We start from the raw sequence: 72,089 nt of genomic DNA, 5'->3' as shown, positions 1-72,089 counted from the left end.
GAAGAAACAAATAAAATCCATAAACAAATGCAGGAAGATGCAACCAAACAGGTTGAAGACATAAAAGAGGCCTATAGAGAGGCACTGAAAGAAATTCAGGAAAATACAAGCAACCAGATGAAAGAAATCAATAAAACAGTTCAAGATCTGAACATGAAAATAGAAACAATGATAAGGGCACAGATAAAAGAAAAATGGGAACGAGAGACCTTAGAGAAGAAAGCAAGCAACACAGAGGTGAGCTTCTCTTACAGAACCCAAGAAATGGAGGAACAAATCTCGGGTCTAGAAGATACAATCGCAGAACTCAAAGCAACCATCAAATAAAATGCTGAATCTGAAAAATCCTTGACACAAAACATCCAAGAAATCAGGACAACATGAAAGATGAAACCTGAGAATAATAGGCATTGAGGAAAAAGAAGACACCTGACTCCAAGGCCCAGAAAATATTTTCAACAAAATCATAGAAGAAAATTTCCCCAATTTAAAGAAGGAGATGCATATAAGCATACAAGAGGCTTACAGAACACCAAATAGAATAGACCAGAAAAGAAAATCTTCCCACCACATAATAATAAAAACACAAAATATACACAACAAAGAAAAAAAATCTCAAAAGTGGCAAGAGAAAAAGGTCAAGTAACATATAATGGCAAACCTATCATAAAAACACCTGACTTCTCAGCAGACACTATAAAAGCCAGAAGGGCCTGGACAGAGGTCCTGAAAGCCCTAAGAGACCACAGATGCCAGGCTAGACTACTATACCCAGCGAAACTATAATTAACCATTGATGGAAAAAACAAGATATTCTATGACTAAAACAAATTCAAACAGTACCTATCCACAAATCTGGCCTTACAGAAGTTACTAGAAAGAAACCTCCAAACCTAAGTGACAACCTACAACCAAAACTACATGCGAAATAGATAACTATACCATCGCAAAAACATAACCACACAAACACTCTACTGCAACCAACATCAAAAACAAGGAACTAAACATTCACTGGTAATTAATATCCCTCAACATCAATGGTCTCAATTCTCCAGTAAAAAAAAAGGCCCATACTAACTGAATGCATGCATAAACAAGACCCAACATTCTTCTGCATTCAAGAAACACATCTCAGCCACAAGGATAGACATTACCTCAGGGTAAAAGGCTGGAAAACATATTCCAAGCAAACGGACACAAGAAGCAAGCTGGTGTAGCCATTTTAATATCTAATAAAATAGACTTCCAACCAAAATTAATCAAAAGAGATGAGGAAGAACATTCCATACTCACCAAAGGTAAAAATTGTGAAAATAATCTTGACCTGACAAGGCTGAAGAGTAGGAGGCAGTGCTATGCCTCACAGGAGCATCCAAGGATGGTATCCAGCACTGAAAACAGACAGACTACTGTATCCCACTTTCAGTGCATAGTGCAGAAGAAAGGCTTGCAGCTCACAACTGCTCTTGTGCTTTTTAAAAAAAAAATCATGAGCCTCTCAAAGACTATCAGAGCTATCAATGTTGTGTGAGCCCAAATTCCATTGACTAATACTGCTCACATCAATACAGACTGCAAAAGCCACACAAAGGCCCTCCATGTTTGTCAAGTTAAATAGTACCTCTAGGCAGGATAGATAGATAGATAGAAAGATAGATAGATAGATAGATAGATACATACATACATACATACATACATACATACATACATATATACATACTAGATAGATGATAGATAGATATATAGGTATTAAATTGATTTATCATATTAATGAATAAATATAATTAATATTTATTATGCTATTATTTATCAAAAGTATTTTTATATCTATTTTAAAGATATGGTCAAACTACTTGGATTACTGTCATTAATGGATTACAATTTCAGGTGTCAGATTAAAGATTATAATTGAGCCATGACTTAGAACAGATTTTTATTAAAATCTAAGTTTGGAGGCTAGGGGTATGGCTCAGTGGGTGAAGCAATTGCTGAGTAAGTGTGAAAACTAAGGTTTGGATTCCCAATACACACAGAATAACTGAAAGGTCATAGCAACCCATTTGTTGTGTCAACTTCTAAGGTAGAGATAGGGGATCCCCAATTCAAGATCATAGCTAAGACTAAACAAATTGGTAAGCTCCTGGGTTTGTCGATAGATCACACCTCAGTAAATAAAGTAGAGAGCAATCAAAAAAGACAACAGAATTCAATCTCTAGTTTCCACACTGAAACACACATGTATGTACACGTACATACAGTGAGTTCACATTCATACAAGCATCATACATACGTACATACATATACATATTAAAAATGAGAAAAATGCTTTCAATTTCCCCTTGCAATAGTTATTAAGTAAGATGAATGTAAACACAAGAAATTATTGTGTTTTATAAGTCATGTTTTAAATTCCCTATTCCATCTTAGTACTCAGAGCAAGAAGACAGGAAAGCACTGAAAAATATACATAAATTCAAACCATTAAAATGAAATATACCTCTGAAAGTTTGAAAAGATTTATAGTAAAAAATATATATCAGCTTGATATTTTATCTGTCAATTAAATCAATATTTCCTGACTCTGGAGGAAGACAGTGGATGATGGGGTTGAACAACACTATAAAATTTAAAGCTGCTGTAACAGAAGAGACTTGTGTGGTAACCAGCACTAAACTCAAGCACAAGCTTTTCTTTGTTGTTCAAATCTTTTATCATCATCAAATTCATAATAAACTATCTACTATGATTTTTTTATTTGAAGCCCTCTAGCTAACTAAAATCTATATATATAAAGGTTTGTATTGTTTTCTGTTTTAACCACCTGATTTGAATGACAACTACATCTTTGGTAAAGCTACTAGGTTGTAGTTAATTGCCAGCAATGAGAAAATGAATCTAATTAGCCACCTTCTGTATTAGCCATTGTCTGTTGGTTCTAGCCATGTGGAACTATGGTGGGTGGGAAGTCAGAGAGTGCTAAACCGAGACAGCTTTCTTCTTCCTACAACACTAGCAGCTGGAGTCCTGGAATTCAGCTGGAACCTTGCATTATTTCATCTTCTAAACACGCATCTTAGCTCCCCGAGCCTGTACTTAGAGTGGTGCATTTCCGCTAGTAGGCTATAAGTCCCTTGAGATTGGAATCATGATGGAATTGTCCTTACAAATCACACAAAACCATTTTAATTGGAGCTATTGATGCTCATGGTCCCTATTAAACATCAAGCCTTGAAAGGACAGAAAATCCAGTCTGACTAATCTTAGATTCCCCAACATAGTGCCTTAATCCTAGTCAGCACTTAATAAATAAATCTTGGCTTGCCATTTAAATGACTGAACAACAATGAATATCAAACATTATGCAAAGTCTTGACGGCAGATTTGGAGAAGCATTTCTACAAAACAGAACAGTCTTGTGTGATGGGCACTTCTGATCTTGCCAACTGATTCAAAGAGAGGGAAATCACACCTATGTAGGCTGTGGTAATTTCGGAAAAGTTACCATTCCTGCTGTGTCCTAAAACTAGAGCTTCAAACTGGTAAAATGGAAAATGAAACTCTAGAATGTTAATGAGCTTGTTTTAAGCACAAACTCTATTGGGCACTAGATGGCACTTTGATTAGTCTTGGCTCTAATGTGGGAAGGGACTGGGGTCCAAAGTCTTTTCTAAGCATATAGATTAGATTTTGCAAGTGAATTTTACTTGGAAAATAAATATATAAAAGTAAAAGGCCCTCCCCACTTACTAATGCTAATTGTGATTATTTGAATGAGAATGACCCTCATAGGCTTGTGCATTTGAAGGTTTGGCTCCCAGCTGGTGAACTGTTTGGGAGTGATTAGGAGGTGTGGCCTTGTTGAAAGAGGTATGCCACTGGGCATGAACTAGCAGAGTCATGCTCTCCCTCTGACTCTATCAGAATATAAGCTCTCAGCGAGTCCTCTAGCACCACACGTGCTGCCCTGCTCCCAGCCATGGTTTTCATAAACTAACCTTTGAAGTGGCAAGCAAGTCCTCTGTTAAATGCTTTATTTTTTAAGCTGTCTTGGTGTCCCTTCACAGCAATAGAACAATAACTAAGACACTAATTAAACTTATGCTATGCCCATACTTCAGTTATTACTAATATTAGTGCTATGCATTGTTATTTACTAATGCAATGCTAAACTGTATTTTCTGTAGAGCACTATAATATGCTAAACTCTATCAAAATATTTTCCAAAATGTGATTTTAGGAGCTTATAACAAACAAATGTGGAATCCAAAGCTTCATCCTACATCCACAAAATCTTGGAAATCTGGTTTTAGTAAACTCTTCAGGGGCTTCCTGTAGAATCTTTTTTTATACAACAGGACTACCATTTAAGACCAGACATTTGTGAAAAGGTCATTTTTAATTTCTAAAAAAAAAAAAATTCAAAGAACACGTTTCCTACCACCAAAATACCTTCTTATTACATTAAAGGTGGCCCATCTTTATGTTCCCAGCAAGGTCCATAAGCTAAGAAAGAATTTCCAACAGAGCTCCCATGACTGTGTCCTCAAGAGGTGTGGATAAGGGGAAAAAGGTATCAGTAGGCCAGGATTCCTGACACTTTAAGACTTCAACGGGCAAGAGTCACACCTTACACCTATAATTCTAGCACTCAGGAGGCTATGGCAGACAGAGAGATATCCAGTGCTCTACTCTGTCTCAAAAACTAAAGACTCCAGAAATACTTCTTGTGCCCGCTCATTTCTCTACCATGGCTGTACTGGTCACTTTGCTGTTGCTGTAATAAAATACCATCACCAAGAGTAACCTAAAAAGGAGTTTATTTTGGCATATGGTTCTAGAGAGTTGGTGTCCACAATAGCAGGGAAGGCATGTTAGCAGGAGTAGGAAGCTGAACAATAATATTCAGCATCACACAATAAACAGAGAAGAGACAGGAAGTGGGACAAGGGTATTAGTTCTCAAAGCCTGTGTCTGTGGCATACTTCCTCCAGTAAGACTCACCTTAAAGGGTTGGGACATTGACAGTCATGGTGGCGCACACTTTTAATCCCAGCACTCGGGAGGCAGAGGCAGGCAGATTGCTGTGAGTTCCAGGCCAGCCTGGTCTACAAAGGACAGCCAAGGCCTGTCTCAAAAAAAAAAAAAAAAAAAAAAAAAAATTTGAGGACATTATCATTCAAATCTCTCTCTCTCTCTCTCTCTCTCTCTCTCTCTCTCTCTCTCTCTCTCTCTCTCTCTGTGTGTGTGTGTGTGTGTGTGTGTGTGTGTGTGTGTGTGTGTGTGTTCTCTCTCTCTCTCTCTCTCTCTCTCTCTCTCACACACACACACACACAAATATCAGCACAAACCTCATCCAAACTACTTATTACTTTACTATCTCCAACTGACCTTGATCACAATTTCTCTCCTTTCCCAGCCTCACTACAAAAGCGACAGCCTTGGTGTTTCTATCCCTGAAGCCTGTTATCAAATGCCTGTCTGATTTCTTATTATCAGTATGCAAAATAAATAAATTGGTGACAGAGATAGCATTCAGTTAAGAGCCCTTACTGCTCTTGTAGAGTACACAAAAGTCCCAGCACCCTCATGCTGTCTGTCTCAAAACTGTCTTTAACTTCAACTCCAGCCCTCTTCTGGCACCCAGAAGCATCAGGCATACACCTAGAACACACATGTACAGACAAGACACTGATACACATATTATAAAAATAGACTAAATAATCACTAAAAGCCCTTCCTGTCTGCATTATTCCACCCCATATAGGTAGCATAGCCAGGTTAAAAATAAAGGCAATTAACTTCAACAATTATTTTTTAGTACAATATGTCCCAGAGATCACAGAGGACATAGTCATACCAAAAGATTTACATATTTTTTGTTTAACATTCATCCTGTACTTCTTATTTGTGAACGCTGCTAGCTTTGGCTGGAGCAAAGGGAAGCTTACAATGATCAGTTGGCATGGTAAACACTTGTGTGCATAGAGGTCTACATGAGAGGAAGCCCAGATTCAAAGTCCTCTGGACATCTCACATTAGTAGCAGAGCCTCTGCTAGATGTAGAGAAATTTGAAACCAACACACCTTTAATCCCTCAAGCTGGAACACAGATATGCCCTCAGTATACACCTTTACTTTCAAACAGCATAAATAAGGTTAGTTTGTAGAAGGAAGCACTCATGTTTGGAAGTGACATCTAACTAAAGGGCAGACAAAGTGACAAATCAGAGAAAGATTTGACAAAATGTGTCAGAGATTGGATACACCCAATTTTCCAGGGAAGACACACTACTTAAGAGCAGTCCAGTAGTGTCAAGACAATATAGAAGACAATATGGTAGGGTAGGGTACAGTAGAGAAGACAGTACAATAAAGAAAGGAATAGAGTTGAGTTCAGTCAGTCAGATGAAAGTCAATGCAGAATCAGTTCGGTCGGGTGGAGCTGAGTTTGTGCAGTTGAGTAAGTGCAATGCAGTGGAGTTGAGCTCATTCTCAAGTTCCTGCAGAGGCAGTTGAAGGCAAAGAAAAGGGAGCCAGAAGAGTAGAACAAATTATCAGAGTCAGTTTGAGGCCAAGCAGAGCAACACAGTGAGAAGCCAAGAGAAGACAGTTTGAATCAGTCAGCTTGGAAAGGAGTTTGAGCCAGAACAGCTGAGTTGAACCAGCCAGTGAGATTTCAAAATGAGCTAGAAAGGGTGAGTTTACTCAGTAGTAAGCCTCTGACACAACAATTACATCTGGCCAATAGAAGATTCAATTACAACTAGAGCTGCAGTAGAGTTGAAGCCCCTGTCAAAAACAAAGCAAAACAACAAGAACCAACCAACCAAACCAAAACTATAGATAAGACAAAAAAGACGAAAACAAAGAAATTATAAGGAAGGAAAAGCTTTTGCTTGGTTGTTGTTTTTTACGGGAGTGCAGTCAAAAATGATTTTGAACTAAACTAAGAAGGGTGATGCATACCTGTAATCCCAGTACTGGAGAAGCTAAGTCAGGAATATCAAGAGTTTGAGACTAGCCACAACTACAGAACAAGATGTTATACACAGACACACATACCTTCATCAGTATCTTCCCTGGGCCACTTTAAATACAGCATTCCTCAATGCCTGAGTATAAAGAACATACGTAATTGTGAAATACTCATGCCATCTTTTTTATTTAAACAGTTCCTACTTCCTAGAACATTAATTTGGTGAGTGATTCTGAAGAAGAATCCAGTCTGGTAGAAGCCGTCTCTGGTATTTCTTTTTTCTGGAGAGGAAACCCACCACCCTGGACATGCCAGGCAAGCACTTTACCATGGAGGTACATCCTTAGCCTTCCCTTGTTTGTTTGTTTTCAGACAGAGTTTCACATTGTAGTCCAGGATGGTGTGATTTTGCCTTCCTCCCACATGGCAAGTGCCTGGGTTGCAGACATGTGCCGTCATGCCTGACTTGTTCTCTTCTTCCTTAGAGTATTGGGCTGCAGCCTCCAAACCCCTCACATCCATAGCATCCTGTGACTACTCTGCAGCAGGATGCCAGGGAAGAGCCATTGGATCAATAAGCATATATAATCTCTCTCTCCCTCCTTCTCTCTCTTCTTCCCTCCCTCCCTCTCTCCCTCCTGAGTGCTTTAGAGCAGAAGTACTCAAACTGCAAGGGGTGAATGGCCCTTTCACAGGAATCATCAAAAAACATTGGAAAACACAGCTATTTTCATTACCATTCATAACTAACAAAAATACAGTTACAAAGTAGCAACAAAAATAATTTTATGGTGGAGGGGGCCCCATAACATGAGGAACTGCATTAAAGGGCCACAACATCAGGAAGACTGAGGACCACTGCTTTGGAGGGTGGCAGAATGATTTTCCAAAAGAGACTGGATTTCTGCAGGTAGCAAAGGTCCATCCTGGCCCTGCTGTGCTGTAAGTGCAGAGCTGCCTTTTGTGGGACTGAGTCACACTTGGAACTAGTGTATTTAACCAAACTGACCACAACTTTTTACCTAAACAGAAGACAGATAATATCATGAAAAATATACTGGCTCTGGTACAAATTGCTAGCCAAATGAACTCTTTTCGTATCCTGACCTTGACCAAGGTGCATCAAATATGTTTGCAGTTTTCAGTTTAACATAAAAGCATGTTGTCCCCGTGGTTCTGTGATTGTAACTATATTAACGCCATGGTCAGTTTGTTCCTGATTTTTTTCTCCACACTTTAGTTTTTATGTAAATCACAAAAGGAAAATTAGGTGTGTTTATGGGGGTGCGCGTGCGCGCGCGCGCGCGCACACACACACACACACACACACACACACACACACCAAAACCAGTAGTGAATATCAAGGTAATGAAGGATAAAGTATATGCTTCTAATACACTTCAAAAGTATATATTTAGGAATACAATCCTATGAACATTTAGCCTCACATATCTTGATAGCGGGACTAATTTCCTAGATAAATAATTTATAGAAGTGACTCATGTGAATAGATTTAATTTTCATTGCTGCCTATCATCCCCATCACCTCCAAGACCTGACTCAGGCACCACAACTTATCTTCCCTTGCTTATCTCTCTTGACTCTGTTTTACTCCCCATCTCTCCACCTTGAAGTCACCTAGAAGCTCATTGAAAACACAGATGGTTGGCCCCGGTGTTGAGAATTTTGTTCAGTAGATCTGTGATAAGACTCCAGCCTTTGAATTTTAATAGATGTCTCAGATGTCTCTCACACGGGTGAATTACACATCACCTTTGGAGAAATACTGTTTAAAATAAGTAATAGGAATACCTAATAGTTGGATCTATTTTACATAACAGAATTTTCACAAGAAAAAATGCAAAATTCACTTATTTCTTTTATTTTTTAAATGTATAACCCTGTTACCTTATTCATATGTGAAGTTACAAAAATAAGCGTATGGATCATTTCTCAAAAGTCAACTGAATTTATCTCTAAAATACCTGCCAGCGTTACTGTCTACTTTGACTATGTACTAACAACTGTTTTAACTCTAACTGCTGCGCTTTCAATGCTTTGGGCCTGTGAACTAGATGAACAAAACATTGGCTCAACTTCTGAACCCATTAAGTTGAAAAGTAGAGAGCAGTAATATAAATAGATGATATTGCCCTCTGATTCATAAGGGTAAATAATCGCAGAGTAAGTCCAATGGGGGAAGGGAGGGCACCTGCCTCCACCTGCCGGATATCTCAGAGCTACAAGTCACTTTTCGAAGTCAAATTTTACACAAGGCAATTTCACATATGTGAGCTATCCATGCCTCATTGAATTTAGTTCCCAAAGCCAGACTGCTTGAGTGAAATTTAGAACTGAAGACCTTAACTTTTATTTGTGACTTTACACAATACACTGTGAGACACTTTGAAAACCACTCTTTCTCTTTCTTATAGTTCCCCACTTATAAGGTAGGACTAATCTTTGCCAATAACCTTGAGATTTAAAAAAGATACCATAATCATACCTCTAACAAAACCTGAGACTCCAGGAAATAAGTCACTAGCTATAACTGAAAATATAATTATCTTAAAGTTTTCCCTGTTGCAGTCTTGGTACAGTTCATATTTCAAGCATAAATATTGAAGAGGACTGTTCTTATCATTAACATTAATAAATATTTATTGAGGGGCCTACCGGGTATTTGGTAATAATGCAGCAGTCAGTAGTCTTACATCAATATTGAAATAGATTCACATTGCAAATAAGTATATAACTTAAATTAGAGTGTCAAAAATTGGAGAGTGTCCAGGTTCTCCACTGGGAAAAAAAAGAATTTGAACGCATATAGATTGGCTGGCTACTTGAAAACTGGACAAAAAAAAAAAAAAAAAAAAAACTCAAAGGTTGAGCTGAGCCACTTCCTCAGCTGCCAGTCCCACCAGCATCATTTTGAAATTTCTTCTGTCAAGTGATATGGTTGTAATCCCCAACGATCTACGAGGAGTGCTCCTTAAAATTCAGGACTTTCTTCTCTGAAGCCTCTGAACCATGCCAGCTCTTCACCACAGCCCTCTAAGCCTAGCAACCCAAAGGGATCGTAATTTTCATAAAAACCTCAAGCCTCCCCACTGAGAAGCCTCTATTTAGGATTCTGGACTTGGTTTCTTAGATTAGGGATTCTTTTAACCAATTTGTAGAGATTTAATGAAGACAAGGAATAAGATGTTGCAAAGAAATTATGCTAAGAACTCAGTGTCAAGGGCTCAAAATGCCCTTCCACCTTTGATTTACCCTGGGAGCCAAGATGGTGAGTCCGTGTCCCTGGCACTCCTTTTTTTTTTTTTTTTTTTTTTTTTTTTTTTTTTTTTTTTTTTTCCTCACCTAGAAAACGGAAAGATGAGTCTAACTTTGCTCTGATCAGAAACGTGTTACATGAGGGAGACACATTTGTAAAGGTCTTTGGAAAATACAAAAAGCTGTAACAGTGTTGAACAATAAAATTTGGTCTGAACAAGTCCAGAATAGCGACTTCTCTTGATTTTCACCTCCTGTCACAAAAGAAGGAATCCTATATTTCCTCCTTAAGAAAGTTGTCTTACTAGCCCAAGGGGCATGTCCCACAAAAGCCTTCATTTACCAGGAAACTGGGACAGAGGGGAAGGCATCCTATTGGGACTCTAAATGAGAGACGCATGGGAGAACAGCAAAATAAAAGGATACAGAGGGTCCTAGAAATCTACAAGTAGAACAATATGATAGGCAGATTTGGGCCCAGGGGTCCCGCTCAAACTAAGGCACCAGCCAAGGACAATACAGGAGGTAAACTTTAAACCCCTTCCCAGATCTAGCCAATGGTCAGAATATTCTCCACAGTTGAGTGGAGAGTGTGATACGACTTTCTCACGTACTCTGGTGCCTCACATTTGACCATGTCCCCTGGAGGGGGAGACCTGGTGGCACTCAGAGGAAGGACAGCAGGTAGCCAAGAAGAGACTTGATACCCTATGAGAATATACAGGGGGACGTAATCCCCCTCAGGAACAGTCATAGGGGAAGGGAATAATGGGAAAATGGGGGGGTGGTGGTGGTGGGGAGGAATGGGAGGATACAAGGGGGAAAAAAAAAAAAGAAAGTTGTCTTAAAACAAACTTTAAATGTCTTTTTTTTATTTATGTTTCAAGTGCTCCTGAAACTAGCTTTCCCCCTTAGCATTCGGTCTGAGAAAATGAGGAATTCAGATGAACCACTTGCTGATGAAACATCTACAGGTTGCCGTGGTGACCCACGAAGATGCATAGGTCCAGCAGCAAGTGGAGGAGTTTGCCTCTTGCTACGAAGAGGGTCAGTCCTTCGCCTTCTATAATACAGACTTAGGGCCCTCTCAACACCTTAATGGCTAAGGTGTTAGAATAGCTTTCCTCAAGAGATTTGAACTGAGAATTGGTTTGATTTCTTACTATGTCAGAAGCTTTTCCTCTCTGGTTTATTTTCTGAAAATAATCATTTACATTTACTATAGTTCACACCAGGCTTCTATATTTGTTATATGTACAACCAATGCACATGGGAAGGAATAATAGTTTGAGACAATTATTCCCATGCATAAATTTATATGTTTAGTAAGCAATAGATTGCTTCCCAGGACCAGGTATTGAAATCCAGTTGTTCTCCACCTTGAAATTTTGCAGCTGTCCAAGGTACTTGTAACATGTTGTTTCACCAATCCTGAAGTAAACTGAAAGAATAAAATATAAAAATAAGATACAATTTTGAGCTCTAAGGGAAATTATTGTCTTAGTCTCCTTTAGCCATCCCAGAAATACTAGATGATTTCTTGACAGTAATCTTCATTATTTTTCATAGAGAATAAATTAGAAACCGCTATATAAAATCCATACCAATGAAATTTACAATGAGCCCAAAACTTAAAATGTTCATTATCTAGTGTATAACAACCCTGTGAAGTATATAGCATAGTTATTATTATTCCTTCTTTTGGATGGCTACGTGAAAATTAAGATGTCTCATTGTCTGTTAAGTAACTAATGATAAAGCTTAAACAAACCCAGGTCTAGGAGTTCTGTACTGTACAAACTGTTTCCTTGTTACTAAAGGAAACATGATAAATAATTCTGGAGGACAGGAAGAAGCCCAGATCACAGTAGAGCAGCTGTTGTTTAGGTATGAAGGAAGTGGGCTTTTTTTTTCTTTATTTTCTATGTTTTGATTGGTTGGTGTTTTAAATCAGAAATGATCAAACTATTCTGACATGTGTGTGTACATGTGTGGGCACGTGCACATGCATGTGTGTGTGTGTGTGTGTGTGTGTGTGTGTGTGTGTGTGTGTGAGAGAGAGAGAGAGAGAGAGAGAGAGAGAGAGAGAGAGAGAGAGAGAGAGAAGAGGGGGGAGGGGGGTACCAGACAGGGAGAAAGATAGTATACCTGTCTGGATGTTAAAAAGAATCAGGAACCACACCAAACAGAAGTTAATATAACAAGGTTTATGATAAAGAAGTAACCATACAGATGTAAAAGAAACTTAAAGGAAACAGTATGTCTGATGGAAGCACACATGAAAGAAACTGGGAGGGGACTCTCCTCTTTGTAGTGGAGTGAAGACCTCACTGAAGAAAATATAGTTTCAGGCCAGTGGTTAGTAGTGACACTGGTTTCAATACTCAAGCCACAGTCACCAAGTAGAAAGAAAAAATAGTGCTCCAAGGAGCAGGAAAGCCAAGGCTGGTAACTGCACACACAGAGAGAATTGAGGTACAGCCGTCATTAGTAGGCCTGGACCACATAGGATCAACAGACAGAGGAAACAGAAATGTAGCTAGACCAAGGTTAGAGAGTAAATGCTTGGAAGAAATCACACTGTCACTGCCAGAATGAGGTACAGGACATGCCAAGGGGCACTTAGGACTGCAGCCAGGCAATCTATGGTCCAGGTCAGGACTGCTAGTCTCCAAAAGACTATGTTTGGGAGCATATCTGAAACAGAGTACAAGGAGATGGCCCCAACATACACTGACCGGTAGTAGACTCCCTCATCATAATCAGGATGATGAAGTGTAGCACAGGAATTAGAAAGCAAAGATATGTCCTCCTGAAACACCTACCACCGCCACCATCACCTCCGCCAATATACTTACTATGGCAGACAAATGTCTACAGAGTCTAATCCATGACACCAGGGCAAGATTTAAAGGAAAATTTGGAGTTGGAAGGTGACTAACAACTACATTTCATCCTTCCCCTCCAATGAATGGGAGAAATGACAATATAGATTGACACTCATTGAAAGCATGATTTAGTCAGACTCACAGGACCATTTATCTGAGCTCATATAACCATGACTTTCACTTGGCTTCTTTTTTAAAAATGTTCTGTTGCAATTTTATTCATTCCTGGTTCGTTATCTGGCTTTCTACGTCTTCCTTTTTTGAGGGGAGACAAGTAGGACAAGAAAATGGGGGGAAAGCAGTAGAGACCCCCATGTAGAGAACCAAAAATGCGTGTCCCAGCATTTCCCACGTGGGCCAGGACTTTAAAAGCACCCGGGACTCCAGTTAAAGCCAACTTCTGATCCACCGAGTGAGGGATCCTCTTACCTGGTCACCAAATGCTTTTGCTTCAAGCGGGGTGATCAAAACACTTCTCCCATTGATCTCATCAGGCTCAGTCTCACGCATTTAGGGAATGAAAGAGACCAAAGGAAAGGAGGGATTAAGGTGAATAGTCTTCACAAAGCCAGCTCTGCAAGAAGCATGTTCTTGCTCACAGTTTGTAAATAAAGGACTGTCTTGTGTAAGCTTCTCCACCCAGAATGTCTTTACATGGATTTCTAAAAGCTCTTTAATGTTTAGTGTTCTCAAGGTCTCTAAGGAGGGACCAAAGTCCAAAGGAGGAGGAAGAAATCAAAACGGTCTACCTTTGAGTTCTCCCATCAAACGCGCAATGTACTTTTCTGTCTACAGCCATCAAGCCATCCCCTGTCTTTCTCTTTTAATGTAATTCATCTTTTACTTATGAGTACATTCTAAAATTTTATAATGCATAATAATTAAACATATCTTATTACTCAATAAAGCAGCATAATTTGGTACTGTTGATCACTTACTCCTTCTAGTGGATTCAATAAGACCAGACTCTCTTAATTTTCTTCTGACCTTTCCATCTTCCACAGGCCCCTTCTCCCTTTACTCTGCTCATCTATCTCATCAACCATAATTCTGTGGCTTCAGTTGTCACCTAAATTTGGAAGATGTGAATCTATTCTGAGACCTAGGCCTACCTTCTAAACAGCATATCCACACGGTCACTGATTTTGCCTCCCAACTTATTTCTACTTCTTTATTCTTTATCCAGCAAACGGCACCATCTTCGCCCAGCTACCAAGCTAGAAACAATTTTTTAAAAAGGAAAAAAAAAAAAAAAAAAAAAAAAAAAACCATTTCTTATTCGTCCTTCCCTCTTTGCTCCTGAAGGAAATTCTGTGTCCTAAACATTTCTGAAATCTACCTAGTCTTCTCTAACTTTCCTGAAACTCCACTGGCAGATTCTATCAGGCAATGTTCTATCCACATGCATCCCTCACACATCAAAGACACTCTTGAAAACCAGAAACCATGCCATTTAATTTTGTGGTGAGAAAAGGCAAGGTCCCAACTTAACACAAGGTCTCATATCTTGTCCCGCCTGTCTCCTCACACTGGCTTTCCCCTTTATCTTCTGTCACCAACATCTCCAGTCTCTTCTGTTGTGCTGCTGGGCTATTGGCTCTTCTCACCCCTTTCTCCTTCTGCTTACGCCTGTGCATCTGACCTGTTTCTACTTACACTATGTCTAAGTGGTTCATCCCATGAAGATCTTCCTTGGAACCTCTGATTTCTGCTGTAACCTATGTTGTGCCCCAGAGCATACTCCTCTCGATCTAGGTATGTGTCGTTCATCACTTTTCCTTAACTATTTTTTAAAATCTACTAATAGCTATAATTTGTTTTTCCAACCTAAATACAAACTGTAGCAGGTCTTGACAAGTGTATTAGCTTTATAGCCACCTCCATGATCAAAATATAGGACACTCCCATGATCCTTCAAATCTCCATTGTTCTTCAATCAATCTTGTCCCTGTACCTTTGATTTCAGGTTAATTTTTAGTTGCTATGAACATGATTTTGCCTTTTTTTTTTTTCCTGAAATAGGGTAGAGACAGAATCATAAGGTTCATTAACATAGCAGAACGCTTTTGAAATTGTCCGTGTTCTGTGCAACAATAATTTGCTTGTTGTTTCTCTTTCCTTCTTCTTTTCATTCAAATGTGTTGAGTTTGTGTGTGTGAATATTATGCTCACATGTGGATACATGTGGACATGAAGGCCTCAAGTTGATGTCAGGAACCTTCCTTGATTACTTTTCCACCTTAGTGTTTGTTTTGTTTTGTTTTGAGGCAGAGTCTGTCAATCAAACCCAAAGCTCTCTGGTATGGCTAGTCTCTCTAAACAGCTCTAAAGAACTCCTGTTTCTGCTTTACAGATGAGTCACTGAGCTCACCTGCCATTTACATGGGTCCTGAAGATCCGAACTCTTGTCCTGTTGTATGACAAACCCTTCAACCACTAAGTTTTTCTCTTGTTGTCTAGCATTCCGTTGTGATGTGCCAGTTTATTTGTGAATTCACCTGTTGTTTCCAAACTGTTTGCTTCTTGTTTGGGACTATGAAAAACAAACTTGTCATAAATAGTTGGTTTAAGGTCTTTGTACATAGGACACAGGAGGTTGAAGCAGGAGGATAAAGAGCTGGAAGCCAGCCTGAGTTACACATTGTCTCACATATTATCTTTGATCATTGTGTGTAATTGTGTGTAAAGAGTACCTCTGTTCTTGTACACTGCTTTCTTTATTTCTTTTGTTTGTTTGAAGGTGCTTTCTCAGTCTATGGTCCTGACTGGCCTTGAATTTATCATCCCCCTGCCTCTGCTTCCAGAGTGCTAGTATTAGAGTCCTATGTTGTGGTTGATATGGAGCTACTGTTTTCAAGTGTTCATTGCTTGTCTCTTTCCTGTTCTATGAGCAGATGCTCATGTACACCAAGTGATGCTGTGTAACCTTGCCTCCCAAATGATCCTTGATTGGCCAATTAAGTTGCCTATACCTGGGCTAGGTAGAAGAGAGGTAGGCGGAGCTAAGGTTCTCAGCTTGGGGCTTAGGGGGTCACAGAAGGATTATGGGAGAGGCGGGAGAGGGAGGAAAGAAGGAGCAGGTGGCTATGGTTAGCATGAACCAGGAGCATGTGGCCAAAAGCAGCTTACTCTGAGGACCGGCCTAATGGAGCAGAACAGCCCAAGTGGAACATGTGCAAGTATTTCACAGGCTGGTTGGATGGAAATAGAGAAGATAGTTTAGAGGGTTAATACCTGCCGAGCCCCAGGTACAGTAAGGCTTATTAAAGATCTAACCGTTTTCTGTGTCTATTTACTTCTAAAATAGAAGGTTGAGGGACAACTACCACTGTAATGATTATGTAACTCAATATTAAATATTAATAATTCCACAACAGTCCTATGCTGCCATGTTTCGCTGTTTTACTTTTTTACAGCAGAAACATGTTGTCCTTTTTAAAATCTTTATACTCGTTTTAGAATGCAGGCTGCATGAAGTTTAAAACTACTTCTCATTCGTTTTAATTCCCCCATAGTTCAGGAATTTCTTTGGCATCTATAGAATAGTTCCATATCTATCACAGGTACAGATAGAAGCCAACTATGCTACTCATCAGTTACAGGTGCACGACTTAGCTGAGAACCTGCTGATTGACACGTTCCAGAATAATTACTCCACTAACCCCCACACTCCACTGATCCTGATATTATCACACTTGGCTGTAACACAGCAATGCAGACCAGACCATAGTTGCATCGAGCTAGGGAAGGAAGAGCTGGGGTTCAGCTCTGCTACAAAACTCAGCAGCAGTGGTCCCCGGAAGGAAACAGCCAAGGACACTTAGTAATTCGGATGGACATGTAGAATTCTGAATAAGGTCAGAGGGAGGCCATGAGTTTGCTTTTAGATATTCTCAAGAAAGGTGATGAGAATGTTTGATGAGAGTTGGAAATGTGGACTTGGAGCTTGGGAAACAGTTGGGAGGAATTGAGTGTGCTAAAATTATAGAGAGGGATAAGAAAGCTGAGGACGTAGCCCCAGGTAAGGGCCAAATTAGAGAAAATACAAAGGAATACATGGAGAGCCAGCTTGAAGGGGAAAACAGGACAGAACACTCAGATAGAGAAAGACAGAGAACTCTGCAGAGTGCAGGGAGATGTAAGAGCAGAAGAATTCAGGATGGTATTAACCATTATCAAGGTCTTAGCAAAGTCAGGGAAACAACTGAAAACTATTGTCTGTGTATCAGTGAATGAAAATCAACAAATCCTTCAGAATTGACTGGCTCACAGTGAAAGATGTCTTTACTGGTTTCACAGATTTCTTGCAGACTCGTCCATACTAACCAAACAACAAAGCAGATCGGGGGAAAGCGACCGGAAGTTAGTCAGACCATGTGGGGACCTCAAAAAGAATGGAGTTTAGCAAAAAAATATAGCCACTGTTTTTCTGAAATTCTTGCTGTTGCTTACAAAAACCACTCCTTGAAGTTGAGAAGCATTCTAAATACCCTTCATTTTGTGGATTTTTGGAAGCAGAGCCCCAGAGAGGGTTTAGTTTAAAAAGGAATGTAGCAAAAAAAAAAAAAAAAAAAAAAAAAAAAAAAAAAATCCCAATTGCATAAGAAGTCAAATATAATCTTTCCTTTTGATGTCACTCACTGGGAATCCTCTGAAGTTGCAATCGGGAGCTTCTAATTGATAAAGCTTTGATATCACAAAAGGTCACCGTGGATTACTCAGGCCTGTTGTGAAACATACTGTGCTCTTCGCAAACATAAGCAATTAGCTGCAATAAATAATAGCAGGGTTCACCCCTTTCAAACACATGACAGTGTCTCGAAGTCCCCTACCTGCAATAAGCAGCAGGAGGAACCAGCCTTTGCGATAAACACTCCTCAATTCCCTTCTACACCATAGCCAAACTCCCTTCCGAAGCTCCTCTGGCTCCCCCACCCCCAACACAGCCATTTACACCAGGGTCTGCTCATATTACCCACATGATAAGAAAAGTACATTTTAAAGTAAACATGCTGTGTGATAAACACTGTGTGTGTGAGACCCCCTCCACTTTTGTAAATCCCTTTGATTAAATTATTCCTCCTGTTAAGCAAGGCCTTTCATTGTCTTAATGATTTACTTTAATTCAGTCCAACTGGCAGGAAGGACCTAGTGCCATTCTGCTGTAACGTGTCTCGTTCCCATTCCAACTCTGTTCGCAATAAATGTGCTACAGTTCTTCCACTGGCGGTCAGGGAAACTTCATACAAAAGCAGCATTTATCTGCAGTTACAACAGAGCCAAGGAATACATATGCTCTTTGACAGTTCGGAGTATCTGTTTTCCAGCATTCATCTGGAACTGTTATTGGAACCATTAAAATTATTTTTTCCAGTTTTTAAAGGCCCAAGATGCATTAATTTATCCTGATGGATGGTATAATATGTTCATGTAAAAGCAAAACAAGTGTTGCATAAAACACGAGCAAACTGTCAACCACCTCCCCTTTACTTTCCCTTTGACTCTAGTGTTTCATTTATTCTTCATTGAAAATGGCAAGCAGTAAAAAAAAAAAAAGAAAGAAAGAAAGAATACATCCCCCATTTTGATTTATCCTTTAGTTTTCACACTTCTTATCACACCGAGCAATGCCATTTTTGATCTGAAGTAAGAGTGAAACTTTCACTTTCACACAAAAGTAAACACAGATGTCGGATAATAGCAGAGAACCTAATGCCTCACTTAAACAAGGCCGTTTAGTGCCACGTTTCATTAAATATGGCCTGTCTTAAAGCAGACAGGCTCTCTTTTGAGGAGCCAATCTTTATCTTTATTTAAACTCGGAGTGTGTGGTGTGTCTGTCACTATAAAGACATTGCCTTTTTTATATAGAGAACAGGGTGGCCTTCTTCAACCAACCAGACCCATCCAACTGACAAACAGATTGCAATCAAAGGTTCTTTTCTGTCAATCTAGTGTAGAACTTTTATAAGAATTTTGCCACAGAAACAATGTTATGCACATTCATTTTGTTCTTAGGAAAAGGCGTAAGAGCCAGCTTTACCCACCATGTAATAGTGCTAATAATTCAGTAGGATCAAAATGCAGTTGCAATAAATCATACCATCATCAAACAATGTATAATAATGTTTCTGTAAGGACTCATTAACAAGTCCAGCCTTTTTATACTTATGACATCTCTAATTGGTAATATACCTCCCTTTCAAGCCCCCCTTGGCACTTGGAAACAGCGCCCCAAATGCAAGCCACGATGTCACCCACTGTTACCTGGAGCAGGATGTTATAGCTTGGTCTGGAATGTCCCACCAAGGCCAGTATAATACTGTTTTGGTCACCAGTCTGTGGCACCATTGGAAGGTGGTAGAAACATTAAAAGGTAGGCTAAGTGGAGGAAAACTGGGTCACACTAGAATGCCGGATAATGTTGCTTTCTGTTTGTTTCCCAGCTGCCATAAGGCAAACAAGCCATGATGTGCTGGGCTTCCACAGGCCCAGAGCAACAGGCTCAAACAACCTTGGACTAAAACCATGTGTTGATTTTTCTCTGGGATTTTGACTCAGTGATTGAAAACTGACTGACACATGGAACTCCAGCATGTAAAGGGTTTCACACAAGGGGTAATGAACACAAGAGCTAGCTCTGAGGAGCGAAGGCATGAGAGGGGGAAGTTAGGACAAATGATGCTGCCCATGTGCTCATCACGCATTAATATATCCCATGGATCGCCTTTCTTATCTTCCATCAGCCCCAGGTTGTCCTGATCCCCCTTTGACGCTACTGCCTTCAATTGCTATTACAAAGGCTTTTCTCTGCCTTCTGGCTGACCACACCACAGACCAACGGCCTCAGATTGCTTCTTTGTTCCTAAGTTTTCTAAACAGTGCTGCAGCTGCTGACAAAAGAAACCAAAAGATGAAAGAGCTCTCCTAAATTTACCTTCCACAGCCTTTTGCTTTTAATTTAGACTAAGTTGAAAGAGACAAGTGTACACCTGGATGGTAACAAAAGGTTTTGAAGGACCTGAATGAGATATGAATTTGTTTTACAACCATCAAGGGAAGTTGCATTAAGCAGATGTGTGTGCACGTAGTATGTGTGTGTGTGTGTGCATGCACACACATGTGTGTATGCTTGCATGCGTGTGTGTCTCTGTGTGAGTGTGTGTGTGTGTGTGTGTGTGTGTGTGTGTGTGTATCCCACCAGGCAGAGAGGTCAAGATACTACAACTCACACTTAGAAGATAACCTTACTTCTATTCCACAAACTCGAAAACTTGAAGCAGAGTGCTACCCTGAAAGTGGTAAGCCTTTCATATTCCCATGCCATCATGTTCACAAATGTGATGTTCTTTGCCTAAGACCAGCATTCCATTCCAAAAATGGGGCAGAACATCCCTCTGGCCAGAATCATTTGCATCAGCTTTCTGTGACCACAGCCCGCTGTCCACAGCATCATGTCCCACCTTCCCACAAAGGGAAGAAAGGGGAATTCCATGCCTTACAGCACTGTGTCCCAGCATGGCCCATCAGCTCTGAAATGGCCTTCCACTCCTGACAATATAATCTGCTCTCCTCAACAAAGCCCAACATCTCCCATGCCACTCTCCCCAAAAAATTCTAATCTTAGGACGTAAGTCTGAATGGTGGCGTTTTATTTCGGGAACTAAGAACCTCTGCCTCTGTACTCACTGTATTGTAAGTCTGTTATATGGAGGCTGCTCACCATAAGATGAAGCTAGGAAGCCTTGAATCAGAACATACCCTTCTGGGGATGGTGAAAAGAACTGAGATCTCTATCAGTTAACCACCCTACCTGATGTATTTCAGAGGAGCTGCCAATCTAGGCTTTTGAATTGCTTCATAAGTCAGCTGTAAAGATATGGGTACTTGGTATGGTCATGAGGAGTTCCCACAGAGAGCACACCAGATCTCAGAGAGGAGAGTTTTATGCTCCCATTTTTCTTTTCAACCTTTTTTTCTGCTTTAAAGCCAACATTTAAACACGCTTATCACATTCTAAGCAGTACAGTAAATAATTAATGTGGTTTATCTTAACAGAGTCACACAAGTCACTAAAATAGGCTACTATACCAATTTATAGGTGAAAAAATTATGACTTCACTCTCAGAGAAAAAATAAGTTACTATATTAATTTATGGCTTCAAATAATTTATAGCTATAAGGAGAATATTAAAAAATAAATCAAAGCTGGGGGAATGGCTCATTTGGGGGTGTTTACTGCCAAGCATGAGGACCTGACTTTGGTCCCCAGAAGCCAAAGAAAGAGTCGAGCATAATGGCATGTGCTTATAATAGCCAAGCACCAGGGAAATGAAGATGGGCAGATCCTCAGAGGCTCTCGGGCTGTCTGTCCTAAATGGTAAGTTCCACGTCTCAGTCAGGGATCCTGTCTCCAAAATAACAAAAAAACAAAACAACAACAACAACAAAAGGTAGATGCTCCTGAGGAACAACACTCAAGGTTGACTTCTGGCCACACACACACAAACACACACACACACACACACACACACACACACTATAGTAATTTTTAAACAACACAAAGTATATAATAAAGCACAAAATTAAGAAGCAGACCAAAATCCTGCCCCTCAGGACTCAGGAAACCCTGCAGAAGAGGAAGCAGGAAGGGTGTAAACGCCAAAGGGAATGGAGGACATCAGAAAAAACAAGGCCATCAAAGTTGAGAAGAGCAGTGCACATATGAACTGACAGAGACTGGGGCGGCATGCACAGGGCCTACACAAGTCTGCACCAAATGGGGTCCTAGAGATGGAAGAGGCGGACATACACTCTATCCCTAGGTGAATAAAAATCAGTTTTCCCCAAGACAATCTTATCTGGGGAGCAAGCTACTCTTAAGGGCAGACTGCATGGCCAGCAAAAAAAAAAAAAAAAACACTTAATGGCATCTTCCAAGGTTTCTTGCCTCATAATCTCATGTCAGGGCTTTTTTAAATCTTGCTGTTTATATTTTATGGCACTCCTGGGTGTGTGGACAAGTGGGTCTCTGTGTCTACATCAATTTCTTGTGCGTTTCCTTCTTTCCTTTTGGTGGTCTTGTTGTTATTACTATTTTTGTTTTTGTTTCTTTTTGGGATTTGTCCTATTCCAATGTTAGGTTGTTTTGTTTCATCTTATTATATTTTATTTTATTGTCCACCCACTTAGAAGCCTGGTCTTCTCTAATGAGAAAGAAAGAGGTGGCTCTGGATGGGAGGAGATGTGAGGGAAACTGGGAGGAGTAGAGTGGGGACAAGCCACAGTCAGAATATATTTTGTGAGAAAAATATCTATTTTCAATTAAAAGAGAATTTTTTAAAAAGAGAGGAAGAAAGATGCTAACAATAAATGCTATGGAATAAACGCTTCTCAAAGAGTTCTATTTTTAGTAAAAAGTAGTCTGGGATTTGAAAGCCACACTCAGAAAGTTCAACTTTGCTTATTTTGTGAATGAGAGGCTATTGTGTGAGGTTGTAAAGATGAAGTCTGGATTGGGTTGGAGACCCCAAGAAATTGGAGGTGCCAGAGTCATGGGATAGCTGCCAAGAAGGGCTACAGACTGGGTGTGGAACCAGATCAAGAAAAGGGATCCTGTTACAGTCAATAGAGCTGAAAGGAGTTAGAGATTTGAAGAGCATTTTGGCATCAGATGGAGATGCAGAGTGCGGAATCTGTGCTGCTGGGCTTAAGATTTGCTTTGGTCCAGCATTTCCTCACTGTGTGCCCTCTCCTCCCTTTTCGAATGGTAATGTGTATTTGATGTCATTATAATATTGGAAGTAAATGATCTGCTTTTTCGTTTCGATTTTGCAGGAGGTTATACTTAAGAGATCACCAGTCTCTGAAGAAACGTTTGACTTTTAAACGGTGTAGCGACTGTGATAGACTGTAGGGGACTTTTGAAGTTGGACTGAATGCGTTTTGCATTATGCTACGGCTACAGGCCTATGGGGACTAGGGAGTGGACTGTGGTGGTCTGAGTAAAAATGGCCACTACAGGCTCATGTATTTGAATGCCTAGTCACCAAGGAGACACACTGTTTAAGAAGAATTAGAAAATCAGGAAGCTGTGGCCTTCTTGGAGGAAATGTGTCACTGGGATGGACTTTAACATTTCAAAAGCTAATGCCAAGTGAGCGCTCTCTCTCTCTCTCTCTCTCTCTCTCTCTCTCTCTCTCTCTCTCTCTCTCTCTCTCAAGATCAGGATGTAGCTCTTAGCTACTGCTCCAGCACCATGTTGTACCATCATACTCCCCACCATGATGAAAGTGAACTAAACCTCTGAAACTGTAAGAAGTCCCAGTCAAATGCTTGCTTTTACATGAGTTACCTAGGTGCAGAGCACCTGTGCAGCCCGGCAACCTCTCACTTGCAGATGAAACTTCTGTGCAAGAAGATCAAGAAGCAGAATGCCAGGCTGCGCCAGCTTCAAGACGCGGGAGACACAAGCCTGTCACAACCTCAAAATGGAGATGTGCCTGAAGAGACAGTAAAAGTTGGGAAAGTCAAAAAAAGCCCTGAAGCGTTCTGTGAATGCGGGCTCCACAGAAGCACAGAGTGACGGCATTCCTGAAGAGACAGTGGAAAATGAAAAAGTTAAAAGATCACCCCCAATGTGTACAGATATAAGTGTAGCCCAAGGGGCATGTCCCATGAAAGTCTTCACTTACCAGGAAACTGGGACAGAGGGGAGGACATCTTACTGGGACTCTAGATGAGAGAAGCATGGGAGAATGGCAAAGTAGAAAGATCCAGAGGGTCCTAGAAACCTACAAGAAGAACATTATGATGGGCAGATCTGGGTCCAGGGGTCCTGCTCAAACTATGGCACCAGCCAAGGACAATACATACAGTAAACTTCAAACCCCTACACAGATCTAGCCAATGGACAGGACATTCTCCACAGTTGAGTGGAGAGTGGGGGCTGACTTTCACATGAACTCTGGTGCCCCATATTTGACCACGTCCCCTGGATGGGGAGATCTGGTGGCACTCAGAGGAAGGATAGCAGGCTGCCAAGAAGAGACTTGATACCCTATGAGCATATAAAGGGGGAGGAAGTACCCCTCAGTCACAGTCATAGGGGAAGGGAGTAAGGGGAAAATGGGGGGGGAGGGAGAAATGGAAGGATACAAGGGATGGGCTAACAATTGAGATGTAATATGAATAAATTAATAAAATAAAATTTTAAAAAAGTATCGGGTCACATCTGGAAGGCAGAGGGATCTCCTGGCAGCTGCAAAAAGAGGCAGCAGCAAGACCTTCGCCTTCCTCATCCCTGTGGTCAACCTCATTGTCAAGTTGAAGTTCATGCCCAGGTATAGAACAGGAGTCTTGATTCTCTCTCCTACCAGAGAGCTGACCATGCAGACATTTGAGTTCTTAAGGAACTGATGACGCACCACGTTCACACATATGGGCTGATCATGGGCAGCTGTAGCAGGTCTGCTGAATCTCAGAAGCTCATCAGTGGGATCAACATCACCGTGGCCACCCCAGGCCAACTGCTGGACCACATGCAGAGTACTCCAGGGTTTATGTACAAGAACCTACAGCGTCTGGTTATTAATGAGGCTGACCGTATCTTGGATGCTGAGTTTGAAGACGAATTAAAGCAAATTATTAAACCTTTTGCCAGCACGCGGGCAAACCATGATCTTTTCTGCCGCACAAACTCAAAAAATTGAAGACTTGGCAAGAATTTCTCTGAAAACAGAGCCATTGTATGTGGGTGTTGATGTCAACAAAGAGGATGCCACAGTGGATGGCCTTGAGCAGGGATATGTCGTCTGTCCCTCTGGGAAAAGGTTCCTTCTGCTTTTCACATTCCTTAAAAAAAACCGGAAGAAGAAAGTGATGGCCTTTTTTCCATCGTGTATGTCTGTGAAATACCACTATGAGCTACTGAATCACATCAACCAGCCTGTCTTGGCCATCCATGGAAACTGAAAGCAAAATAAGTGAACAACCACGTTCTTCGATTCTGCAACGCAGATTCGGGAATACCACTGTGCACAGATGTGGCAGCCAGAGGGCTGGACATCCTGGAAGTGGACCGGATTGTTCAGTACAACCCTCCTGATGACCCCAAGGAATACAGTCATCGTGTGAGTGGAATGGCCAGGGGGCTGAATGGAAGAGGGCATGGCCTGCTCATTCTGCACCCTGAGGAGCAGGGGTTGTTTTGTTACTTGAAGCAATCCAAGGTTCCATGGAATCAATCTGACTTTTCCTGTTCTAAAGTTTCAGATATTCAGTCTCAGCTGGAAAAGCTGAGCCGAAGGAACTACTTCCTCCACAAGTCTGCCCAGGAAGCATGCAAGTCCCATCTGAGCGTATGACTCCCACTGTCTCAAGCCGATATTGAACATGAACCACCTGCATTTGCCTCGGATCTCTCTGTCTTTTGGTTTTAAGGTCCCTCCTCCTTTCCTTGATCAGACCATGAGCAGCCACGATGGCAAACTTAAAAAGAGAGGAGGCGAAGGTGGATTCAGCTACCAGAAAACAAAGAAAGTGGAGAAGTCCAAGATCTTCAAACACATCAGCAGGAAGCCAGCATCCGGCAGGCCATTCTCTCATGAGGGGCATGGCCTTCCATCTGAACTGACTTTGCCCTAATTTCTCCCCTCTCTTAAAAAAAAAAAAAAACAAACAAACTTTATCACCTTAAATATCTTTTTGTCTTTACTATGATGATAATATTTTATTTTTAAATATTCTCATAAAACAAATTATCTCATTGCAAAAATAAATAAATAAATAAAATAACATAAATGAGAAGCCATCAGACAACTTTCTTGTCAGACACAATAAAACAAAATTAAAACCCAAAATCATTATGAAAAAAACAAACAAACAAATAACAAACAGGTTGAGAAAGAAATAAGGGAAACTATACTCTTCACAATAGCCACAAATAATATAAAGTATCTTGTAACTCTAACCAAGCAAGTGAAAGACCTGTATGACAAGAACTTCAATTCTCTGAATAAATTGAAGACAATATCAGAAGATGGAAAGATCTCCCATGTTCATGGATCAGTAGGATCAACATAGTAAAAATTACCATCTTACCAAAAGCAATCTACAGATTCAATTTAATCTCCATCAAAATACCAATGCAATTGTTTAGAGACCTTGAAAAAGAAATTCTAAACCTCATATAAAACAAAACAAAACAAAAACAAGAATAGCTAAAAACAATCCTATACAACAATAGAACTTTTAGACATATCTCCATCTCTGACTTTTAGCTATACTAAAGAGCAATAATAATAATAAAAACACTGCATAGTACTGACATAGAAATAAACTGACTGATCAATGGAATTGAACCAAATACCCAGAAATAAACCCACACACCTATGGACACTTGATTTTTGACAAAAGAGGAAAACCATACAATGGAAAAAAGAAAACATCTTCAACAAATGGTGATGGTCTAACTAGATGTCTACATGTAGAAAAATGCAAGTAGATCCATATTTATCACCCTGCACAGAACTCAAGTCCAAATGGACCAAAACCTCAACATAACACTAAATACACTAAATCTATTAGAACAGAAAGTGGGGAAGAGTCTTGAACTCATTGGCACATGAGACAATTTCCTGAATGGAACAAATAGCTCAGGCTCTAAGGTCAACAATTAAAAATGGGACCTCCTGAATTTGAAAAGTTTCCATAAAGCAAAGGACACTGTCAACAGAACAAAATGATAGTCTACAGATTGAAGAAAGATCTTCACCAATCTTACACCTGATAAAGGGCTAATATCCAAAATATATAAAGGACTCAAAACATTAAACACCAACAAACAAAATAACTCAAATTCTAAAAAAAAAAAAAAAAGGAGGACAGAGTTAACAGAGAATTCTCAAAAGAGGAATCTCAAATGACCAAGAAGCACACAAAGAAATGCCCAACATCCTAGTCATCAGAGAAATGCAAATCAAATGACTTTGAGATTCCCTCTTACACCCATCACAATGGCTAAGATCAAAGATTCAAGTGACACAACATGTTGACAAGGATGTGGAGAAAGAGGAACATTCCTCCATTGCTTGTGGGAGTGTAAATTTGTACAACTACTTTGGATATCAACCTAGCACTTTCTCAGAAAATTGGGAATAGTTCTACCTCAAGACCCAGCTATCCCACTCCTTGGCATATACCCAAAAGATACTTCACCATACAACAAGGACATTTGCTCAACTATGTTCATAGTGGCTTTACTCACAATAGCCAGAACCTAACTACCCCTCAGCCTAAGAATGGATAAAGAAACTGTAGTACATTTACACAATGGAATACATGAAATTGGCAGGCAAATGGATCAAGCTAGAAAAGATCATCCTGACTGAGGTAACCCAGACACAGAAAGACACACATGGTATATACTTAAAAGTGGACTTTATCCATCTAATACAGGATAAACACACTACAATTCACATACCCAAAGAAGAGAAGTAGCAAGGAGGATCCAAGGGAAGATGCTCAAATATCACTCAAAATGGGAAACAGAAAACACAGAAGTAGTGTTTGAAGAGAGGGAACAAGTTAGGAGAGGGAGTGCAGAGAGCTATGAGGGTGGAGATCTGACCTGGGGATAGCAGGGAAATGAAGGAGGGAGGACAAAAGGCCTGCAGAGAAAAGAGAATCTGTGGGAGGAAGCATCATTGTGACAAGCTGCAGGGCTAAGTCAGGGTAGGCTCCTGGGAGAATATGAGGGGGACTCTAGCAGACTCCTAGTAGCAGGGGCCATGGTTTCAGAAGAGGACACCCTCTAACTAGACAAGACTCTTAGTAGAGGGAGGGGAACACCAACCCACCCACAAAAATGTCAACTCAAAATGTACCCTGTCTACAAGATGTGTAGGGATAAGATAGAGCAGAGATTGAGGGAATGTCCAACCAATGCCTGGACCAACCCAAAGCTCACCCCATGAGAGAGAGCCAACCCCTGACACTATTAGCAGTGGTTCAAAACAGATGTTGAGACTCACAGCCAAACACTGAGCAATGCATAGGGTGGAGGGAAGGAGAAAAGAATTTAGAGGGCACAAGAACTCTACAAGAAAACCATCAGAGCCAACTATCCAGGGCCCAGAGTGACTTGGTGAAACTGAAGCACCAACCAAGGATCATGCATGGACTGGACCTAGGCCCCCTACACAGATGTAGGCAATGGGCAGCTCAGGCTTCATGTGGGTCCTCTAGTAAGGGAAGCGCGGGCTGTCTCTGATATGGACTCTGATGCCAGATTTTTTATCATTCCCCTCTGGCAGGACTACCTTGCCAGGCCATGGGAAGAGGAGACGTACAATCCTGGTGTATCTTGATGATCTGGGGTGGGTGGGAATGGGTGCTCTGCTTTTCTGGGGAATAGGGTATGGGAGGGGTGGGAGGAGGAGGGATGGCGATATGACCAGGATATAAAGTTAATTAATTTTTTAAAAATACTATGGAATTAACCTAACCAAGGAAGTAAAAGACTTCCACAATAAAATGAAGACTTTGAACTTCTTCAAACCTACTTAATTTGGGGTTCTTTAATGCTTACACCTCCCTTCCAACCCACCTACCCTAGATAGGAGAGAAAAGAGGTTAATGGGAGCAAGAGAAGTAGACCATTTTAGACTCAGTTCCTTGAAGCAATTGCACTGGCATTGTGGTCAGGATTCCAGCAGACCTGTTAAACAGCAAACCAGCAACTCAACAAAGGTGACTGACTGTAACTGCAGCCACCAAAGCAGCAGCAGGAACCTCAGGCATTTGCTGGAACAGTCCTCTCTAGGAGCATCTGGAAGGGGAGCAATGAACAGCCAAACAATAGGAAATGATATCAAGACCAAAAAGCCCAGCTTCTTGTTTTGGAGATATATATATATCTTTTCAGAGTCTGTACTAGGATGTTTATCAGTTGTCAAAAACCATGCCCCCACAAGAGGCAGTTCCTCTTCTAGTGGACAAACATCACCTGTTCTCTCACAAGTCTGTTTCTAGCGGAAAAACATCACACACACCCTCACACAAGTCTGTTTCACATCCACACTTGGGATCAAAAAAAAAAAAAATATTTACATCAACTACGATACAACTTTAAAATACTAAAGACATAATCTGAGGACACTAAGACACAAAGCATCCCCTGCTCATTTAATATGGTAAAAATAGTTACACTAGCAAAAGCAAACTACAAATTTAATACAATCCCCATCAATATTGCCATGCCAGGATTTATATAAATAGGAAAAAAAAGTGGATTCTTAAAACGCATGCCTGGATGTGTCATCCCTGAGGGCATGAGAGCAGGAGATCTGTCCCGTCTCCTCACCAGCTGCAGCAGGATGGAAAGCTGGCCCCCTCCCTTGCCTGAGCAGGGTTGGAGAACTGGCCAGCTGACCAATTCAGCTACCACCCAAACCCAGATTTAGAACTTTTTTTTAAACTGATTTTTTCATTTATTTATTAATTTAATCCCTTTACAGCCTGATCCCAGTCCCCTACCTTCTCTCCTCCTAGTCCTGCCCTCACAGCCTCTTCCCCCCACTCCTCTTTTCCTTTTTCTCAGAGAAGGGGAAGCCCCCCCCCCCCAGGGATATCAACCTACTCAGGTACTTCACATCACAGCAGGACTAAGTGCATCCTCTTCCATGGGGCCTGACAACTCAGTGGCAGGCAACAGAGTCAAAGACAACCCCTACTTCCACTGTTAGGAGACCCACCTGTTGACCACACTGCACATCTGCTACATATATTTAGGGGTGTCTAGGTCAAGTCCATGCATGCTTTTTTGGTTCAGTCTCTATGAGCATCCATGGACCCAGGTCAGTTTACTCTATAGGTCTTTTTGTAGTGTCCTTGACCCCTCCTGGTCCTTCTCTCCTTCCCCCCACTCTTGCCCAGAACTCCTGGAGCTCAGCCTATTGTTTGACTGTGGATCTTTGCATTGTTTTCATCAGCTGCTGGATGGGACCTCTCAGAAGATAGTTATGCTAGGCTGCTGTGAGTAATCATACAGAGTATCATCAACAGTGTCGGGGGTGGCTCTCTCCCATGCCGTGGGTCTCAAGTTGAGTCATTGATTGGTTGGCTGTCCCCTCAATCTCTGCTCCATCTTTATCCCTACACTTCTTGTAGCCAAGACAAATTTGGGGTCTAAGATTTCATGGGTCGTGTTCCCCTCCCTCCACTGGAAGTTCTACATGGCTACAGGAGGTGGTCACTTAGGCTCCTTAACCTCCTGTCACATACACCCCCGCTGCTGCTGCTAGAAGTTTCAGCTAGAGTCACCCACATAGACTCCGAGGAGCCTCCCCTGTCCCAGAGATGCCGCCCCCTGACTGATTTCCAATCTCCCTCTCCCACTCCCCAATCCTGGGTCTCCACATACCTGATCCCCACCCCCTTACCCTTCCCACCCCTTCTCCCACCCAGTTCCCACCCTCCATTTCAGATGTCTATTTTATTTCCTGTTCTGTGTGAGATTCAGCACCTTCCCTTGGGCCTTCCTTGGCGTCTTTGGGTCTGTGGATTGTAACATGGCTATCTGTACTTTATGGCTAATATCCATTTATAAGTGAGTACATACATACCATGCATGTCTTTTAGGGTCTGTGTTACCTCACTCAGGATCAGATCCAAGATTTGTAGCAGGCCCAGTCTAATATTTACCACATCTATGAATTGCTAGAGCTTGTGAAGGGGCAGGTCCTGCTGAAACAAGATCTCCACGGCATAGGGCAACAACAGGATATCTGAGAGGAGTCCCAGAGAAGATCCAGCATTGAGAGTGTAGCAAAAACCAGAGGCTTCGAACCGGACCAATGACTCACTGCAATGAACATTTATAAGTAACGCTGCTGGAACAAAACGGATGTGACACACTGCAGCTTCCACAGTGAGACTATTTGTTTTTCTTTTGAAAAGAGGTTACAAGAATAGAGGACAGATATGGAAGGGCTGAGAAATGAGTGGAATTGAGGTGCATAGTGTGAAATTCACAAAGAATTAATTTTAAAAATTATAAGAAAAATAAGTATGTCCTATGGAAAATATTTATTAGGAAAAAAATTTAAGGTACAGCATCTTATATACTATTTCCAGGGAAGAAAGGGGACAGTGTAAGACGAAAACTATCATACAGTGGGACAGCGTCAGCAGGATGCTAATACAGCAGTGTTACCCAAGGGGGATACAGAGTTTTCCCAGAGCATCCTAGACCAAGCACACAGCCTTGGTTGGGACCGATAATTCCTGTCTCGTCAGGAGAAAAGCCAAGTTCTTAGGAACCCAAGTTTGAACTCTTTCAAGGCCCTGGCTGCCATCCCCAGACCAGCCTTGCCACGCCTGACTCTGAGCAAAGACAGAGAACTGTGTTCCTTTGTCCTTTCATCGGGGCCTCTGAGAAAGCCTTGGATGGGTCAGGCTCTCTCAACAGGAAGTAAAACAGCTTCTGCACAGCAAAGAAATCATTCAAATGAAGAGACAGCCTAGGATGGAATAAAATCTGTATGGTTAAATATCTGACAGCATTCATGTCTAGACTATACAGAGAACTAACAAACAAACAAACAAGCAGAAGCAGAGTAAATTAAGCAGTCTAATGAATGGGCTAACAAAATGAACAGCCTCCATAAAATAGAATGCAAATAACCAATAAACACAGGGATAAAGCATTCAATCTCACTAACAATCAGAGAAATGCAAATTAAAACTACGTGCAAGGATTAGAGGTGTATCTCAGTTGGTAGAATATTTGCCTGGCATGTACAAAACTAATTCAATCCCAAAAACCACAAAAATAAAGTGTCATGGCACATGCCTGTAATTCCAAAATTTAGAAAGTTGAAAGCAAGAAGTTAAGAAGTTCAAGGTCACCTGTGGCTACAGAAAAAAAAAATTCAAGTCCAGCCTGGAATACGTCAGATCTTGTCTAAAAAACAAAACAAAACAAAAACAAAACGTGGAGTTGGGGATTTAGCTCAGTGGTAGAATGCTTGCCTACCAAGCGCAAGGCTCTGGGTTTGTTCCTCAGCTCTGGAAAAAAATCCTATGTTTTATCTCACTCTAGTCAGAGTGTCAATTATTAGCAAGAGTAATAAATAAATAAAAATAACAATCATTGATGATGAGGACATGAACAAGAGAATCTTATATACTGCAGGAAAGAATGTAAACTAGTCCAACCACTATGGAAACTAGTATGGAAGTTCCACAAAACATTTAAAAATCTACCACGTGGCCCAGGTAAATCATTCCTATGTATTTATCTAAAATTCTTCAAGTCCACACATTACAGAGATGTTTGCACAGGAATGTTTATTACAGCACCATTCCCAATAGCTAAGTTATGGACCAACCTAGGTGTCCAACAGCAGAGAACTGAGTAAAGAAAATATGCTATAGACACACGATCAATTGTTTTCATTCATAAAGGAGAAAATTTTATATCTCTGCAAGAAATAGGATACAGCTGGAGGTGATCATATTATGTGAATTGAACCAGTTTCCAACTTGTAGCTCAGGAATTTTGTATAGAAAAATAAAATCATGTACGTATATATGACATGTAGATAGAAGCAAAACCATCTAGGGAACAAATGGGAAAGGAGTGATAAAGGAGGGGATGGGAGGGAGAATCTGCTCCGACAATATGTACTTGGGTGGAAGTGTCCATATGTAACACAGGGAAAAATATTTTAGACAGAAATAAATTAATGTCACTATGAGTTAATAATTACTAATGTGTGATCATGGGAAAGTCAGTACAGAAACTGAAGAAGAAAGTTTCTGGGTTTCGAAGGTTAGGCCTAATAATGATATATAGGGCTTGTCTGTTTAGCTAAGTCCATGGCTGAGGTCAAGACTACAGACTGCTTCGTTCTCCTTCTTTGGTTTCTGTTGAGATGTATGAATTTGTATGAGATGGAACGAATGGGCTTGATTAAGACCTCTGTTTGCAACCATCAGAATCATCAACAGAGAAGCATACCTAGTCAGTGCAGAAACGCCGTTGTCAAATTAATCTCTATGGATCTCTCAAACCTGTGCACACCTTACAAGGCAAAACACTGATGTTTTATTATTTTTCCAGGGTTCAGTAAACAGCCTAGGAGGTACCCAATACGGAGTAGGCTCCTGGGCGGATATGAGGGTGACTCTAGCTGAGACTCCTAGCAGTGGGAGATGTGGAGATGGAAGTGTCCACCTCCTAGCCAGGCGGGACTTCCAGTGCCGGCAAGGGACACCAACCCATGGACAAAAACTTCGATCCAAAATTAACCTTGCCTATAAGGTGTACAGGGATAATGATGGAGCAGAGATTGAGTGAAGGACCAAACAATGCCTGGCCCAGCTTGAGAACCACCCCCTGGGAGAGAGCCTACCCCTGACACTATTAATAATACTCTGCTATACTTGCACTCAAGAGCCAAGCTAACTGTCCTCTGAGAGGTTCCACCCAGCTGATGGGCAGCTTGGTCATGTCGGTCCCCCCAGCAACTAGAGTGGGGGAATGTCTCTGATTCCTTCCATTGCCTGCTTTTGGATCACCTTCCCTAGGGGCTATCTCTGACCTGCACTCTGTTGCCTGCTTTTGGATCTCTTTTCCCTAGCTGGACTGCCTTGTCCGGCCTCAGGGGAGGAGGATACACTTAGTCCTGATGCAACTTGATGTGCCCGGGCGGGATGATGGGCGGGGGGCTCCCCTTTTCGCAGAGAAGGGGCAGGGTGAGGGGGCCGGGGGCCGGGAAGAAAGCATGTGGGAAGGCTGGGCCAGGAGGAGAGGAGGAAGGGGGCTGCAAAATGAGAACAGCTTTCTTTTAAGTTAGAGGTGTCTTTAGCTTAGGGGCTTTCCATGCAAGGCACTATCCTACGTATGCAGATATTACCTGGCCCCCTGCCCTGGAAAATGTAGGATTTAGGGAGCTAATACAAACCCTAATTCTCCAGCTATAGTTACCATTGTGAATAATAAACAGCTCCCTGCTTCTGACTCATGGTCTTCATATTTCCTGCCAACATCTGTGACAAGCTACTTTACTAATCTTGCAAGTATGCTAAAAAGTCTCAGTCCCTTCACAAGGCTTAACAAATATCTACAAAGTCCATTTTGAGAGCCTTACATACAGGCTGGGGAGATGGTTCAGTGTACAAAGTGTTTGTTGGATAAGCATGAGGGTTACCAGTATACAACACCATGTGTTGCCATATAAGCGACCTACCTCTAGGCTGCTTAGCCTCAGCCACCAGGGGCCAGGATAAAAAGCACAAACATGAACCTTGTTTCTCTCTTACTTTGTCTCTTGCACTCTCTTCCTCTTGCGCTTCTCTCTTGCACTTTCTCTAAGCCCCCTGCCCCCTCTCTTTCTGTCTCTGTCTCTCTACCTTCACTCAGGTTCCCACTCCTTTCCACTTCCTTTCTCCCCAAATAAATCTCTCCATACCAGTTATGTGGCATCTCACTATGCATTTGTTTGTTTTTAATTTTTTTTTTATTTTTAATCCTAACCCCAGCTTTATATGGGTATGTAATGCATTGCGACTATATCCATCTCCCATTGCCTCTCTCATCCCCCACTCTCAATGATCTCATCCTTTCTCCCAAGCAGTCGCCTTCCTTCCATCCTGAGGAGTAGGAACAAAATGGATCCCCTCGACAGGCCTAGAGAGCAATGACACCATGCATGGTGACTTCCTGAGCCCACGCTCGACCTCCTGTGAGGCCAGGTCGAATGCCCCAACCACTGTGGGTCAGTGTTCTCAAGTTTCAAATTTATCTAAAAACAGATCATAGTAGTGTATGATGTAGATAAATTATCATCACATAGTTCTAAAAAGATATTTAAAACATTTATTAGTTTGATTCCGTCTCCTTGCTATTGTGACTAAAGCAGCAATGAGCTCTAGGGTGCGTGCTTCTCTCTGGTAGGGTATAAAGTCCTCTGGGTGCGTGCCGAGAGCAAAGTGGCTGAGTCACATCGTAGTTCTATTTTTTAATTTTTTGTGGAACCTCCAAGCTTATTTTCTTGTCAGCTTTCTTAATTTTTATTCCTGATAGCAGCAAGTACAGGTTCCTCTTGTTTTAAAGAGCATGGACAAGCTCTAGTTGCTCATCAACAGATAAACAGATAATGATAATCTTCTACATACATATAAGTCTTATTTAGCACCAAAGAAAAATAAAATCACAGAATTTGAGAAAAATGTGTACTATATATGTGCAAACAAATGCATAACTTTTATAATATAATAATAAACAGCTAAGCACAATAGTGCAGAATTGATACTTAACAAATATGTTCAACACACTTTTTAGTTAAATTTGGCAAGAAAATTGTTTATATGTATTTTCTGCATGTAACATATTATTTTAGAAAATTACATTTCCCCCGTGTTAAAATTATGAATACTTTCATGGGCTTATTTTTCTGTATCTCCCAGTATTGTGTAATCATGTCATTATTTTTGCAATCCGGAAAAAATGTTATTTTTTACAAATAAAAAGCTATCAGAGCTGAACTCTTCTAGGCTCCTACATGCTCAGCTATGGTGCTGACTCAGACTGGGTTCATTACATAAATATGAATGATTCCCAAATTACAATGGCTTGACTTGTGACTTTCACCTTTTATGGTGATACGAAAGTGATACCTATCCAGCAGAAGCCGGACACTGCAGTCTGAATCTTCATCTTTGCCCAGACTAACAATATGTCCTGTGATACTGTGATACTGGGCAGCGGCCACAAACCACAGGCCCAGCCAACCACGTGGTGACTAGTCTTCAGATGCTATAAAGCTATGGGTCCAATAGAGTAGGTGAATCAAGTGTATTTTCAACTCAGCATATCCATTTTGTGGGCACAACTCAATTTTAAGTCAGAGGGTATCACTTGGACTGGGAAAGAAAAAGGAAGGTGTGTGTCAAGGGATTTCTAATGGTCCTAGTGGATTAAGCCATCACTAAGTCATCCCTTGATTCTAGGAAGAAAAGAGAGGCAGACAGGAACACATAGCAACATTTACCTAAGAAGGTGCTAATTACAGCTTAGAGAGCACAGGAGTGTGAGGGGAAAGGATCTTCTAGACCAATGACTATTCTACTCCAGTCCACTGACAAACCTTCACTTGTCAGAGAGAATGTGGACCAGAATTCAACCTACTGAGAGTATGAGGTCAACAATAAAGGCATGAAGCAATTTAACTGCAGCAATTTTAATCTTCTCTGTAGGTCACGTGTTGTGCATGCTGGGGCTTTGGAATACACATAATTTCACTCTGTTCCAACTTGGTCATTTCCCCTCACATATCAATCCTTCAGTCTAGGGTTGCTTAGCCATTCATAATTAATTATGACAGCCATCAAAACCACTGTCAGAAATGGCATGTGAGAACCCAAAAGCACAAGGACTTTTACTTGTTATGTCTTCTGAATAACGTTGATTTACAATAGCTCTACCTTATATATGTAACTTTTTTTTCCACAATGAAATCTGATTCCCTCACTTCATATGTAACTGGAATCTTTGGGTTTTTAAAAAATATATTCTCCTCAAAGGATGAAAAGGTTAATGAATGATTCGAGGGACACATCAGTCCATGCCAGATTTTGTATACAGACACACAATACATAGCACAGAGTTTTAAATGCCAAAGTTAAACAAGGTCAGAAAATCTGGAAATGGTACCTAAATAAGTACAAAGACAATATTGTGTATTTTTTAAATTTTTTATTTAATTAAAACATAATCACATTCTCTCCCCTACCCTCCCCTTTCTCCAAGTCCTCCTGTGCTCACTGCCTCTCAAATTCATGGCCTCCTTTTCTTTACTATTGTCACATATGTATGTGAAACATTCATTACTACAACATACTAAGAATGTTCAGTGCTGCTTGCATGAATGTTTTTAGGGCTGACAGCTTGGTATTGAATAACCAGTTAGGGACTCATCCCTGGGGAAAACTAAATGTCTCTCTCAGCAGTGAGTAACTGCTCTTCATTGATGAGGTGGGGCTCTGTGAGACTTCCCCCATCCATGTTGGCACATCAACTAGCTTTGTCATTGTCCGGGTCTTGTTTAGGCAGCCATGTTATTGAGATCTTATGGGTGTATTTTCCTTGTCCTATCTGGAAGACAATGCTATGTATTTTGAGTAACTAAGATGGCATAGCAAGCAGCTATTTTAACGTCAAGGTGAAAAATAAATAAATAAATAAATAAATAAATAAATAAATAAATAGTCCTTAATCACATCGTTTGGGAACTGCCCAGTTAAGAAATGGTATTTGCTAAAAAGAAACAAGAAAGTATGGAGCTAAAGAAAAGTTGTATGTAAGACTATTGATTTCTTTTCCTCCAGCTTGAGGCTGACAGGACCTACAGATAAAATAACTCACTGAAACCCTTTTCCTATCTCTGGAATGTTCCATTCGGCTTGAATCATCAACCAGACTTGCGGTTATCTGCCTTTGGAAAACTGTATAGCCAAGCTGCTGTCTACAGTTACCCCTACAGCTCACGGAGGTCTATGCACGGGTAAACACAGCATGATTAGGACATGGTTTTAATGTTTTTATCAGTCTATATTTTATCAGCGATCCATAAGTTCTATAATTAATTTTGTTACCGGTGGCTCACGCACTGACTTGAACTTTAAATTCAGAGAAGTTCATCACATGACGCTCAGCTGATAAGCTGAAACCATGTATGCTGTGCTTGTGTGAAGTGTAGGCATATGGCTTCTATCAAATCAGCAGGCACTTGGAAGAGGCTTAGCCAGTCTGAGAGATACAGATACAAACAGGGTTCCAAATGGGATGAGGTAGCCCTCCGTGTGCTGTTTTACTTATAGACATTCAGGTTAATATGACAAGAAGAGCTCCCTCACAGCAGGGACGCAAACAGAAAAGACTGTCTCCAACCAAGGGCTCATATTCTACTGGAAGAGAAAGAATTGAGAATGCAATCCCACTTGCTCTACTAACTAAAGAAACACTGGTTCACCACAAGGCCAACGTCCTCATGAAAGCCTGTGTTTCTAGGGGGAGAAAGGGCAAAATCTAACTGCCTATCACTCCTGGAGTAGGGAGGGCAAAGCAGGCCTGCACTGCTGTCTTGTTCAGTTCCGGCCACTGCTCCCAGAGGCGTACCAAAAGCTCCTCGCTACAACGAAACGCTGAGGGTGTTGTTCCTGTCTGACCCCCAGCGTCTTCAGTTGTGGGTCGCAATGCCGCGTCAGGGTCACCCACGGGCACTGTGTAAAATTTGGAAACATCAGAAAAGTAATTCAAAATGGAATATGTAATGAATTCTGGCAGTGCTCACCCACATGATAATTGCACCTCAATGCCTCACAGGGCACTTTCGCATACCATCATCCAATGCCAGTGACCACTGCCGGCTGGCAATGCCTCAGCTGGACACTACTGTATGTTCTAAACTGCAGCGTTTCATTCTTCATAAGGCTTTCTGCTCTTATGAAAATATAATGGTTACAGCTTTTAATATTTTCCTTTTGTGATTCTTCAGCATGCATCAAATTAGTGGATTTTTGGACTATTTTGTTAGAATGTTTGATTGTTAAAAATGCTGAGTTCCTGATGAAATTTAGTTTAGGAATAGAACAGAATTTCTAACAATTTCTGTAATTTTTTATGCATCTATTTATGTGAGTTCCAGCATTGACAATTCAAAAATCAAAATATCAGTGAACTCTGGAAAAAAAAAAAAAAAACACTGAAGACGCCCTAGGTACTCCAAACAAAATAAGGCAAACTGTCCTCATTTGGGCCACAGACAGAATTCTGCCTAAAAATGGGCAGGCTTTGATGCAGACAGAGACAACAGCCAAACTGCCAACACAGGATAAGCAAGTCCTCAATAGTCCCTGCCTCACAGATATGTCTATCAGATATATGGGGCCATAAGGCTGAAGATGATGCTCCAATGTTATGGACAGTTTTCGGTGACTATTCAGGCAGCAAATTGTCTACGTCATTTCCCCCCCCCCCCCCCCCCCGGTTTGGAAGCTGCTAACCTGTACTTCCTGTCTACTCAGGTAATTAATTTTATTTCTTCTCAAGTCTCTGATGGGGCTGAAGACCGGATAGTTTAGTTTTACAATTAAGCTTAGTTGTTTAGGGGTTAAGATGTTTTTAAGTCTAGATAGATGCTTTAAGTTGATAGAGGTGAGATATGATAGATGTCAATTTACATTCAGAACTGTAGACTCACCAAGATAGGAAAGATGTTTTCTTCAAGGTTGCCAAATACAAATAGACAAAACACCTCCCCTTGGTGGGGAGGCCAGATGGCACTCAAAGAAAGATTAAGCAGGCTACCAAGATGAGACTTGATAGCCTATGACCATATAGTGGGGGATGAGGTTCCCCTTGGCCTTAGACCTAGGGGAGGGGAACAGGGTGAAAACAGGAGGGAGGGAGGAATGGGAGGATACAAGTGATGGGCTAACAATTGAGTTGTAATCTGAATAAATTAATAAAAATTAAAAAAATAGCCAAGACATTATGAATGTAACATTTATATAATTCCTGATTGTTTCATGGTTCTCCTGCTGTGGGTTGTGTGTGTGTGTGTGCACACGCGTGCGCATGTGTGTAAAATAAATAAAGTCAAACAGAAATGTTATATGTACAGCAAAGAATTATTTTTTGGTTTTTTATGGGGGGGGTTTGAAGACAGGGTGTCTCTGTGTAGCCTTGGCAGTCCTGGACTAGTTTTGTTGACCAGGCTGGCCTCGATACTCACAGCAATCTGCCTGCCTCTGCCTCCCGAGTGCTGGGATTAAAGGTGTATGCCACCACGCCCAGCTGCAAAGAATTGTTTTAAATTAAACTTCTTTGTGATTTATTATCAGGTATTTTATTTATATGTCTATTTTATATAAATATATACTCAGTTATGTAAGCATTTCTCAAAGGGCTGTAGGTAAAAACAGTTTCTAGGGCCCTGATCTAACCTGTGCCACAGTGTGACTTGAGTGTGAGTTGTTAAGGGAAGGCCAAAGCAGAGGCTTAGGCAGTTTAGGACTCTTGATTGCTCCATTTAAAATAAAAATAAGGTTGGGGAAATAAACACAAGTCTATCAATATTTGTTTCCAGATAGCTTCCTAGGACTTCCAATGTCTTCTCTGAAAAGAGGCATTCCTTTGTTTGTGGCAAGGGTACAGACATAAAGTTAGGTCTGTCTGTTTAAGAATACTAAAGAGGATCTGAGAACACACATACAAACATACAGAAGTTTTTTTTTTTTTTTTCCTTTCTTTTCTTTTAAAACAGGTCTCACTAGCTCAGGCCAGGGCTTAAACCCCTGGTCCTCCCTCATACGCGCCCAAGTGCTGAGATTTCAGATAGGTACCACCGTACCTAGCTAAACAGGCAGAATTTACTACCTGGTAGTCATGGCATTTTAAGCCAATGTTGAATGACTGTTCAACTTTATTGAGTACAGCCGAAGACCACACTATTTAAAACGTATAATTTGATACATTTTGTCATTCATATCAACTTCTAAAACTACCACCACAATCAAGATGATACGTGATGCATTACTTCCAAAAGCATCCTTGTGTCCCTTGGTAGAACCTCCTTCGTATCATCTTCCATCCAACCTTCCCCATCCCACTGGCCCATGATCTACTTTCCGACAGACTGAAGCCCTTTCTAGAATTTCATATGAATGGATATATGCACACTGTACTCTTTCACTTCTTTCATTCTGCTTATTGAAGATTTACCCAGGTTGTTACATGCATCAAAATGCATCAAATTGATGTGGGGCTTTATAATGATATTAACCAAAAACTCCTTGATAAGCCTTCACTACAGCTCTCCAATGATTTTAAACAAGTTCTTACATAGTTTTCAAACAGTCTTAGAGCAGGGGGCAGCGGGAGGGAAATGACAAGCTTCCAAATTTTCTTAGTGAAGTTAGCCCAACCCTGGTCCAAACTCCTGACAATGAGGCAATCTCCTCCTAAAATAAAAAGAATTTTTTTTTTTTTTGCCAACGTCTTCATAATTAAGAAGGGAAGAAATACAGACCATCTGCTACCACCCCCCCTTGTGAATACCACTGAACATTTTAAGAAAAACATTAATAAGTTAAAGACAATAGAGGTTAAATTTCATTAAGACAAGGATGGTATTAAAAAAAAAAATCCATTGATGCCATTCATTAAAGGATTGAAAGGGATGGTTTTAAAAGGATTTCTCAAAAGTCATCATTCATCCATTCATGCCTACTTTAAATAAACAAATCTTTGTGATCTGAGAATAAAAGCACAGTTCCTCAATCTTAGGATCACTTGTAATTTTATTTCTTTGTACTGTTCAAAGATTTGTGCAACGGATGTGCATTATCAGAGAGTAAATCACTTTCCATTGTAAATGTTTAACAATGTATTTTTATTTTTTTAAAAGTCCTACATGCTTCAATGTAGTTTGATCATATTCATCTCCACTCCTTCCCATAATTCCTCCTGGATCTAGTCTCCACCTCTCCAATCCCTTTCCTAATTTCATGTCTTTATGTTTTATAACACACTGAGTCCAATTTGTGATATCTATATACCATATATACACCAGTGTGGAGCCACCCATGGTCTACCTGACCAGAGGTCACATCAGAGGGGGTGAAAAGAGAAGGGAGGGAGGGAGGAAAATAAAACTATTAACTCTCCCTCCACTGGCAGCCATCAATTTTGATAATGACCCCTCAGCTATGAGGCCTTTTGAGTACACTTTGACCCTCCAACCCAGAATATTGACTGCCTTGATCTAGTGCAGGTCTTGTGCAGACAACCCAAACTACTGTGTTTTCAGGAGTACAGTGGTATTTTCATGTCTGTAATATACTGACTAGCCCTAGTCTGCCTCCACATCTGACTTTTACAATCTCGCAACCCCTTCTTCACAGTTTTCTCCATTTGAGGGGACAGGGTATGAAACAGCTGTCCCATTAAAACTGAGCACTGCAGGTTTACCCTCTGTACTAACCACCATCCACTGCACAAAGAAGCTTCTGTGATGAGAGCTGCACTCATCTATGGGCGTAGTTATATATTTAAAGAGCAGTTTGGTATCATCCATTTAGCATAAATATGAGTAGTAACTTCATCCCTTATGATCTACAGTACCAGGAAGAAGAAGGCACTAGGTCTGAGTGACCAGCACATGGCTTAGAGACAGGTGTTGTAAAGGTCAACATTTACCTGCACTAAGGCTCTTCAAAGTCAACTCCTCTGTTTATGCCGTATTGCCTCAAGAACCTGATGAAATACTGAGCAGTGACAGGATTTTGGTAATGGGAGGGGACAGTTGCCAATAGAATATCACAAACCAGCCATTTGTATCTTTGATTCATTTAAAGTGTGCATGTGCGTCACATGCATATGGGTGCCCAGAGTGGCCAGAAGAGGATAACATATCTTCTAAAGCTACAGTTACAGGCAGTTGTGTAGGAACCAAACCCAGGAATCAGGAGCAGCAAGTGCTCTTAATCGCTGACTCTCTCCTGCTCTCTACTTTTATCTTATTGTTCATTTTAATCATTTTGTTACTCTATCAAATAATACTCATGCCTCTAATTTCTTCTGGTCTTCTCAACATGGATGACAACCACCCTTTTGTTTTCACTTGTTTTTCTTTTAAATTCACATAGCTTTGCTAAGTAAGGTTAGAAAGAAAATGCAAGATTCATGCAAGTTTGGGTTCTGATTTAAACCAGATTTTTGGCAAGGACTTAAGCTGATTAATTTCTAAGTGCAATTTGCTACAGAGATAAGATTCACTGATGCAATCCCATTCCTTCTGTGTCATTATTAACCAGATTAATATTTTATACTTTTTTCTGAATAAAGTGTTGTGTAAAGACTATTCAATTTATGTGCACAAATGCTTTGTGCACACTATAATGCTTGAATATGGTATTATGATTCTCTCATCTACATTTTTAATATCTAGTGCTACCCTCATCAGTTATCACGGGACTTTCCCAAGATTCAAAGCCCAATTAATATATGCCACATACATGTCTCTATGGATATACTATTAAAAAGAAAAACAACAGTTAGAGTAGCCAAAATGTGAAGACAATATTTTCAAGTTTTCTTTTTTTTTTTTTTTTTTTTTTTTTTTTTTTTGTGATTTACTTGCTTACCCAATCTTACACCTTTCACTTACAACAACAAAATATTGCTAACCCCTTAGTATAAATAAGTTCATAGTTTAGTGAAGGAAAGTTGTTTTGTTTAGAATTCAAGTCTGTGTAAACCTCTTAGGGCATGAGTCAATAGGCCCCTCCTCCACACCTGTCTAACTGTCAAATTGGCTGTTCCATCCTCTGTCACAAGGGCCATCCCCACCTCCTCAGTGGGACCCTTCTCAGATTTATGCTAATTTTAGGTGAAAAGACTGAACAAAATCCACCAATCCCTAAGCTTCCCCAAGCTCAGGACTTGAAAACCCACCAATCCTCACTCTGGAAATCTCTGCCCTAGAAAGAACCACCCCCTTAAAGACCCCTATATAAAGGCTGTGTCTGCCCAGTTCTCTGCTCTCTCCTCTCAGGAGCAGAGGCAGCCACTCCTGGTTTCGTCCCTCCTCTCCTGGACTCATTCCTCCAATAAATCTCTTTTAAGAGATTCACTGCCTGCTGTGACTCCCTCAGAAGAACAGCAAAGGAAGGAAGAAGTGAAGGAGCAGAGCTTAGGCTCCTGAGTTCCTCAGGGATTGGGGTAAGCCTCCCCTGGGAGCTGAGGCCTCCTCCCAGAGCCATGTGGTTCCTGGGCTCTTGTGCCTTGGGACCCCCTTCCCTTCCCTGAACACCTTTGCACCCAATCAGGAAGGCCACCACTTATGACCTATAAAACAAAGTACCCACAGAATCATTATACACACATCTTGAGCCAGAACGATGGTTCCGTGAGTACAGACACTTTGTCTCCAAGCCTGGTGACTAAGTTTGTCCCTGGAACTCACACAGCAAAAGAGATTCAGCTCCTAAAATCTGTCCTCAACCTCCACATGTGCCTCAGCATGCACACACACATGAGCATATGCAGACAGTTACACACACATACACTGTACACACAAAACACATACACAAATAAATGTAATCTGAAATATTTATTTAAAAAATAAAACTCTCCCTTTTGAAAAGCCCAAGCTAGAAATAGCACTAACTACACTTGCAAGATTCCTTGCGACTCCTCCAGCACTCTTTTCAATTTAGCTTTATATCTTTTCTGACTCCAAGAGAGGAGAGCAATGTTTGATGTATGCAAGTCGTACCCAGCATGTACCAACTCTTTCATCCGAGTTTTCAAAGTATTTATGCTTGAGTCTAAAACTCTTGGATTTTCAATTATTTGCGAAATGCTGATTTTCTCTTCTATAAGACAGTCTAGTTTATCATTAAACTTTTTCTCTGACAGGAAGATCATATTCAGATAGCTTAGGACAAACTTCTGTACCTCCTCCTCAGTGCATCCAAGAGAAAGCAGCCTCTTTTTGATATTTGTGTAGTTTCTTTTGGTACAGTCATTGGAAAGATCTAAGATTCCAGCTCCTGGGCCACATATCACGAGCAGAAGATCCCCTTTGTCTAAGTTGAACGTCGACTGTAAAAATTCAATGTTAGTTTTCACCCGTTTGGTGCTCTGAATTAAGATGGAGGGATTTTTAGAAATTATCTTCCTGACAAAATCTGTGGGATCATTGTGACCTAAGGACATACTGGTCTCCTGCAAAAATTCAACCATTTGTTTATTCAAATTTAGACTGTTGGCGAAAGTTCTGGGAGCGCTGGTCAGCAGTCGGCAGAGGCACTTGCGAGTCAATCCGACTGAGCAGAGGAACTTTATATTATTCTCTAAGTTTATGTTATTACTAGACCGAAAAAAAGACTCAGGAGAACGCTCCAAAATATTTACAATTTCAAGGTCTGATGCCATAATCTTCCTCCACAGATCCCACCGTTGGGAAAGACTCTCAGGGGTGCGTGTTATGGCTCGTGGGTACCTTGATATGATGCTGCCAATCACTTGGTCACTGGCTCCTTTGGACAGAAGGAATAACTTCAGCTCCTGCTCATTCGTAACCACTCTGTTAAAGACTCCAGGCTGCCGTCTCCTTGCCAGGTCGATGTCAACTCCCATGGTGAGTAAGTTGTTCAGCAGGTCCTCATTCTCCAAAGGCTGCCTAGCTTTACTGTCACATTTCACACTGAAAGGCCTAAAGGAAATCGATCTGAGGAAAACTTCGGCTGCATATTGGAGCATCCAACCTCTTGAACCAAAGAGAAAGTTCCATCTCATATGCCAGATGTTTCTTGATATCATAATCACTGGACAGCCCAAATGCTGTATGAAATAACATATAATATTAACATATATTATTATATGAATGCCTGGGTTAAACAGCCAATGACAATAATATGATCTTTTAACTACAAGAGGCCTTGCCAGAAGAAGACACCCAGCATCCCTCCAGCTTTCTTGGTGCTGCGCTCACCTGAGCCTCACTACTGCTGTTGGATCCTACGGGCTCTATCACTTTCAACATCAAGAGAAGCAGAACAGCAGCCCTGCTGCCCACAAACTGTCCTGCCCTTACACTGTTCTGATTTCACAATGCCTGTGTTGACTATCCAAAATCAGTTCTCCCTGCCTCCCTTTCTGATTTCTTTGGTTTCTGGCATCTTTGGTTTGTTCCTAATAAACGGTTCTTTCACTCCCATTTTGCCTTTCAACGTGCCAGCTGTCTGCAATGACCCTGCCCATACACATTAGCTTTCTTTGCTTCTGGCCACCTTGATCTCAAACTCTAAATGTAGTCCTGAAAAACAATACTTCAGATTGTCTAATTTCCATCTTTAGTGTCTTTTTTTATAATGCCCTTTAAGAGGATCACATTGATTCTGTGTGTGTGTGTCTGTGTGTCTGTGTTTATAAAATTTCATTGCCCACATCAATCTCTACCTTAGTTTACCAGATGGCTTCCTTGACTGCAATGCAAAATTCTAAAGGAATTTCCATCTTTGAAGTGCTGTAGTTGAGGGGATGGAGTGTAAGTCTGTGGTAGATCAATGTTGGAGCATAGGTTTAACAAGCATAAGGACCTGAATTCAACTTCTGTAGGCTCAATTTTCTTAACCAATATGTTTTATTACCAACTTAGTGACTGAGCATATGTCACTTATAACCCAACTAACCAAAACAATAGGAAATGAGGATTAATGGACACAATAACAAAACCTTAAGGATATCAGTTCCGAGGAACGATTCTCCAGGCATGAGCTGCAGGATTTCTTCTGCTGGAACCTGGGGTAACCAGAACCCAGAACCTCAGCAGGAGCCGGAGCCCCGAAGCCTTCCCTCGAGCAGTTCTCTCTAGGAGCGTCTTGAAGTGCAGCGATGAACAGCCAAATCTATCCCAAGTCTCCAAAAAACTCCTGCCTCCAGTTCTGGCTCATTTATGTATCTCCTCCCAGAGTCTGTTCACGTATCTTTTCAGCTGGCAACAATTAAGTTCCTACACGAGGTGGTTGCTCTTCTTGTGAATTAACCTCACCTGTTCTCTCACGAGACCATTCCAATCCCACACTCGGAATCCTAAAAAACAGGTTTATCTCTCCTTCAACCCTCCAACACCAGAAAGGAGGAGGAATTGGTTTTCTAATGTAGTGTTAGGTCCTAAACCTGTGACAAGTGGGTAACTGAAGTATCATTTAACATATCAAAGCTGACCTGGCTGCTGGATTCTCCCATCATCCCTCAGTCCCTACCTGTTACAGGGGGCTCCTGGCTGGTATATCCTACCCCTATCCTGAACTCTCTACCCGGGGGCTGGGCTGTCCTTCCCTCTCGACTGCATTTCCATATATGATCCAGCCCTTTTGGTCCTTTTTTTTTTTTTTTTTTTTGGACTTTCTGCCTTTTGGCCTCTTGGCACCGTTCAAGGTTCCCCTGTCTTTCTCTCCCCTTCTCTCTCTTCAGATGACCAGGCTCAAGCTGCCAGTTGCATCCACTCTGATGCTTTCAGATGCCTCTGGCTGTTTTCTCCCTCATATCTGCAATAAACCTTCTCCTCCACCATACCTAGGCCTAGTCATATCACCTTTTTTCAAGGGTGTGGCCCGTAGGAGATCAAACACTTTGATGACAGCCATATAACTAAAGGAATATAGGAAACACTATTTGAATGTAATGGCTTTGAAAGAGAGAAAGAGAGAGAACACAAAGTAGAGTGGTTATGGGATGAGATGTGAGTCTAGGAGGAGTTGGAGACTTTGATCAAAATACACTGTATTAAATTCTCAATTAATTAATAAAAATATACAGCAAAATAAATTTAAAAATAATGAAGGTTCTAGCTTGTACAGTTCAACCTATTCCTTTCCAGACACTCATGGGTGACCTCTGCTGGATAACATGACTATATACTATCATATTCAATCAGACATGTTTATAAAGAGCTTTAGAAATAAGCATGCAAAATGATCCCATAGGCGAGAAAACAGTATAATTCTTAAACTAGACTTGTCTTATAATGTGAATTTTTTATATATTTCATAACATGTACATCATTGAATGATAAGTACATTTTTTTTAAAAAAAAATCAGTAACTAGCCAGGCATATACTAAGCCTTCTGCTTGAAGATTGGTACCCTAGACAGTCCTTTTCTTCAGATGATTAGCATCATGGTAAACAGACAAACATGCCATAGAATATGAAAGAGAAATTCAAATACTGATAAACGAAAATTAAGCAAAAAGGTATACCAAGACTCCTAACAAAAGTGTTCTATAAAAAACCTACTAAGGTTTCTGCTAGATCTGTCACAAGTAGATTTTGTCTCTCTTTATAGAACTTGTCCTCCACATAGACATCCTGCTCCCAAAGTCCCTCTTGCTCTCCTGCACACACATGCACATACATATAGAACTTTCATGAACCTAAATTCTACACTAGAAACATGTCCTATTATTTTCCTCATAATTCTCCTATTACCCTGTTCCCTTCCTGTTAGACCCCTTCCTCCCAACAGTACTTACTATTTTCATATCTAACACATGAGCACATACACATACACATGTACATACAGACACACATATCTTTTCTGAGTCTCACTTTGTAAACTGTGTTTTCTTTCAGAAAAGTTCATTTTCTTAAATCCTAGCTGTATTGCAAGGCCTTGTATAAACACAATCTCCTTTTTAAAATAGATTGTTGAGCTGAATTTGTAACCTCTAGCAAGGTGACTACAAAACCTAATGCAATTTTTAAAGTAACTATGGGATAATTGACTTCAATCTTCCTCTTAAAATTTTTTTTCTTAAGGAATGTTAAATCTAGCGATTATGAAAGTCTCGGCGACTGTTAATAAGTGGGGTCTGTAAAAGGAAGGGGAATGTCCCCTTTTGTCGCACAGCTGGACTGCTAACAGGCTCTTAATGAAAACAGAGTACCACAATCTTCTGACACAACAGTTAAGTGTAGAGACTTTTTTTTTTTTTACAGAACTACATTTCCTCGTCGTATTTGTCGTTAAGATAAGAGACTTTGGGTCGCTCCAGAAAAAGTTAAGAATGTTTCAATTGGCTTAAGATGAGACACTTAAGATCTCTCCAGAATAGGTAAGAATGTTTCTACCAACACACCTCCAATCCGGAAAAGAAAAAAGGCAAAATATCGCCAGCATAGAGAATAAAGAGACACAGGCTACATGCCTCCGCATCATTTTTGTGAGATGCACTACCTCTTGCAAACTAAACATTTCTCAGTCATAACAAAAATAAAACAGCAACGAAAGCCCACCTCCACGATGTTGGGGGAAAAGGCAACAGAATCACAAATGTATTTTAACGCCAGAACTCAACGTTTCATGTCTTCTTAATACCCCTCATGCACAACGACGTAAGCGGTGGACACTGTCCCTAAAGTTACAAAATCTGACACAATGCCACGCTCCTTTACTGTATGAAACGTAGTCTAAACTCAAAATCACCATAATTCCTCATCACAGGCTCTCCTTCCCCGCAGGGCAATTCTGCAGTGCCCTTTAGCAACTGCACTGATTAGCAGAGACATGCGACCCGCTTAAACACATTACAGCAGCTCCCCAACCTCACCGCGAACCGTACATTATACTCGCGTTCGGCACCAAAGCTCGCGGTAGACACCTTTTACTTCCGCTTCTAGAAGCCTAGAAGGGATGGAAGGGCGGAAGTAAAAACTAACTTCCGGCCTCCGGCCGGGCGCAAAGACAACGTCATCGGCCCTGCGCCTCCAGGCGGCAGTGCCTACATCCTCTCTTGTCGGACCGCTGGAGCCCAGCAGGGGGCGGCAAGAGACCGTTATGGATGCCGGCACTCGCCTGTGGGGCTGGTTCTGGACCAGAGAGTGCCTACACACCTTCACTCTTACAGGGGCTGGAATCCTGTCTGTACCAAGGAACAGGTTCGGTTTTGATCTCTTCTTTTTAGATCGCTTTACAGACTTTTTGCAAATTCTGTTGCGTTTTTCTGGTTGGTTTGGTGTTTGTAATAATAAAAATTTCTCTTTGGGAATTTAAATTATTAATAATCAGTTTACTGGGCAAATGAAACGGTTGAACACGGTTCTTCAGCTTTAGGGGTTGGACTTGAAAACTATTCCTTGCCTGTGTTTATATATTCAGTGGGTATTTACCGAACACCTGTGCATCCCAGGCCTGTTTTACATTCATGAATAGGGAGGGGAAAGCAAGACACAACCTCTGCCTTCTGGACCTTAATTCCAATGCTCTGGCTTCTTCTTGAATATAGTATTTTCTCCTTGGTATACCCCACGCATTTTCTCTTACAAACACCAAGAGCTGGCTTAAGTCTCTATGAAACCGATGTCATTGAGGAAAGGAGGGAGTGAAAAGTAAGGAGCAAAGAAGAAAAGGAAACCAGAACTAGGAGGAATATGGAAGAATTTTTCCATGACATTGTTCTGGAGTTTTCATGTTTCTTGGGATTTGTTTTGTTCTTTTTTCAATGGTGATTAAATCAGCTTTGTATCAAATTTGTGTTATTATGGAAGTATCTCTCCTTTACAGTTTCTTTTCTAAAAAAAATGGTGACGTGTAATGAGGCTTGTGATTTTAAATGACCTCACTTGAAAAGAGGTGAGTAGGGAAGTCTACAGCTAGACAAATGCCTCCCTAAATTAGATTTAAAACATTCCAGTATTAGATTGAATGTGAAGTTCAAATGCCAAGTCTATACTATTTTCAGAGTTGCCTTTCCCCTCTTATAACCAAGATTAATAATGATGATATAATAGCAATAATTAACAATAATAATAACTATTGTGCCTGATATGCCTTGCCTGAGTAGCTTTTCCTTGGTAAGTCCACAGATCCTGACTTTACCACTCAGTTTGAGTCTCAACAACCCAATTAGTCAGAAATAAGCCCTCCATTCCTCTAAGAGAACCCCCAGTTAAAACACCACCATCCCTATGGATTCCAGGATTCAACAAACAAATGCCTTCTCTACCTCCTCCTCAATTACACAGATTTTCCCTTTTCCTGTAGTTTCACTCAAGGTCATTGTCTTAGTTAGGGTTACTATTGCTGGGATAACACCGTAGCCAAAGCAACTTGGGGAGGAAAGGCTGTGCTCAGCTTGCACTTCCATATCACTGTTTATCATCAAAGGAAGCCAGGACAGGAACTCAGTCAGGGTATGAATCTGCAGCCATGAGCTGATGCAGAGGCCATGGAGGAGTGCTACTTACTAACTTACTCTTCATGGCTTACTCAGCCTGCTTTCTTATCGAAACCAGGACCACCAGCCCAGGGGTAGCATCACCCACAATGGGCTGGGCCCTCCCCAATTATCAATTACTAATTGAGAAAAATGACAGACTTGTCTACAGCCTGACTTTATGGAGGCATTTTTCTCAATCAGGGCTCCCTTCTCTCTGATGACTGTTTTGTCAAGTTGACATAAATCTAGCAAGTACAGTCATCCAGGGAAATTAGGTCTCTACAGGAAAGTTCTATACTTTTGCCTGTGGCTGTTTTGTTTGCATATGAAGGCTCCACAGGAAGTTATGGATAAAGAAACCAGTAAAATCACACAGAGAGTTTCAAGAAGTTCACATACTGCACACTAGCAACAACAAAAAGCTAGCTTCCCGTCCCTTTGAAAACAGTTGCTTTAGCATGGGAGAATGGCAAAGTAGAAGGATCCAGAGGGTCCTAGAAACCTACAAGAAGAACATTATGATAGGCAGATTTGGGCCCAGGGGTCCCGCTCAAACTATGGCACCAGCCAAGGACAATACAGGCGGTAAACTTTAAACCCCTACCCAGATCTAGCCAATGGACAGGACATTTTCCACAGTTGAGTGGGGAGTGGGGTATGACTTTCACATGTACTCTGGTGCCTCATATTTGACCATGTCCCCTGGATGGGGAGACCTGGTGGCACTCAGAGGAAGGATAGCAGGTTACCAAGAAGAGGCTTGATACCCTATGAGCATATACAGGGGGAGGTAATCCCCCTCAGGAACAGTCATAGGGGAGGGGAGTAAGGGGAAAATGGGAGGGAGGAATGGGAGGATACAAGGGATGGGATAACAATTGAGATGTAATGTGAATAAATTAATAAAATAAAATTTAAAAAAGAAAACACTTGCTTTCTAATGACCTCACAGTCCTAAAGACTTTACTGCAGGAAACCTGCTTTCTCGGAAAAGTACATAACCAGAGGCCAGAAAGCTCCTCGAGTCAGATTTCCTATTATAACAAAGCCTGTGGCAAAGAGCTGGATACAAACGTAGAAAATTTGCTGGCTGCAGACTGGAAGGGATCCTGGATTCCCAGGGAGGTAGGCTGGCAACATAAGCAGGACAGAATTGGCCAAGAGAAACCAAATACTCATTGGAAATCCTAGTCAGCCATGAGTTTAAATGCATGTTTTGATCCTCCAGAACTATGTCTCTAATCAATTACCACAGAGTAATTTTTAATGTTGGTAGAGAATTTTGCTCAGCAGAGAGTTGGAAAGCAAACACTCAGAAGAATGGCATCTCCCTTGTTTGAAACACTTTACAGTATATTTAAAGATTCCATCCTTGGAGATTTATTCCTCATTTTTATAGTGTGATAGATTTAAATTTAAGTGGTTTGAAAAAGGAACCATTAAGGTATTGGTGGGGTTTTATTTTATTTTTTCAGAAAAAAAGAAACACCAGTTATTATTATCTAAAGCTTACAGGCTCATTTGTATATTATTATTTTCTCCATTCTTTCTTGCTGTCTTTGATGCTTTACTATTTTATTCTCCTTTGTGTGTGAGTGTGTATATGTGTGTGTACCTATGTATATCTGTGTATCTCTGTACGTATGAGCATGCAAGCACCCTAGGGAGCCAAAAGAGGGCACCCAATCTATGAAACCTTTCCAAACCTTCTTCTTTCACATTTCTGTATAAATAAGAATAATCATTCCCATTTCTATATTTCTGAGCATTTTGTTCAGTCTTGTAATTCTAAATTCATTCATCTGTTTTTAAATGACTTTAGTATATACATGTCTGTTAAACAGGGATTCCTTGTAGACAGTGTGTCACACTCATCCTTGTGGAATCCAACTCCCTGTTGCCCTCCCTTCCTCTGGCTCTGCTAACTGCACATGATGTCCCTGGTGCATACAAAAACCAGAAAAATTGAGCCTTCCAGTAAAGAATGCACATCAAAAAGCAACAAAGGAAACTGTGCACAGTGATAGAGTTTGCATGGGCACACCAGCAGCCTTCACTAACACTGTTAAATTGACTGGGCCACATTTTATTTTTTCTGGATGGTCACCAGAACTTCAGACTCTTCTATTTTTGTCCCAGTTCCACTATGTTCTGTGCTAGCTCCACACTAACGTCTCTAACACTAACATGAGTCTCAACAACAACAAAAAATATTTTTAATCTAGGTCCCTTCATTGTTGAAGTAGTGGGAATACCCCACTACGGCAAAACATATTTTCCAACAAGCCAGTTTATTATCCTGGTTTTTCAGAGAAGATAGACACAAAGAACTTAAATAATTAGTCTTGTATTGTATAACTAAAGTATAAGCAGAAGCTACGCCCATGCTATCTGACACCAGTCTCAGCTCAGAGCCAAACTCTGCTAATCCCTAGGGCACTCCGCACAATGCCTTCCCTAGTGAGTGCATACAAACATTAGCTGGAGTAGAATGGATCTGTACTTTTCAAGAATTCAGAAATATATTAAGCCTGAGCATCATGAGAAGAAAAGACCAAATACATGATTGTCCAAGTAAAGCAAGTTGTATTTTGGGGTGCACCAGGACTGGCCAGCCATCTGTCTCACCCTAAGTTGGGATTTGAGAGAGCAGACCTTTCCAGCCTCTTGGAGTATCTTGTATAGGAGATAGAGAGTGCTGCAGGGGTAAATCGTTGGCTGGTATACATTGTTAGAGCAATACAGTGAGAGTAAAGGAACAAGGACCGTCATGTGGATGGGCTCCCAAGCTTAGTGTAGGTTGAAAAACATGTTTTGCAGTTTGCATCAGATCTAAGAAACAGTCTTGATTATTCTTAATTACAAATGGACACTTTGAAGTTGTAAGGACTTAACACAGGACAGGCAGGAATTTATTCTTGATTGTCTTAACTCTAAACAGACCCCCTTAACCTGCAAGATTTATTTTTTCTATTTTGGTCTTCTAAAGAATCTTGGTCTTGTTTTGGTCTCACAACATTCACATGTAATATATCTAATTAACATTTTCTGCCATTTTCCTGTATATCTATAGTTTTCTAGGTATTAAGTAATGTGTTGACTCTAAAACTCTGTTTATACATTTTTATTTAACCATTAGCAGCTAGTCAATACTTATGTGCCAACTGTGTGGTTATGAAAGGAGCAATGAAACATGAGAAATACCTCCTGTCTTTAACATGACTAGTGAGAGAGACTTTAAAACACTGGGCTCTATCAACTCATATCCAAGGGCACATTCAGTTCTAAAACTCTGAAATTCTATCCAGTGGGAACTTGTGTCTCTCAGTACCTAAGTAGTGTGGTTATTTATCAAGAAGATGGCTTAATTTTTCTCCTAGCCTGTGGACTCAAATTAATTTTAGAAAAAAAAAAAGGATTCTGGTAAGTTTTTTCAAGTATATTTCTTTTTTAATATACATTTATGTTATTACACATAAATAAAATAAACTACACGCAGCAAAAAGAACCATGAAACAATCAGGAATTATATAAATATTACATTCATAGTGATTTGTCTTTTTGTATTTGGCAAACTTGAAGAAAGCATCTTTCCTATCTTAGTGCATCTAAAATTCTGAATGTAACTCAATATCGTATCTCATCTCTATCAACTTAAAACATCTATCTAAACCTAAAAACATCATAACCCCTAAAAAACTAAGCTTAATTGTAAAACTAAACTATCTGTTCTTCAATCCCATCAGGGACTTGAGAAGGAATAAAACTTAATTACCTGAGATGCTTCCAAAGTGAAAAAAAAAAATGACAGGGACAGTTTGCTGCCTGAACAGTCACCCAAAACTCTGTGTGTTTGGAGCATCTTCTTCAGCCTTCTGGCCCAAATATATCGGACAGACATATTTGTGAGGCAGGAACTGTTGAGGACTTGCTTACCCTATCTTGACAGAGTGTGGAAAAAAAAAGATTCTGGTAAGTTTTAAGTGACTGCTTCCTTGCTGAGTGTCGGAGATGGAAAATAGGTGCCACTTTTCAGCCACAAACAAGAGGATGTAGATCTGCCCCAAACAAAGCTGCATGGCAGTTTGGCTTACTGACTCCAACCTTCATCACTGCTTTACAGTGTCTACAGACAGTGTCCTCAGCATCCCACTGGTCCACTAGCAAGCCAGGCAGACATAGAGTGCTCCCACCACAGTACTACCTGCAGTGCTCCCTTCACCACCAAGCATCACCATGAGGTGGATGCTTGGCTTTGTCACCTCTGCACACCTCACATCATGCATATCTCAACCCTAGCTGCATATTGACATCACCAAGGGATCTTTTGATGGGTACTAGAACCCAGCCTCCACCCCCAGGGAGTCTCATTTAATAGGTTTGACCTAAGGATCAGATAATGGTGTGGTTGTTTTTCATTCCTGGCAATGGTTCTAATGTATAGGCAGAATTTAAAACTATTGCACCTTTGAACCTGGAATCTTTATTTGTACTCACTGTCTATGACTAAACTCAACAGGGAGGCTAATTCTCTTCCTAGTCAAGGGGAATTCAAGGATCTTTAGGCAGGAGTACCACAGTTCAACACTCCCAGTTAATCCACGGAGACCTGGACTCTTGGTTCCAATAATTGCACATCATCGCTGCTGTTCCTTGTGGTTAAACTCTTCCCTCAAAGAAACATGAAGGGTAGAAAGGGAGCCAGCTTCTAGGAAAGCAAAACCAAGGATGTTTGTTCTAGTGCCCCCCCCCCCACTGCCCCTATGCCCTGCTCAAACCATTTTCACAAAAGTCATCCTGCGGAAACCCTCAGTGGCGGGCCTCTGTAGGGAGTTAAATGACCTCGCTGCTCTTCAGTAACACCTGGTGTCAAGCTGCCAGGCATTTCTCAGCATCTTTCTCCCTCTGCCTGTGGCAACAGTACATATGATCGTTCCAAGGATGGCTTCTCTTGGTATTTTGCTCTCTCCATCTCTTGTCCTGTGCCTAGTGATGCCAGAATCTTCTCTCTCTTGCTGCATCTACAAAGCTCTCCGATCCTGTGGTTTAATTGTGCTTATGTGTGCTATATTCCTAGTGAAACCCTTTCCTTAGAAACCTACACTCAGGCTGGTTTGGTGGTGTTCATGTATGTACCTAGACTTAGGAGGCTCTGCCGGAACAGAGTGGGTTCAAGGCCACACGGTATGGCCTAGGTTCATTAAAACAAGCAAGGAAACAAATACAACTTTAGAGAGTAAAGAAAGGAGAGGATTGCAGGGAAGGAGGGATGGAAGGAGGGAGGGAGAGAGGGAGGGATGGAAGGAGGGAGGGATGGAAGGAAGGAGGGAGAGAGGGGGGAGGGAGACAGACAGAAACAGAGAGACTAACATTCAAGAGCACAGCATAATAACCTAATTATTATTTTAAGTTCCTTAACTAAGAAGTCCACTTTCCAGCATCTAAGGAGAAATAGAAATAAGAAGGCTGATTTTTTTTTTCTTTTTATTGTTAAGGCAGGATCTCACCACATAGCCCTGATTGGCCTGGGAGTCACTATGGAGACAAGACTAGTCTTGACTTAGGACCACCTCCTTAAAGAACTTGGATTAAAACCTGGCTGAAGGCAGGCTTTGATTACATGTTTCTGTTCATTTGATTGGTAAATTTCCAGCTGCTCTTAAGCTGGGGCTTGCTACTCTCTTTTATGATCTAGCAGTAAAAGAAAAATATGCGATCTCTCAGTACAATGTGAGTTTTATGAAATAGTACCTTTGTACTCAAGTACTATGACAGTTTTTATGGTTTTCTTTGTACATTTATTTATTTATTATAATTTATTTATCTTACATCCCGATTGTTATTCCCTCTTACTTGTATCTTCCTGTCCCTCTTCTGCCCTACTCCCCTCCTCTAGGCCTCTGACCACAGCCTAGCAGGATAGCCTGCATCCCCCTTTCCTCTGTGCCTGAGTGTGCCCCAGTCCCTCCCACCCGTAACCAGGGAGAAGTAATCAAATCGCAGGTGATCAAATTGCAGGCAACAGAGTTCATGTCAGAGACAGTCCCGCAGCCGCTGCCGCCCCCCCGCCCCCCCCCCCCGCTTCCCTACTATGGCAATTTTAAAAACAATTCCTATTATGCCTACAAGAATTGTCATAAATTTGTTTTTTTAATTCAAATATTTGTCTAATTAAAAATAAGCATCTGAAATGTTTTATTTCCTTGGAATTAATTATAAACCTGTGCTTGATCTTTTTTTTTTTTCTCTGTTACCCAGACAGTGTGCACTTCTGCTATTGCTAACCTCATAAAAAGAGTTTCAGATGTTTTAAAGTACATAAAACAACTCAATAATTTCTCTGTTATACAAGTGAGAATGTGGTCTTTATTGCCCACTATTGCAGTCATGATTTGTAATCTCTACTATTTTTAGGACCCATTTAAATTAGCCAATGTGAGTCAGGTGTCCCAGTATATTTAATTAATTGCCTGCATTATCTGCATCCCTCCTTAAGTCTCTCCTGTGGATAGATTACACCTACAGTCTAAATTATTCATCTCACCAAACTTTCTAACCTAACAAAGCCTCTTCCACTCTAAGCTAGGAAGCCATTAGGAAAGCAAGCCTCAGCTCAATAAATACTGCCTTTTGTAAAGAGAAAGGTAAAGAATCATCATGTCTAAAGATAGATACTTAGAAGTTCACATTTATCAGACCATATGTTGTACCAATCCAAGGTTCCGGAAAGAAAGGCATCCTTCTTCCGGGGGTATGTACTCCTAGTCATTCTGCGAACTCAGTGCCCGTTCATGTGTGTGATGGTAGAGTTGTATAAACTGATAGGAGCTCCTGAGGGATGGAGGGCAAAGGGAAAGGCTCACTGAGCACCAGTAATGGGGCAGGCATGCATTTGCACCTGTGTTGTGAGAGAGAATGTCAGAATGTGCAGTGTTTTCTGTTGTACTTAAGATTGTTTAAGGAGCTTATTTGCTGTGATTTTCATTAAGAATATATAGGATTTGGAAGTCTTTACCTATAAGCAAGATAGAATTCTGTGAAAGTGTTAAGAACTTTGTAATTCTTTTCTCTTGATTTAAGTTTTAACATTTTTTTATGTAGTAGATATGCACTTCATGGTTTTGTGGTTGAAAATGCTTCCAAACTTTGAAATAAGTTTTCAGAAATAAGGTTTGTATTAATTTCTTAAATGCTTTACAAATAATGCTCAAATTTATGATTTGTAACATATCTTCAACCATGAAAATTCTACTGTCTTCAGAAATGTTATGCTAGAAAATTATGCTTCAGAATATTATGCTAGAAAATTACTGTGAGACTATCTTGTATACCACATTAATTTGTCCCAAGCAACTCCAGTGCCAAAGTGGAGTCTCTTGTCTTTCCAGCCATCAGCTCTCTGCTCCTAGTTAGGTGGAAGAGATCCACCTACAATGGCATATTCACAAGGCAAGAAAGTTTTTAAATGTTCAAGTTGAGAGATCCACATCTCTAGTTGCTTGACATTATTTGCAGTTACTTGTAATGGTTGGAATGTCAACTAGCACAACAATTTAGTATTCTTCAAGTGAGAGCATGAGAAGTAGTTATTAGAGTGTGTTTATCCTGCTTTACGATATGCTTGATTTAAAAGTTGTGTGTGTGTGTGCGCTCACCCGTGCAAACATGCACATTATTTAATAGAAAGATGAAAAGTTACATAAATAAAAAGTAAATTTCTCTATCTTTTATCAGTCATCCAGTTACCTCTGTTGATGCACTCTATCGAGTGCCTTGGAGGTTCTTCCAATATAATTCATGAATTCACCAGCACATACAACTAAACACTTCCTGTCCATCCATTTTCATTCACATATCCCTTTCTTTCCTTTTTTCTTTCTTTCTTTCTTTCTTTCTTTCTTTCTTTCTTTCTTTCTCTAGTCCGTGTGTGTTCTTGTTCTTTCCATTCTCCCTCCCTCCCTCATCTCATCTTATGAAAGCCAGTATGATCATATTCTTATCTGTTCTTGATTTTTCAGTCTTGAAGTTTGTTCTGAGGCAGTACATACAAAAATCACCGTTCCAGCTTGTGGCTGCATAGTGGCCCACTGTGCGCAGTTAGCATACCCACTGTGTGCAGTTAGAATACCCACTGTGTGAAGTTAGAATACCCACTGTGTGCAGTTAGCATACCCACTGTGTGCAGTTAGAATACCCACTGTGTGCAGTTAGAATACCCACTGTGTGCAGTTAGCATACCCACTGTGTGCAGTTAGAATACCCACTGTGTGCAGTTAGCGTACCCTCCTAAACAGTCTCTTTGCATGAGAGTCAGGATGCTTCCATCTTCTACCATCACAAGTAGGCTGCAGCAAATATTTTTGCACTGGTGTTGAATAATGAATGTTATCTGCAGAACAAACAACACCTACACCTTGAAACTTAATCAGAGTAGGAACACTTTCATTGTGATAAATAGAACCAAATTGCCCTTCATAGAACTTTACACCCATTTTCACTTCCAACAATAATGTATGAGAGGGGATCATCATATGCCTATGACCAACTTCATTTCTTGGTCCAAAAGTAATAAAAGAAGAATATTGTATTTATAGTTTATAAATTATGGATAAATGGCCTTTGGCAATAAGAACAAGCTGGCAGTGTGCAGCAACTACTTCAGTTTGTTAATGAGCAAGAAAATTGTATCATAACAAGTATTTCATTGTTTTGTTTGTTTGATTGCTTCTTGTTTGTTTTTATTAGTTCTGTGATAATCGTATACAATGTATTTTGATTATATTCAACTCCTCCCAGGTCCACCAACCCTTACCTACCCACCCAACTTTATGTCCTCTTTTTTTTTTTTTTTTTTAACCAGTCCTATATTCTTGGCTGTGTAGCCTTCTTCTGAAGTTTAGTCACTTTACTAGCAGCAATGCTCTTTTAAAAACTGACTTTCTCCCGGAAGCTCTCAATTGCCAATAGCTCCTCAGAAGGGCTGAGACTTCGTGCCCAGCTCTCCCATCTATGTTGGGATTTGATCTAGCTTAAGCATGCACAGGTTTTGTGCATATTGTCACAACCTCTGAGAGTTCAACATGGACAGCTGCCTTGCCTCTGGCTCCTACATTCTTTCAAGCCCCTTTTTAGATTGATTCCAGAGCCTGAGGAGAAGGAGGTGTGAGGCACATGTCCCAGTTGAGGCTGAGCACCCGGCAGTGACTTTTTCTCTCGCCCTTGACCAGTTGTGAATCTCTGTGCTAATTATGATCCACCACAAGAAGCTTGAGAGGTGAGCAATGCATTGATCTATGGGACTAACAGAGAGTCCCTAGGTGTCAGCTTAGTGACTATGATCCGATAGCAGAGTAATCGTAGTAGAGCCTTCATTCCTGAATTACAAAGATAATTGCATCTTTAATTCATGCAATTCTGGAAGTGTGTAGTGTGGAGAGTGATATGGAGAAGTAAAGAATGGCAGCTCAGTCAAATTTGGTATCTTTGCCCAATGAAGTCTTACCATCAAATTCTGCAGGGTAGGGCTGGAGAGATGGCTCAATGGTTAAGAGCACTGACTGCTCTTCCAGAGGTCCTGAGTTCAATTCCCAGCAACCACATGGTGGCTCACAACCATCTATAATGTGATCTGATGCCCTCTTCTGCAGATAAAGCACTCATATACAATAAATAAATAAATTTTAAAAAAATTCTGCAGGGTAACCAGTACCATTAACAAATCGCTTGTGATGTTATTCAAATGGATTTTTATTTTACCCAATTGTTTAGCAGGCTGTTATTATAGCCCTAATCTCAAATGACAGAGTCAAATGTGACAAATACACTTTTTCCAGTCCTTTGTCTTACCATGGAATTCTCCTCAGGCATAGTTCACCACAGTTAGGAGTCACATATCATGACTCCAAAATCAGATGCATATCACATGAAGATGAGGGAACACATGCCTTCAATTAGAGGCAAGAAATGCACTCCCATTATTAAACAGTTTATTTGCCACCAACCTTAAGGGTTCTTTTCTTACTCACTGGTAGTACACTACTGATAGAATCATCCCTGTGTGTAACACCAAAGCAATAGGTAGGTGGTTCTAAGTTAATGGCCAATTCTTGATGCTATTGCTCTTTTCAATACCAAGTTCATAGTTACAGCTACTTAAAGTTGGCTATCCTTGATTTGTCCTAGAATTTTGCAGATAAATGTCTTCTGTTTCAGGGAATTGACATTATGAAGAGAATCCATTTTCCACTCTCTAATAAACAAGTTTTCTTGTTCACTTTGTAGGAGTCAATCTCAGCATCACAGGAATAATGCATCTCCAAAAACTGCTACCATGGTGATAGACTAACTGACAACGTTCCAAACTGCTTTATTGTAATGACTCGTTTCTTCCCTTAGAGCAGAAAAATTGAATTTCAAAACCTAAAAGGCTGAAGTGAAATGTCTCCCAGGTGATTACTCCTTGTGTGTTTACCTATGATGTCATCACAGCTAAACAGAACTGGAGCAAATTATTATTCCACAGACATTGCCTGTGTGGAATTTCTGTGGGTTTCCTCATCTATTAGTCTTTTAGACAACTTCAGATACATTACTGAATAGAACATTTAGCTACTTTGACAACCAGTATTTTCATAATCGATTAAAAATCAGTCATCCAGAGGTTAGTGGGTACAGCTTAAGGACAGAGCACTTGGTTTGCATCTGTGGAACCTTGAAACTGATGCTCTGACCAACCAAGGCATCCAAATAACTGGATTGTGTTATTAAAATGATTAAAATGTTCATAAAATCAGTAAAATATTTCTTTTCCAGAATGTTTAATTATTTTTGAAAGAAACGTTAGCAAAGCAAGAAATTTACAGCATCCAGTTAACTTCCTTCACCACGTGTCAGAGTATAAGAGCACAGTTACTAATTTGCTATAAAATATAGATAAGTAGTGTTTTATATCCATTAGCTCACTCCATTCTTATAATAACTCTGAAAATTAAAGTTAGGATCCTTTATAAAAATGAGGAAATTGCAGGACTAGGGAGTTAATATGTGTCTAGCTACAGTTTGTATGACTGAGACAGAACATAAATGAAAACTGTGTCTCTCTAGATGAGTCATTTTATTTTTTAAATTTATTTATTTATTCGTTTTGGGTTTTTTGGTTTTTTGTTTTGTTTTGTTTTGTTTTGGCTTTTTTTTTTTTTTTTTTTTTTTTTTTTTTTGAGACAGGGTTTCTCTAGGTTATCTTGGCTTTCCTGGACTTCCTTTGTAGAGTAGGGTGGCCTGAAACTCCCAGCAATCTGACTGCTTTGCCTCCAGAGTGTGGGGATTAAAGGCATGGGCCATCACCCCTGGATCTAGATGAATTTTTTTTTTTCGTTTTTCTGAGACAGGGTTTCTCTGTGTAGCCTTGGCTGTCCTGGACTCGCTTTGTAGACCAGGCTGGCCTCAAACTCACAGCGATCCGCCTGCCTCTGCCTCCTGGGTGCTGGGATTAAAGGTGTGCGCCACCACACCTGGCTAGATGAATCATTTTTAAGTGAAAATAAGGGCTTTTCATAGACATGTATCTCCAGAGAATAAGTCCCAAGGAAATTAATTTGGCTCTTGACAGGGAAGGCTGAATTTTTTTTAGAGAGAGTGATATTCTGTTCCCATAGGTGAAGTATGAAAGGGAACACTAGGAAAGTGGCAAAAGCTCCAGAAATGCTTCTTTCTTTCTTTCTTTCTTTTTTTTTAATTTAAATGATTCTCTTTTTTTCTACTTAATTTTTTTATTAATTTATTCTTGTTACATCTCAATGGTTATCCTATCCCTTGTATCCTCCCATTCTTCCCTCCCTCCCATTTTCCCCCTATTCCCCTCCCCTATGACTGTTCCTGAGGGGGATTACCTCCCCCTGTATATGCTCATAGGGTATCAAGTCTCTTCTTGGTAACCTGCTGTCCTTCCTCTGAGTGCCACCAGGTCTCCCCCTCCAGGGGACATGGTCAAATGTGAGGCACCAGAGTACATGAGAAAGTCATATCCCACTCTCGACTCAACGGTGGAGAATGTTCTGACCGTTGGCTAGATCTGGGTAGGGGTTTAAAGTTTACCGCCTGTATTGTCCTTGGCTGATGCCTTAGTTTGAGCAGGACCCCTGGGCCCAAATCTGCCTATCATAATGTTCTACTTGTTGGTTTCTAGGACTCTCTGGATCCTTCTACTTTGCTATTCTCCCATGCTTCTCTCATTTAGAGTCCCAATAGGATGTCCTCCCCTCTGTTCCAGTTTCCTGGTAAGTGAAGGCTTTCGTGGGACATGCCCCTTGGGCTAGTATGCAGATATAAGTGAGTATATACTATTTGAGTCTTTCTGCCTCTGGATTAGCTCACTCATTATGATCATTTCTAGCTCAACCCATTTATCCACAAATTTCGGGAATTCCTTGTTTTTAATAGCTGAGTAGTATTCCATAGTGTATATGAATCACAGTTTCTTTATCCACTCTTCTACTGATGGACACTTAGGCTGTTTCCATGTTCTGGCTATTATGAATAAGGCTGCTATGAACATGGTTGAGCAAATTTTCTTGTTGTGTGCTGGAATGCTCCTTTCTTTACCAGGTTTTGAGGGTACCACTGGATATTAGCCTTTCCATATGTGCGACATTTATTGGTATTGTCTTATTTTGTAAACCTAAAAATATTCAGAGAAATAAATTGTTAAGATTTATAGTGAAATCTTTGTCTAAAGGTGTTTATTCTTAAAGATTCTTTTCCCATGGTTAACTTGGAGGTAACGCACACATGGCTTGGAAGCTGCCATAGCACATGCCAGGCTTCTGACTATGTCCTTGACTGCCACTGCTGCTGCTTTGCTATTTCTGTGTCAGAACTCAAATGCACCACTGTGTATTCGAGGAAATCTGTCCCTACAAAAAGATTAGAACATAAGCCAAAAGGCATCACTTCTTCTGGGAAGGTCACTTCTGCTTAAGTAGACAGCTATCAATCTGGATTTAACCATTTGCATGCCCCTTGCTTAGCCAGCAGGCATCTTTCCTTGATAATAAGATACTGGGCTGAATTTTTGGAATGGACTTTGTGACATGATGTTGAAACATAAGCATGTTCCATTTCTCAACATAGTGGTGTTTGTTTGTTAATACATGCATTCTGTGAAAATGGTCCCAGTGAGAGCCAACTGATTCACAATTATTTTTTAGTACTATGTAATTTTCATAGAAATCTGATGGGCCAGTATTATCTGTGATTTAGTGTTGATCACTTGTTTTTATTATAAAAAGCCATCATCCTCACGGCTAATACAAACCTCATACTTTATGGTGGGAAGCAATCTTTTACCATCCTCAGACAGTTCCTTTTTTAATCTCTATAGTTCTGAATGACATTTATATAATATGACTTATTGATTTTAGTTAAATATTTATAAAGATTTTTTTACCAAGATTGCATTTGCATAATGAGAAGTTAAATAGTGTCATAAAACTTCAAATGAAGCACAGGAAAAGGAGCTCCAATGGAAATCTCTTCCAACCTTTTTATTTCTTCAGCTCTTACATTCATAACTCCAAGTATACTAGTATTGCTGTCTCATTATTACGCTGCAGCCACTTTCTACATCTCTAGCTCTTTCTTATGAAGAATTGACTTTGGCTCATGTACATCATTTCTGCATATTTTTCTACTTGAGCTTATTATTGTTAACCAAATAACTATTTTAATGGGATTATGAAATATTAATGAGTAAGATTATGTTTAGTGTTGTTTAGCTTCTTGCCAACTATTCATGAACTCTGCAACAGGAATATAAAGGTTTTCTCATTATGAGCAAATGTCTCAGGGAAGAGATAGAGAAGCAGACACAGATACAGATAGTGGAAACAACCCTCCTAGACTCGAGGTCTTCCTCTCCTGTCTGGACTATGTTTTAGATGTTCTGCCTCAACTTTTCCCTCATCATCATCCCACATCACCCTTTTATCTCTCATCTGTGCTGAGTCTCTTATTTTTGTTATTTGAAACTTATGCTTCCCTTTTGTTGCTGGGTTTTATTTTTTATTTGTTTCTTTGTTTTGTCTTCTTCTTCATTTTAGTGGAAATATTATCTGATAACTTACTAAGGAAAAGTTCATGACAGTGATTTTGATTAAATTTGACTGATATAGATTCCAAAGAGGTTGGAAATAATTTCACTATGACACAAGTATGATGGTGGCACAAGGTTCTATAAAATACCTTTTAGTTGATAAGAAAAATATGCTTCAATAAAAATTAGCAAGATTGTAAGATAAAATGCGGAAGCTAGTGAGGCTGGATACTGACGGGTAAGAAGAGAGTATGAAGAGGACACTGAGAAAGAGTGAGCACGGCTTAACACAGCATTTAGGACCCACTAGGGTGGCTAGTCTAGTAATTAAAAGTGATGCTGGCCAGCAGGGTTTTTCTGCAGTCTTACTCATCTGGTGAAACATTGCATGAGGTGGGCATAAAGAGTAAATTTAGAGTGAATTTAACCAAAGCAATGGTTTTTAAGCAAAAATCAAAGAAGAAGAAGGACAAGGAAAGAAAGATATAAAATTCTGTCTTCAAAGTTCTGTCATTTCTCAGCAGTCGTATTGATGAAATAAGTTTTTCTTTATGATGCTAGACAGTCTGTGAGTTCGTTCAAATCGTTCAAAGTTCTTTCAATGTTCATGCTCATCATTGTTGGGAACTTCTTTTGGGTTGTTTATTTCATGATTTGTCCTCTCTCCTTTTTTCTGATCACATTCTAAAAGTTCTACTAGTTGGTCTAAGTTTCTTTTTTAAGGTGCAGTGAACTTTATTGATGGTATCAAAAGAGTAGGGCTCCCTGCCCGCCCGCCGCCCCCCCCCCATTATTCTGGGGTCTAGGATGGAAACCGTAAGGGGAGATGCTCAGTGTCAGGGGCTGAGTTGGAACAGGGACTCCTCAGCAGCCAAGGGCCTCTCTCTTGCTCTTGTGTCCTTGCTGGGGTAGGTGGTCCAAGGCTTCTTACTCCTTGGAGGCCATGTAGGCCATAAGGTCCACCACCCTGTTGCTGTAGCCAAATTCATTGTCTTACCAGGAAGTGAGCTTTACAAAGGTGTCATTGAGAGCAGTTCCAGCCCCATCATCAACGGTGGGAGAGTGGGAGTCACTGTTAAAGTCAGAGGAGACAACCTGATCCTCAGTGTAGCCCAGGATGCCCTTTAGTGGGCCCTCAGATGCCTGCTTTACCGTCTTTTTTATGTCATCATACTTGGCAGGTTTCTCCAGTCTGCATGTCAGATCCACGACGGATACATTGGGGTAGGAACACAGAAGGCCATGCCAGTGAGCTTCCCGTTCAGCTCTGGGATGACCTTGCCCACAGCCTTGGCAGCACCAGTAGGTGTAGGGATGATGTTCTGGGCAGCCCCATGGCCATCACACCACAGCTTTCCAGAGGGACCACCCATAGTCTTCTGGGTAGCAATGATGGCATGGACTATGGTCATGAGTCCTTCCACAATGCCAAAGTAGTCGTGGATGACCTTGGCCAGGGGCGCTGAGCAGTTGGTGGTGCAGGAAGCATTGCTGACAATCCTGAGAGAGTTGTCACACTTCTCGTGGTTCACAGCCATCACAAACATGGCGGCATCGGCAGAAGGGGCAGAGATGATGACCCTTTAGGCCCCACCCTTCAAGTGGGCCCCGGCCTTCTCCATGGTAGTGAAGATACCAGTGGACTCCACAACACACTCAGCACCAGCATCATCCCATTTGATGTTAGTATGATCTCGCTCCTGGAAGATGGTGATGGGCTTCCCATTGATGACAAGCTTCCCGTTCTCAGCCTTGACTGTGCCGCAGAACTTGCCATGGGTTGAGTCATACTGGAACGTGTAGACCATGTAGTGGAGGTCAATGAAGGGGCCATTGATGGCAACAATCTCTACTTTGCCAGATAAGAAGCAAGCCCTGGTAACCATGCGCCCTAAATACGGCCAAATCCATTTACTCCGACCTTCACTGCTGTGTCAAGGGACGAGGATGGCGCTGCATGAGAAGATGTGGCTGTCTCTGGAACAGGGAGGAGCAGAGAGCCTAGTCTAAGTTTCTTATCTATTTCCTCTCTGCTTTCTTTTCTCCCACTTTCTGGAAATTTTCCTAAAATGTATCTTCCAACACTTCTACTGAATGTTTCATCTTCACTGTTCTTTTTTACCTTTAAGATCTTGTTTGCGGTCACTATTGATCATATTTTGCCTTCATGTATGCCATCAATTCCCTATGTTTGTCTCCAAGAAGGTCCCTTATGTGTATTGGAAGTGGTTTTTCTTCACTCCCTTCCTGTCTCTGAGTGCCTTGCTTTACTTTGTCTTGGCTCCTGTTTGCCATGTTCAAAGTTTCCTTCATGTCTCTGGTGACTGTTGATTATCTATCTGAATATGCATCCACTGCCAGAGCTTAATGATATGTGGGTTCCTCTGAGGATGCTCTGCCAGAGATAAGAGTTGCAAGGCTTCCAGCATAGACAGCCTGGTGAATTTCCCTAGAGCGGATTCTTGCCATATCCCATCCGAGAGTATTTGTGCGGGCTCTGTTCATCTGGTGTTCTGGCAGCCAAGAAGAGTAGGGAGGGTACTATGTCCTCTAAAATCAGATGAGCATTTCTCCCCGAATTTCAATTACGCTTTGTGTCTCCAAGTTCAAAACTTCTCTGATTTAAAGGTTTTAGGTAGCCTTTCCCCAGAAGAGTTCATTGTTTTGTGGACAGATGGGTTTGAATCCTCTAAAGATTTATTGATTGTATTTTATGGACATGTGTGCACACTTTTGTATAGATGTGTTCTAATAAGTACTCACAAAGGTCAGAAAATGGTGTCTAATCCTCTGCAGCTGGAGTTACAGGAAATTGTGACCCACCTGAAATGGAAACTGCACTCCAGTCCTCTGGAAGAGCAGGACTCTGGATTACTGAGCGGTCTCTTCAGCCCTTTATATATTTTTCAAACATATTAAATATATTATCTTAGATTATCTACCTTATACAAGTAGTTTTATTGGCCTATATTTACTGTATATGTAACAGGTTTCATAAAGACAATTTTAAGTAATCATGTGCTATGGCCATATTCAGTTTCCTGTACCCTTGTCTTATCCCCCTTCCCTTGTCCTTCTGTGCTAGTCTCCTCTTTTCCCCACAAATTATCTGCAATATCCCTTGCTTGCTCCCATCCCTTTCAATGTTTCTTTTATCTTCCTTTAGCCTAGCCGAATATTTAACAAAGGATAATGTAAGATAACCATAAATATTAAATCTGCATTGTTAAATGTAGCTGGGCATGGTGGCACATGCCTGTAATCCCAGCACTCGAGGACACAGAGACAGGTGGATTCTCATGAGTTCAAGGTCAGCCTGGTCTACAAAGTGAGTCCAGGACAGCAAAGGCTACAAAAAGAACCCTGTTTCGAAAAAAACAAAACAAAATAAGAAAAATTAAATCTCCCTGGGAGCTACTTAACTAGAAGAGGCATAAGCAAAGATAATAATATATTAACCCTGCTACTAGTTAAGATATAAAGGAATTTTTGGATAAATACTTTAAAGACTAAATTTTCTTTTATCCCTTTTAAAGAAACATTTACTATGGCGTTTGTAATTATATTCTATTGTTAAGAGAAAATACTCTCAATATTTGAGACAATAAGAGAAATTACAGGAAATGCACCTACATTAATCATAGACTGGTACTTCAGAGTACATTGCATCTCTGCAAAACATTTTGAATTTCCAGACCCTAGTATCTGTGAATGTGAGTTTGCTGGGTGATGGGATTTGCAGGTGAACAAGATAATATAAACCATTACTGGTGAAAGACTTGTCAGTAGGGACTAAGTCAGGTAGAAGAAATAAATTCTGGTAGTCTGTTACATAGTGAGTTAGCTATAGATAAAAAAAAAAAAATGGTATTTAAGAACTCTAGAAGAAACCATTTTGAATGTTTTCATGACAAAGAATAGGTGACTGGGGAAAAGGAAAGACTTGAATTGATCTAAGCATATCAGGATGTATTGAAACATCACAGGAAATTCCATGAATATGTACAATTTTGTGTCAATTAAAAGAAATGTTTTAAAAATACGAGGTCACTAGAGTAAGCCCTAACCTAATATAACTATAAAAAACATGTTCTTATAAATAAAGGGAAAGATGGACACAGAAATGGGTCTGAGTAGAGAACTGACCATGTGACAAGAGACAAGAAGAGCAAAAATTAGAGTGATCCATCCCTAAACCAAAACAGCACAGACTGCCAGGCGACCTGCCAAAGACCAACGCAGACCAGATTCTCTCTCCTAGTTCCCAATGGAGCCAGCTCTGCTAACAACTGTACCTCAGACTTCTTCTGCCCCTGATCTGTGGCCAAAGCCCCCTTGCTGGTAGTTCTTTAGTATTCACCCCTTGCAAACACACACACTGGGCTCTGGAAATGCATGAGCTCAGTTTTCCCCTCCTTTGCCTTCTTTCCTCAGCAGAAGGGCTTGGATTCAGATAGTAAACTATTCAGGAAAACTGACAAGGCAAGCGGGAACTAGCCACCGTCTAGAAGAGCTGTTGTCTACTGAACTCAGCCCTTTACAGACAGTTGGGTTTTAGATTCTCTTAATGTGCTAAACTTATTGTTACTCATAATTTAGAACAGAAAGCACTGCCACCATTGGAAAGATATAGATTTCCAACTTTTAAAACTCAGACTGATGGACTGGAGAGATGGTTCAGCAGTTAAAAGCACTGTGGTCCTAAGTTCAATTCCCAGGAACCACATGGTGGCTCACAACCATCTGTAATGTAATCTGATGCCCTCTTCTGACATGGAGGTGTACATGCAGATAGGGCACTCATATACATAAAATAAATAAATAATTAATTAAAAACCCTCAGACTGATATACTGAATACCTGCTGAAAATGCTAGTCTCCATTGCTTTCCCATCACCCTAAATGTTCTCCTACTTACTTCTCTTTAATCTTGGACTCTCATGCACTGGATGTAGAAATTTTTTCCTTTTGGGGTCACTTTCTTCCATCATAACACTTACCTTCTGCCTCTTCACAAGACTATTACTTCCTAGAGTGAATTCTTACTGAGAATGATCAGATTCACTGAAGATCTGTAGTTGATAGAATTTGAAGGAGAGATGTTTTCAAGTTTTAGAATCTTAGTATATTTCACCTATTATTTTCCCAAGAAATTGTGGTTAAGAATTTTATTCGCCAGGTGGTAGTGGCTCATGCCTTTAATATCAGCACTTGGGAGGCAGAGGCAGGTGGCTCTCTGTGAGTTCAAGGCCAGCCTGGTCTACAAAGTGAGTCCAGGACAGCCAAGGCTACGCAGAGAAACTCTGTCTCAAAAAAAAACCAAAAACAAACAAAAAATAATTGTAGTAATTTAGATTTTATTTGAACTCCAACTCTAGCATTTACCTGCATGATGATGGAAAAATATTTTAACTCTCAGTCTCCATTTATTTATTTGTGATATTTCATTGCAAATAATATATATTTTACAAAACTTTTGTGGGAATTAGATGAAATAAGATAAATACAACTCATAGAAAATGCCTTGTACTATGCAAGCATAAAATGAATTCTTGCCAACCCCATGCCATTCTTCATTTCTCTTATCCAGTTGGATCAGAGAAAGGAATATTAAGTTACCCCTCCTAGAGAGACTTTCCCCTACTATTATCTCTGTTTTGCATGTCTCAGCAAGAAACTGAGGAAGAAGTCCCAGCTTAGAGAAAGATCATGAGTTGATCCAGGACCTGGGAGATATTCCTAAACTCCAGCTGAATCTTGGTTATTAGGAAGCATGTTGTTGAATAATATTTTATCCTTAGCAATTGTTGGGTTTGGGGTAGAAGCCGAGAAAACTCACTTCAGACACAGAAGTTTAAAATGAAAACTATATTAAGAACGCGGGGAGGAGTCCAGTTTTGGATCTGAACCATGTCCTTGAGGGGAAGTTGTATTGTATACTTAAAGTTGAAAAACGCAATTAGCTCATAGGACAGGGGTGGGGATGGGCGCAGATGGTGGAACAGGGTGGTCAGCTCTGACTCAAGTTATTTTGCTAACAAGAAGCTCTAGCTAACCTTGAGGTGTGCCTGGCAGTTGGGAGCAGCTGGGCTTGTGGTTGGGGACTTTTTGCTCATTAATAAGGCCCTAGGGTATGCTGACCATAAACACAGTTTATTGTCAACCTGACCTTGTATTCATTTACATCAGCAACGAGCTGAGACAATAGGGCTGGTGGACCTGAAGTAAAAATATCTATAGTTATGTTACCCAATAGGAACAAGCCTCAACAGCAATGTTGATCATCATCACAACCTACTCCCTGGGATATAACTTGCTTGGTATCTAATTTCCTGAATAAATGTTGTTTAGCAGCTTGATGTTCAAAATGATCATCCTGAGTGAGTTAACCCAGACTCAGAAAGACTCACATGGTATATACTCACTTATAATTGGATACTAGCCCAAAAGGGATGTCCCCTGAAAGTCTTCACTTACCAGGATATTGGGATAGATATGGAGACTTCCTATTGGGATTCTAGGTGAGAGAAGTATGAGAGAATGGGGAAATAGAAGGATCCAGAGGATCCTAGAAACCTACAAGAAGAACATCATGATGGGCGGATCTCGACCAGGTGGTCTGCTCAAAATACTGCACCAACCAAGGACAATACATACAGTAAACATTGAACCCCTTTTCAGATCTAGCCAATCCACAGAATATTATCCACAGTTGCAGGACTGACTCTGACATGAAGTCTGGTGCCCCATATTTGACCACTTCCCCTTGGTGTACAGGCCTGGTGGCACTCAGAGGAAGGGTAAACAAGTTACCAGGATGAGACTTGATAGGCTGTGACCATATGGTGGGGGAGGAGGTCCCCTTCTGTCACAGACCTAGGAGAGGGGAATAGGATGAACAAGGGAGGGAGGGAGGAACGGGAAAATACAAGTGAGGGGATAACAATTGAGATGTAATCTGAATCAGTTTATTAATTAAATTTTTTTTTAAAGAAAGGTATTTCACTGAAAAAATTCTTTGATAGGTGAAACAGACGCAATTTATTCTGCTAACGTGATACAGG

General features: G+C 40.6%; 1 protein-coding gene and 2 pseudogenes across 2 annotated transcripts; 1 reads left to right on the top strand and 2 right to left on the bottom strand.

The window, feature by feature from the left end:
• The first annotated feature begins 22,819 nt into the window (after positions 1-22,819).
• On the top strand, positions 22,820-25,785 carry LOC127194129 (ATP-dependent RNA helicase DDX18-like; annotated as a pseudogene).
• Positions 25,786-44,358: 18,573 nt separating this feature from the next.
• Positions 44,359-49,083, bottom strand: Mterf1 (mitochondrial transcription termination factor 1). 2 transcript variants are annotated; one of them, XM_051152010.1, is made up of 2 exons: positions 49,015-49,083; positions 44,359-45,556 (listed from the first exon to the last, which is right to left on the bottom strand). In XM_051152010.1, exon 2 carries the CDS (start codon positions 45,533-45,535, stop codon positions 44,378-44,380), a length of 1,158 nt encoding a protein of 385 aa, XP_051007967.1. In that variant the 5' UTR covers positions 45,536-45,556; positions 49,015-49,083; the 3' UTR covers positions 44,359-44,377. The 2 variants fall into 2 exon arrangements, with proteins under 2 accessions (XP_051007967.1, XP_051007965.1); XM_051152008.1 differs by lacking the exon at positions 49,015-49,083 and adding an exon at positions 46,451-46,680.
• Positions 49,084-65,952: 16,869 nt separating this feature from the next.
• Positions 65,953-66,946, bottom strand: LOC127194265 (glyceraldehyde-3-phosphate dehydrogenase-like; annotated as a pseudogene).
• Positions 66,947-72,089: the final 5,143 nt, after the last annotated feature.

The sequence above is a fragment of the Acomys russatus genome, chromosome 10 (genome assembly GCF_903995435.1).
Source record: "Acomys russatus chromosome 10, mAcoRus1.1, whole genome shotgun sequence".
Taxonomy (NCBI): Eukaryota; Metazoa; Chordata; class Mammalia; order Rodentia; family Muridae; genus Acomys; species Acomys russatus.
Note: the sequence above shows the minus strand (reverse complement) of the source record. Positions and strands in the feature narration are given on the sequence as shown.

Excerpts from the sequence above, each read along its gene's own strand:
- Mterf1 (XM_051152008.1), bottom strand. The coding sequence starts at position 46,489 with ATGCCTGGAGAATCGTTCCTCGGAACTGATATCCTTAAG. Across the intron at positions 45,557-46,450 it reads TCGGAACTGATATCCTTAAG|CATTTGGGCTGTCCAGTGAT; the intron begins GTTTTGTTATTG and ends TATTTCATACAG.